The 62,299-nt window shown below is 37.8% G+C and overlaps 6 protein-coding genes across 12 annotated transcripts; 4 read left to right on the top strand and 2 right to left on the bottom strand.

The window, feature by feature from the left end:
- Window positions 1-3,046: 3,046 nt before the first annotated feature.
- lrp10 (low density lipoprotein receptor-related protein 10) lies at window positions 3,047-16,338 on the top strand. Of its 3 annotated transcripts, none has more exons than XM_038270328.1 (10): window positions 3,047-3,189; window positions 6,143-6,324; window positions 6,450-6,482; window positions 6,942-7,086; window positions 7,930-8,123; window positions 8,207-8,739; window positions 8,825-9,258; window positions 10,339-10,536; window positions 12,273-12,402; window positions 14,468-16,338. In XM_038270328.1, the coding sequence occupies exons 2-10, from the start codon at window positions 6,276-6,278 to the stop codon at window positions 15,119-15,121; spliced, it is 2,370 nt and encodes a 789-aa protein (XP_038126256.1). In that variant the 5' UTR covers window positions 3,047-3,189; window positions 6,143-6,275; the 3' UTR covers window positions 15,122-16,338. The 3 variants fall into 3 exon arrangements, with proteins under 3 accessions (XP_038126256.1, XP_038126254.1, XP_038126255.1); XM_038270326.1 differs by having other exon boundaries at window positions 8,825-9,261; window positions 10,342-10,536; XM_038270327.1 differs by having other exon boundaries at window positions 3,152-3,194; window positions 8,825-9,261; window positions 10,342-10,536.
- Window positions 16,339-16,387: 49 nt separating this feature from the next.
- LOC119773359 (leishmanolysin-like peptidase 2) lies at window positions 16,388-24,819 on the top strand. 2 transcript variants are annotated; one of them, XM_038270331.1, is made up of 15 exons: window positions 16,388-16,558; window positions 17,750-18,110; window positions 18,180-18,273; window positions 19,397-19,448; window positions 19,555-19,674; window positions 19,976-20,101; window positions 20,203-20,287; window positions 20,434-20,576; window positions 20,651-20,828; window positions 20,902-20,968; window positions 21,053-21,149; window positions 21,308-21,412; window positions 22,502-22,633; window positions 24,266-24,375; window positions 24,457-24,819. In XM_038270331.1, exons 1-15 carry the CDS (start codon window positions 16,517-16,519, stop codon window positions 24,641-24,643), a joined length of 1,899 nt encoding a protein of 632 aa, XP_038126259.1. In that variant the 5' UTR covers window positions 16,388-16,516; the 3' UTR covers window positions 24,644-24,819. The 2 variants fall into 2 exon arrangements, with proteins under 2 accessions (XP_038126259.1, XP_038126258.1); XM_038270330.1 differs by having other exon boundaries at window positions 19,555-19,704.
- Window positions 24,820-25,321: 502 nt separating this feature from the next.
- On the bottom strand, window positions 25,322-30,019 carry LOC119773398 (uncharacterized protein DDB_G0292642-like). The gene is made up of 5 exons (XM_038270392.1): window positions 29,639-30,019; window positions 27,910-28,013; window positions 27,232-27,326; window positions 26,594-26,764; window positions 25,322-26,515 (listed from the first exon to the last, which is right to left on the bottom strand). Exons 2-5 carry the CDS (start codon window positions 28,004-28,006, stop codon window positions 26,063-26,065), a joined length of 816 nt encoding a protein of 271 aa, XP_038126320.1. The 5' UTR covers window positions 28,007-28,013; window positions 29,639-30,019; the 3' UTR covers window positions 25,322-26,062.
- On the top strand, window positions 29,660-49,928 carry LOC119773396 (ubiquitin carboxyl-terminal hydrolase 47-like). The gene is made up of 12 exons (XM_038270387.1): window positions 29,660-29,873; window positions 33,962-34,083; window positions 34,166-34,262; window positions 42,576-42,691; window positions 42,778-42,848; window positions 44,314-44,439; window positions 44,551-44,646; window positions 44,730-44,858; window positions 44,928-45,056; window positions 45,139-45,179; window positions 45,299-45,333; window positions 47,685-49,928. The coding sequence occupies exons 2-12, from the start codon at window positions 33,963-33,965 to the stop codon at window positions 48,356-48,358; spliced, it is 1,635 nt and encodes a 544-aa protein (XP_038126315.1). The 5' UTR covers window positions 29,660-29,873; window position 33,962; the 3' UTR covers window positions 48,359-49,928.
- Window positions 35,009-40,442, bottom strand: LOC119773397 (piggyBac transposable element-derived protein 3-like). Of its 4 annotated transcripts, none has more exons than XM_038270391.1 (5): window positions 38,614-39,100; window positions 37,672-38,505; window positions 37,365-37,415; window positions 35,668-35,780; window positions 35,017-35,592 (listed from the first exon to the last, which is right to left on the bottom strand). In XM_038270391.1, exons 1-4 carry the CDS (start codon window positions 38,804-38,806, stop codon window positions 35,734-35,736), a joined length of 1,125 nt encoding a protein of 374 aa, XP_038126319.1. In that variant the 5' UTR covers window positions 38,807-39,100; the 3' UTR covers window positions 35,017-35,592; window positions 35,668-35,733. The 4 variants fall into 4 exon arrangements, 3 of the variants coding, with proteins under 3 accessions (XP_038126319.1, XP_038126317.1, XP_038126316.1); XM_038270389.1 differs by having other exon boundaries at window positions 35,018-35,595; XR_005279381.1 differs by lacking the exons at window positions 37,365-37,415; window positions 37,672-38,505; window positions 38,614-39,100 and adding exons at window positions 35,864-35,933; window positions 39,904-40,442 and having other exon boundaries at window positions 35,009-35,595.
- Window positions 49,929-52,471: 2,543 nt separating the features above from the next.
- LOC119773314 (zinc finger protein OZF-like) lies at window positions 52,472-61,569 on the top strand. Its single transcript, XM_038270268.1, has 4 exons — window positions 52,472-52,530; window positions 54,847-55,036; window positions 55,143-55,235; window positions 58,099-61,569. The coding sequence occupies exons 2-4, from the start codon at window positions 54,976-54,978 to the stop codon at window positions 59,613-59,615; spliced, it is 1,671 nt and encodes a 556-aa protein (XP_038126196.1). The 5' UTR covers window positions 52,472-52,530; window positions 54,847-54,975; the 3' UTR covers window positions 59,616-61,569.
- The last annotated feature ends 730 nt before the right edge of the window (window positions 61,570-62,299 follow it).

The following is a 62,299-nucleotide window of genomic DNA, read 5'->3' as shown; positions in this document are numbered from 1 at the left end:
AGTCAATTTTTCACATTTAATTTGATTGATTATACCAGCCCTAAAGGGAAGCATGAGTGGTATCAAAATAGGAGAAAACTGGTTGAGTTTTGATTTTCTTTAAAGTTTAGTTTTTTTGTACTTGTACTCCTCATCTCCCATTTCATCCAGGATGTGGCTAATGGGGCATGAGCCTCAGCAGCCTCAGCAGAGACTCCCAGACTTCCCTCTCTGTTGACACCTCCTATAGCCCAAGGTGCTCCCAGACCAGCCGAGAGACATAGTCCCTCCATTGTCTCCTGGATCGTTCTCTAGGCCTCTTCCCGACGGGACGTGCCTGCAACACCTTCCCAGGGAGGAGTCTTAGGGACATCTGAAAAAGATGTTTGAGCCATCTTAGCTGACTCCTCTTGATGTGGAGAAGCGGCTCTACTCCGACCCTCTCCCGAATTACTGAGCTCCTCACAATATCTCCAAGGGAGTGCCTAGCAACCCTGCAGAGAAAGCTAATTTCAGCCGCTTGTGTCCGGGATCTTGTTCTTTTGGTCATATTCCAGATTTGACGACCATTGATTACCATCTTCAACAAAACAGTCTTCCTCATTATATTAGCCTCACCGATCCCAGAAAGACCCCATTTAAGGCAGGGACTCTCCTCCAACCTGAAGGGGACAAACCACCTTTTTCACAGTTAGAATCATGGCCCGTACTTGGAGGAACTTATTCTCGTCCTGGTCGTTTCACACTTGGTTGTGAACCACCCCAGTGCATACTGTAGGTCTTGGCAGGAGGGAGACAGCAGAACCAAGTAATCTGCAAAAAGCATGGATGAATTCCATTCTGGCCCCCAAACCAGATCCCCTCTGGCCCTTGACTACAACTAGAAATCCTGTCCATAAAGGTTATGAACAGGATTGGTGACTGAGGCCAGCACTGTTGGAGTCCAACATGGACCAGGAGCAGAACCAAGCTTCTGCTCTGCTTCTACAGAAACCGGATGGGACTTAAAAAGGCCCCTGACTCCATACTCCCCAACAGGACATCATGAGGGAGACGGTTGAATACCTTCTCCGTGTCAACACAAACATATATGTTGACAATCACCCATGGACCCTCAAGTACTCTGTAGAAACTGTAGAGCTGGTCCACCTTATGGCCACAGCTCCAGGTGGCCGCATCGACAATGGAGGCAGTGGACATTGCCCAATAAGACTCCATGACTCCAGCCTCCACAGTATCTGGGAATAGCTCTTCCAGAGATGGCAGTTGAGCATGTCCCTGATTGAGGGCTCCACCAAAAGTTCCCGGCAGACCCTCACTATGTCTTTGGGCCTGCCAAGTCTGACCGGCTTTCTCCTCCTCCAGTGCATTCAGCTCCCCACCAGGTGAGACAAGACAATGTGAGAAGATACAACAACAAAGTTGATCGGTGAACTTTACAGGAGGGTGTCCTAGTGCCAATTGCACCAGTGGACATCCTCATGCTTGAACATGGCGCTCATGATGGACATCTGTGACTTGCACAAATGTCCAATAATGACACAGCATTCGGGTTCAGAGCTGGGGGGGTTGTTCATCCCGATCACACTCCTCCAGGATTCACTGTTGTTATCCACATAGCCAGCAGAATGATGGACTCATCAGGAGGGGCACTATCCAACAGCCCCCCCCAGGAATACTATTAATACCTGAGACTGATGTAGCAGGCCCTTAGGCTGAGACAGAGACCTGCCCCCTACCCGAAGGCAAAGGGACGTAACCCTCTCGTCCACCGGGCTAAACTCCATTACAGGATGGCTGAGCTGGGGGAGACAAGTAGACCCACCCCTGACCTCCACCTCTCCCCGTGGTCCACGCTATAGCAGAAGGTAGTCCAGCCTCTCTAAAACAGCTGGGTTCCAGAGCCCATGCTATGTGTGTTTCCCATGTAACTCTTTCTAGCTGCTGTCGCTCCACCTCCCACTCAAGCTCAGAGTCCCCTCCAGAGAGGTGACATTCCACGTCCCCAGAGCCAGATTAAGCATCCACGGAACAGGTCATCAAGCCTCCACCTTTGGCTGCTGCACACTCCTCTCTACACTGGACCTTAATGGTTCCCCGGCCGGGACCTGCAAGCAAGAACCTGACCACCAGGCATTTGCCGGGCTAAACCCCAGCCACGTGCCTTGATTTCTTTGTCATCATGGAGGCTTTTGAACAGCTCTTTGTCTAACCCCTCCCTCAAAGACTGTTTGCCTTGGGATACCCTACCAGGGGCATTAAAGCCCCTAACAACATAGCCTCTTGAATCATTAAAAGCTGAAACCACTACACCACACTGAGGTGGCGTTTTAAGGAAGGTTTTTGTTGTTGTTGTTACTTTTAAAAAGTAAATAAAACCTTCATTCTAACTTTTTCTCCTCTGATTTGACCACAAAATGAGATAAAAAGCATATATCATTTGCATTTTAAAGTAAAAATCATATATCACCTTCTTTTTTATAACTGTTTAGTGCTGCTTCCTGATAAGAAAGTATAACTAAAAAATATCAACAACCTAATTCCCAAGCATTATTAAACTCTACCCAGAACCACTCTAAATATCGATAGTTTGTTGTTTATTAGCTTATTTGACCTTTATTTTTATTTACCTGATCATACTGTAGTTAATGATATTGATGTTTTTGAATTTGTGTAACAGGACAGCAGTCAATTTTTTACTACTAACGCAGAGAAAAAGGTCTTTAGAAATAAAAAAATATTATATAGTATATAAATGAATATATAGTATTTTGTTTGATTTCTGTAGTTATAGGAAAACTAAGATAATGCTTTTATTTTCTCGTTTTACAGTACCAATAATTTCTATGAATGAAAAGTTCAGCAACTTTTTTCCAGCTAACAGTGACATCTAGTGGTAAAAGTAGAACATTTCAACTTTCTCAGCCTCTTTAACCAGTCTGCTGTTGAAAATAGTAGAGTTTTTGGAAAAGGAAAAAAAAATAGTTAATACAAATCTGAATGAATACACCGCGTGTATGTTTTTAAGAACTGAAAATGGAGACACTACTGGCCGTTTCTCAATTCACGAGAACGCGAGTACGGACACGCGTTCTCGTGAGAACCGGCCAGTGTGAAAAGAACGTGCGTCACAAGCCCCGCCCACCCCGTCACGAGCCGCCTAACAGGAAGTAGCTCTCGAACTTGACAACAAGAAAGGCCGACAGCTCGGTAAGGTACTCTTTCCCTGCTATTTTGTTTGTATTTTAACATCGTCACTACCGATTCCGACCTACATGTTGTAATTTAATTGGGTATTTAAAAGTTACGTGTCCAATTTTCGATATCCGTCTCTCTGTTTGGTGTGATATTACTTCGGTTAATCGAGCTGTAAAGATAAAAAAAATACTGAGGCTGCTAGAAGCTAGCTTGCTAATCCTTCAAACCGAAACTGTTGTTTTAATCTCGCCTCATGGGACAAAGTCTTGTTAAATAACAAATACATGTCAGTAGGAAATAAACTGTGAGCAGACAGAAGTTAACTCTACTGTATAAATAGACGTAGAGGTTGTTAGGTTTATTTTCAGAAATGGTAGTCCTGTTTTATACCGATGTTGTCATGAAGATCATAGGAAGGAAATCGCTGTGTCTGGCTTGCTAACGAGATAAAAATAACCACACCTTCCCGTGGGCCAGGAAAACTATTGTGTTTTGGTGTTTATACCATAAACACCGTTAACAGAAAGTCGGACAGATATTGAATTATTAATCTGAATGAAAATGGGTTTTACTAGGAAAGAAGCATTGTTTACAAAACTGTATTTCTCCCAAAATAAACCAAAATTGTGATTAACACCATGTAATCACTGGCTTTCTACTTTTATTAGACTTTCAGCTTCCAGTTATACTATTGATACATTTTTGTTTGTTTTCAATAAAACAGACAATACATGTCCAGCTAATTTATTGAATAAAAAAGAGAAAATGTTGTTGTCCTTAGAATAATCAAAGAAGTGGAAAATATTTTCATTCAAATATAAAATCCTATCGCCCTTTATTTATTTGTCCCTTAGGTTCAGCAGCCGTATTAAAAAAAAGATCTTTATCGACATTTATACAAGCCTTCTTTTTTTATGTAGTTGACAGTTGAGTGAATGAGTATGGAAGAGGGTTAGGGCCACTGAAAAAAAAAAAAAAAAAGATTTTAAAATTTCATTTCAGTATAATATGGGAGAAAAGGTCAGAATTCTGACTTTAATCTCAGAATTATGACTTTAATCTGAGAATTGTGGATGTTAATGTAGATGGGCACCACGAAGGAGGAGATGGGAGCACTCGGCTTCACTGACAAAGGTGTGAGTTGTTCGGGAGGGCCAGACATGGCTGCCGCTTGATGCTAACATGTTTGTTAGCTTTCAGAAATCTGAGATTAAAGTCAGAATTCAGAGAAAAAAATCTGAATTCTGAGATTAAAGTCAGAATTCTGACTTTTTTCCTCATATTAAACTGAAATATTTAAAAATCGGTTAACTTTTTTTTTTCTTCAGTGGCCCTAATCCTCTTCTATAATGAGTGATTGTCTATGATTGTGTTTCTTTTCTGCATGTAGCAATCTTTTCATATATTATTTTGTTTGCTCTACTGTATCTGACCTTTCTTGTTGTATATTTGTGAGGACAGCCTTGCAAATGAGACGCTTCATCCCAGTGGGCTTATTCTCTACAGAAATAAATAAATAAATAGAAAAAAAACAAGTAGTAACGACTTTGAATTGCATTATTCTTTAATTATTCTGAAGCATGTTGCATTGTTATTTAGTATTGTGAGTGGGTTGTCTAGATGAATGTATTGCCATTATTCACCACCTGTCATCTGTAATGCACCATAATGCTAAAACAAATGCTGCGTTTTGTTTATGGCAACTTTTTTAAAATGAATTATTAATTATTATTAATAACTGCTTTAATAAATATAACTATTTTTAAAGGTTACTTTAGTTCATTCTTTCAATTCGTAATGAAACAGCTACTTTCTTAACTTGATCGTTAGTTTGAACTTATATTAGGATAATTACCTAAAATGTTCATTACATTTAAAAAAAAGTTTGGAGTATAATATGTCAGTCGCCATTAACTGCCTTTTCCTAATAGTGACCTTTATTTATACCAACCCATTAAACCAACCATTTAAGAAGGGAGAGACCAGAGTCATGCATTATGCGACTTTGTGATGTTGAAATGGAATATTGAGGAAATGGTGGGTTAATCACAGTCGATATCCTAATGATAATAATTAACAATAAAACTGCAATATTACACATTTGTTATCTCACAGCCCTATTAGTATTTTATAAATGGCCATGTCATGTTAAATCAAATACCTTAATGCATCTTTTTCTCAGCATAATGCTAAACTGAAATGGATTTTTTTTTTTGTTTTTCTATCGTTATTACCTTGGAGATACCTGTATTTTTTGACACCTTGGAGTCCTTATATGATACATCAGTTTTTTCATTATTATAATTCCTTTTACAAGCTCCTGGATGATAAATTGATCTTTTAGAGCTTGGAAAAATAGCAGCCTTCCTTGTTTTCCCTACATTTGGTACATTGCTGTAGCATAGCCTAATGCTCAGTCCAGTATTATCTGAAAACACCTTATTATATCATGCTCTCGAGGTGTCCTCTGTTTGCTGTTACTATTTTGGAACATTTGTAAAGAGGTGTTGGATATATAAAGAAGGTAAATCATAAAGGATCAGAACAGCTTAATAACAATTTTAAAACATGTTCTGACCAATGTTATTCTATGCTTTTGCAAAGATGCATTCATTTTATTTTCACAACCTTTTCCTTTAGCTTTGTTAACTCCATTTTATGTAGGATGAGCTAAATTAACCTGAGTGTTGTCACTTACCATTTTGATTTAAATAGCTTTTGATGTTTTCTAAAGATGGAAGTTCAATAATGATATTACATTTCATTTGTGCTTAACAGAAGATGGCAAAATTGCACAATCTTATATTCTAAATAAGTAATTTTTGTATTAAGGATTACATTTTCTTTAGGGGAAAGTAAAAGATGGATCTTAGTGTAGTAATCTGGATATTTGTAACCCTTTCACTTTGTTTTATCAGGTTAAATAGGCCTCTGATTCATTTTTTCTTTTTCTTCCACTTTTCAGGTGAAGTCTTCCTGAACACACCCCCTCTTAAAATGGCACTTCTCTGACATTGTTTTTACATTTGCTTTTAAACCTTCCAAGTCTTCATAGTTTTAACCCATTTTAAAGCCTTTCAAAGAGCAGAGGTGCAGCAATGACAGCCAGTAACACGTTATGTGCGCTCCTGATCGTCTCCATAACAGGTGGGTGACATTAGCGAAGTTGGCTTCTGTTCGTGTTTCATATGCAGGAGTCAGAGCTTCTCTGTTATCTGTTTACTTTGGTTCCATTAATCTGGTTCCATTTTTTGCTTTGTTTCCTTTTTCAGCATGCAGTCATTTTGAGCCTGCAGACTGCTCCTGTAAGTTTAAACTATTTCAAAGAGAATAAATGTTTTGGCTAGATATTATTCGATATTCTTGGTGCTTTTGTTCTAATTGAATTCAGATTTCCACTTCTAACGCATGAACAATAAATTGTATGAAGCATGAAATAAAAAGCAACCACAACAATGTGATTAGAAATCATGCTTGTGAATCTGCATTACTGAGATAATACAATACAAATAGGGAATACAAATGGGACTTTTCCTGGTTAACTAAAGGAATAAATAAAAAAAAACAAAAAAAACCCAGCCATTTCCTGTTGGAAAAGGAGTAGAATATAGATTAACTCTGATTAAATCCTACCTCTATTTAACTCCTCCTTTATGTTTTTTCTAGATTTTTTTGGATCATTATAAACATATTTCTGATTCTTTCTGATTTATTTTGTTTAGCAGTGCTGTCTCTTTTAACTGTTGTTGTTTACTGTTCTCCAGCCCATTGTGGCCGCGCTCCTCAGGTCATCGACAGTAAAGTAGGGGAGATCAGGAGTTCTGCCTACCACAGCTGGTCCTACCACTTTGGATATACCTTTGACTGCTGGGTCATTAAGGGTTCGGAAGATGAACCTATTATTCTCAGGTACAGATGCTGAAAAGTTTAATTTATTTGTGAAGTAAAGATTTCGCCTGATATTGTTGAAACAGCTGCTTTACTTTGGCAGAAAAAAAACATCTGTTTTTATTTTCAATGTTTTTTAGTTATATGTAATATAATTATTCACTGACTTTTATTTTAATTGATTGATTTCAATCAAATCTTTTGTTGTGAACAGAACATGAGGAACAATAACATGATAATAAGGACAATAAGACTATAATTTTTGTGTTATATGTGACAAAATGTTACAATAATTATCCAAGCTCACGTTAAAAATAAATGAATACATACATTAGAACATCACTGAAAATTGCTAATATATCTGTGAATCTAATAAAAGCATAAAGCCAATATATTATTTAGATTCAGGGATGCAGAGTGATGGATCTTACATTTCTATTCCCGTCCTGCTGGAAAATAAATCAGCGTCTCTGTAAAGCTGTGCAGCTGGTGTAAAACACAACTATAAAGTACTGCTCCTATGTTCAAAATAAGAACTGAAATGTATTGTTTATTTATTTTTGGTATTGAACCGGAAATATGTGTCTCTGTGAGTTCGACCAATCCTTCGGAGCTTCACTTTTTCAAACTTAATTATTGAAAAATGTTGAACTTTTGATGTATTAATATATTGAGACATTAGATTGTTTTTGCGGCTTGGATGAGAAAGATTAGATTTTAAAATCTGTTTCAGCTACATGTGATAACATCAATCATGAAGCCATTTTTTTTTTTTGAGTAAATGTTAAAAGAAAATGTATCTCTACTGCAGGTTATGGAGCTGACTGTTAATTGCCGTTTTTCTCTTTCCACATATTTCCTCAGCTTTTCTCAGTTCTCTGTGCGATGCGAAAAAGAATACTTGTCTATAAAATCATCGGTTGGAGGAGAACCGCATGTCCTCTGTGGCAGCAAGCTGCCTCAGCCGCTGGAGTTTCCAGGGGGAAATATAACCCTGATGCACCACTTCTCTCCCCAAGAGTTCCCTGTATCATTATTTATCCTAAGCTACGCCAGAGGTACGGCAGTGGGGCACTCAGGTTTTCGTATCTTAAGGTCACAGTATATATGTTCTAATTATTAATGTATGTTTAACCTTCAGACTCAGGGGACTGCCCAGACACGTCGTTCCGATGCCCCGAAGGTCGGTGCCTCCCGCTCTCCTGGCGCTGTAACGGGCAGGTGGAGTGTCTCGGTGACGGCCTCCACAGCGGCTTAGATGAGGTGGGCTGTGACGATTATGTGGACTACCCAGAAGTTAAACCTGTGAGTTACACGGACAGAATCATAGGCCTGGACTCTGACAACAGCAGGACCAATGACAAAAGCTGGGTCAGATCTACGGAGCGCTACACCTTCCCTGAAACGTGGCCACGGCCCAGGGACCAGCCCACTCAGAAAGAGCTTGCTGTCACACCTACTCCCATTGAGTGGCCCTGCGGAGGCCTTTTTCAGACCTTTTACGGGACCTTTGCTGCTCCGTCATCTGTTTTTGGCACAATGACCTGTATCTGGACCCTGGACCCCGAGGACTCCAGGCCGCTGAGACTCGACCTGCATCGCATTATGCTGGGCCACTTTGACAGAATCACTGTCTACAACCAAGGGGAGGGCAAAGGAGAAGCCATCAAAAATGTGAGTTTACGTCACAGATCCATTTCTAGGAGCTCACGCCTTTTTTCTTTTTAATCTTCTGATACATCTTTTTGCATTTCTACAGATCACCAGTGTTTTCAATGGCAAATCTGTCAAAGTAGAGTCCCACACCGGGCTCATGTCGCTGGTTTTTGACAAAGCTGCCGAATCCATGGTGACCGGTTTTAAAGCCACCTTCCACGTGGGCAACTACTGCCCACCGTCGGAGACTCGGTGCGGGGGATCATCAGGGGGCTGCTTCACCAAGGAGCAACGCTGCGATGGGAAGTGGGACTGCCCTGAGACCGGGAGGGACGAGCTGGGGTGCAGAGGCTGCAGCGAGAACCAGTTTGCATGCGGGCTGATGACACAGGGGGCGGTGGCGTCCAGACGCTACACAGGCACGCCGGTGTGTTACCCAGTGACGGAGCGGTGCAACTACCAGCTGTATTGCACAGACGGTAGCGACGAGAAGGACTGCAGCGTCTGTCAGCCTGGGACCTTCCATTGTGACAGCAATCGGTCAGTTACCATTTATACACTGCTTTAAAAAACAAACATAGTAACGTGTTAAAAGATGTCACTTTCTGCAGGTTCTGGCTTTTTGACATCTCTTTGTTATATTTCTTCTTTTTGCAGATTTTAGTTTGTTAAAATGATCCATCAGAGAATTTTTTGCCATTTTCAAATAGAAACGTTTGTACAGAAATAACCTGTCATTGCAAATTAGGATCTATTTAAAAACTATAAATAACAAGCTACACTTTTTATCTGTTTTCTTATCTCATATTAAGTGAGTTGATTTTTTTTCTTTCTTCACTCATTCAAAAAAATAATATTAAAATAATATTAAATGAATTAAAATGCCATACTTATATTTATGGTTAAAATGTTGGATTGGTACATCTTTTACTTCATTTAATCTAACTATAATTCAGCCTTTAGCAGAATAAGGACTATATGTGAGTCTCAAACTGTGTGAGAGAGACAAACTAAACAACATAATTATTCTGGTTACACATTAAACTATCCTCAGGCTCTTATGTAAGTGTTGAGCACAATTATAATAGAAAGCTTCTCTTAGTAATAGAAGTGACTAAGAACACAGCCTGCTAGTGTCAGTCATCCAACTGTTAGGTGCAGATCGATGGTTCATAGATCAGGGCCGATCAGGCTCAATTTTATTCGGCGGCTCTCTGGAAACAAGGCTTAAAATGGACTGACATGGGTTGATTCAAATTTGAAAACTGAAAATATTTGATTTTTAGGCACTTTTCTTGATTAAAAATTAGTTTCTGTTTCGTCTCCCTTCCTTTTATTTTATAGACGGGCAGCGCTGCAGATTGGCTAGTTTATAAAGCAATCATAAATATGGTTGAAAGCAAAGGTTGCCTTATGACGAAGATTAAAATCAAAACCACCTAATGGCGTCACTTTAAAGAGAAGAAATGTGACGTGAGGATTTATTGACCTGCTTTCAGTTTATAAACTGGGTTGTATCTCTAATGCTGTTGAGCCCCGCCGCGCACATGGAGGGGGAATCTCTCAGCAATGTTTCTGCTGCATACTTTGATAACACTCAGCCCTTTGTCCCCGCTGCAGGTGTGTGTTCGAGAGCTGGCGCTGCGACGGCCAGGTGGACTGTAAAGACGGCACCGACGAGCTCGACTGCACCGTCATGCTTCCTCGCAAGGTCATCACCGCGGCAACGGTGGGCAGCCTCATCTGCGGACTGCTGCTGGTCATCGCCATGGGCTGCACGTGTAAACTGTACTCGCTCAGGACCAGAGAGTACAGGTAGGTTCTTCTCTGTGACCCATAGAGAAATTCTTTCTGACCAGGCTGGGTCTGGGTTTGCTGTGTGGGATGGAAGGGTTGGCAGGTTGATTTCAGGGCTTTAAGGTCTGGATGGGTGTGAAGAAAACAAAACAAAAGTATCAGTAAATATTAGGATTTCTAGACTCCTTTACTTTTTGATTAATGATTATCCTTTCATCCATCCTTTCTCTGTTCTCATTCCTTTATTGTTTCTATTAAGTTTTCCTTTTTTCCTCTTTTCTACTTTATGTCCTTCCCACTGGTCTTGCATATACCCCTCCTGTGTATGCTTGATTCCTGCCTTCTGTCATTCCTTGTATTCCTTATATCCTTCTCTCCTCTCCTCCTTACATCTTTACATAAATGTTTCCCCCCAATGTAACTTTTCTTCTTTTCCTGGCTTTACTTTGTTTCCTCTTGATTCCCTCATTGTTTCCTTCCTTTCTGCCTTGTTTTTTCCTTTCTTTCTTTGTTTTTCTTCCTTTTCTGGCTTCCTTCCCTCCTTTTATCCTTAACTCATATTTAAACCTTCTACACCAACAGGAACGTCCGCACTCCTACCTATTTTTTCATGTGGTTTAATAAAAACTACTTGTTCCCTTTTCAAATGTGACTATTTGAGTCACACTTGAAACATACGCACTCAACGTTTCATAAAGTTCCTTTTCCTCCCCATTGTGACTTTGCAAAAATCACAAGAAAAGAGTAAAACATAATAACTCAGGAACAGCTTTATTGATTAAATCAGATATTTGAATAAATTGAGAGATCTAAAAAAGATTTAGTTGTTTATTGCTCTTTTTAGACATATTTAGTTACTGTGAATTCATTGCATACATGTGAAACTATTCTATGGGAGGTTTTAGTCTTGAAATAAAATTTTCCCCAGATAAAATATCTTTTCTGGCTTAGAAATAAAATCAAATTTAAGAAAAACTGTAAAGAGAACTTTATGTGGTTAGATGAGACCTAAATGAAACTTTTCTGAAGCCATAATACTTGACTGGAGGTTAAAGGGAATGCTTATTATCACCAAAATACCACAAGCACCATGGAAATATGAGAATGAAAGACCTTTAGGTTAGAGTAAGAAAACACTGGTGAGGTGTTTGATAATAATTTATTATCTAACATAAATAAAATATTGTAAGCTTTATTATAAATATTTATGAAAAAAATCTAAGTACTAAATACATCCTGGAAAGCAACGATTTTTTTTTAATTGTGAGGGAACCTTGTGTGATCAATTTTTTTTATTTGACTCAGCTAGCTAATTTGTTTTTACTTAACCTAAAAGATAATTTCTGATGCTTAAAGTTCAGGTTGATCATTTGAATCAGGTGATTCAGGCTTAGCTTTCCAGTAGAGCCGCTGGTTAAACCTCCCAGCTCTATCAGCACACTGCAGTCAAACACTGAAGAAATACGGGAGAAGTGCGTCATGTTCAGGCCTGTCAGACCCACGGGGCTGGATGAGTATGCTTATAAAAATGTAAAGCACTTCTTACTAAATCATCAGAGCTACCAAAATCTTAGCTACGCAAAAGGGGAGCTGCACAAACACGAAATTACATCTCAGAAGGCTACTAAGCAAAGTTAAAGGCACAGTTTTTGTGATTTCTGATTTGTTTACCTCTAAAGCATAAATGAAATAAAGATTTAACATCGCTGCCATCATATGAACTCCTAAAATTCCTGTGGTTTTTCTTGTTGCAGCATGTTTGCTCCGATAAGCCGTATGGAAGCTCAGATGATCCAGCAGCAGGCTCCTCCGTCCTACGGCCAGCTGATCGCCCAGGGCATCATCCCTCCAGTGGAGGACTTCCCCACAGAGAGTCCCAATGAGGTCAGGGAGCAGGACAACACATGTGATATTTGTCTTGTATCAACATTTGTTTTGGACCTGATCAAGCTTCTCAAGCAGTTTCAGTTGATGATTACCTGATGGTATTAAAACCGTCTGACATGGCCTCTATTCAGAATGCTTTCATGACACAAACTATGGGTTTGATCATTTATTTCTTAGTGATGTTTTAATGTCTTTAAAAACTTAAATATCCTCCTTCAGTTCTGTCTTTAACTTCTATAGAGGATCTCAAGACCCCATACTTGTTGATCAGGGGTCACGACCCCAACTTTTGGAACCAATGCTCTATTCAACTTTTATTAAATAGGACCAGGTCACAATAAATACAGACTGAAGGGACTTTAAAAGGTAAAGGTGCTAAGTTCATATACTAAAAAAACACAGTCTACTAAAGTCCAAACCAGTCAAATAAAACCATTAAATAACATTTGTTATTACATACAATCCATTACTGTTTCATAATACAGTTAAAATCAGTTTAATTAACTAGTTCAAGGGAAGTTAGCCGCTAACACTAGCATTGCCAGAGACATCAGTGAACAATACTAAATTGGAGAAAAATAGATAACAGATCTTCAATATCACATCCTGCTCTGCTTCTACCTAGCATTAACTAAAAATATTAAAGAATATATGAATATACTAGTTACATGCACAGTTATACACAGTGCAATACATACGGTTCAATAAATACAGATGTAAAGAGGTAAGTATTTGTAAGACTACATCTACTCATACTCACCACCCATTATGTTGGTAGAAAAGGATATTTAGGTTGCTTACTCTTCTTTGAAGTGGTAACGTCAACATCTATGGTAAATGGTAAATGGCCTGTACTTATATAGCGCCTTTATTCAAGTTAGGAGACTTGACCAAAGCGCTTTACACTACATTCATTCACCCATTCACACACACACTCACACACTGATGGTGGCAAGCTACATTGTAGCCACAGCTGCCCTGGAGCTCACTGACAGAAGCGGGGCTGCCGTACACTGGCGTCACCGGGCCCTCTGACCACCATCAGTAGACGGTGCAGGTGAAGTGTCTTGCCCAAGGACACAACGACACTGAAAGTCGGAGTCGGGGCTTGAACCGTCAACCCTCCGATTTCAGGGCAAACTCCTACATCCAATGCCACTGTCGCCCCTGTATCTATAAATGATACATATGATTTAAGTGAATATGAGTGAAACAGGCTATAGATTAATAGAAACACTTTTCACAAGACTAACAACGGATCTATCATATTGGGTACAATCTATCAATCAGTAAGTTTTCCTAATAGTTTTTTGTGAAATAATAACCAAAATTATCAAGCCTGTTACAAATCTGTCTGTATTCCTTATCTTGTGGCGATACTGGGGAGGAACCAATCCATTTTAACACAAAGCTGAAGAGCTTCTATGACTCACGTTGACTCAGAATTAATAAATCAGCATTTATGTTCTCTAAACCTTAATTACTACTTACTTGATTTAGGTGTGTAAACCAAGGACACCTCTAAAAGTTGCAGGATAGCAGCCCGCAAGAAGTGAAATGTATGTAGATTGTAAACAGGTCCATCTGAAAAACTCACAAAATCATTTCTTATTGAAGAAAAAGAAAAATCATTCATAATATTTGTATTTCCTCAATATCACATTTTCTGACTGTATATATTTATATGCAGTTTTCAAGCATTTATTCCCGTTATGATGATTTTTAGCTAATAGCTAATGGAAAGATTTCAGAATGCAGAAAAAATTATGGTATTGAAATTTTAGCTTAGTTTAAATTATGTTTATAATCTACCTATTTTATTTATTTTTTTACTGCACAGACATAATTATCCTCATTAAGCTGTTAATAAAGCGTAAGTTGATGATATGTGCTTATTTCTGGTGGAGATAAGTGGTTGGAGGAGGTGGGGTCTTCCAGTGGATTAAACCCATAGCAGTGTTCTAACTTGCTCATCAATGTTTGGTGAATAGAGAAAATGGAATTAGGTTCTTTTGTTGCTGTGTTTTTAACCACGGTGCGTGTCTGTTTTCTCCTCTGCCAGGCTGCGTCTCTTTCTTTGAGGGGAATCCTCCAGCTCCTCCGTCAGGACACCTCCAGCTCGCCGCACCGCAGACGCAGGCCGCGTTTCGTCCGCCGGGCCATTCGCCGCATGCGGAGGTGGGGCCTCATCCCCAGAACTTCCAGCCGACAGAATCAGAGCTCCAGCTCCAACCAGCAGGAGGGGAACTCCGCCTCCTCCAACCAGGAAGCGACCCAGTCCTCTCCCGCCAGATCCTCGTCGGCCGTGGAGGCGGTCAACCAGCCGGTGCCTCAGAAACTTGGCCTTTTGGCTCAGGCAGAGCAGCAGCAGATGACGGCGTGGGAGGAAGTTCCCGCCCCTCTCCTGCCGCTGTCCCCGCCGCTCATCCTCTCCACTCCACCCCCTCCGTACGCTCCCCCAGCCCCCACTGCGTCTGCTCCTCAGACTCCTCCTGTCACCGTACCCCCAAGCAGCCCCTCCCTGGCCTCCATCTTCCACACAATAGGCCTGAGTATGTCCCGCTTCAGAGCCTCCCCCTTCTCCTCCTCCACCAACTACATGCCTCTCTCTGCCTCCCCCTCCTTCTCCTCCTCCTCTTCTTCAGATGACGACGTGCTACTAATCCCGCTGTCTGAGGACACCACCTCAGAGGATGATGTTCCCATGCTCACCTGAATGACTTCCTCACACCTCCCCCCTCCCTCACTCTTAACAAATGAAACCCAGTCTTTCCACATCTGACTTTGAGCACAGGAGCGCCCTGACCCCCCCCCTCTCAGTAAGACTCATCCTCCTTGTGCACATCTGGTGCCTTTTTAAATCGTTTGACTTGTCGACACTTTAAATCAATTTTCGGACTCTTTATGAGAACCTCCCTTAAAGATGTAGATGACGGCCATAGATGTTGATTAGTTTTAGACGTGCACTAAGGGAAATAAAGCTCGGCTGCGCAGAGAAGGGAGACTTTTGCACAGAAGGATTCCCCCCCCATCCAGCTACTGAGGCAGGTTACTGTCGGACTGAAATCCTCGCATCTGTGTGGTTGCAGCTGCGTGAATGGGACTGCATTTTAATCGTCGATGGCGGCGCGATTGCCAATATGTGAACTGTCTGCGTACTTCTGCCACTCGCACCCAAATCTGAGGTTAGCTGAAACACATTAGCAGGAAAAAAAAATCTCTCCCCATCTATTTAAAGTGCCTTTTAAGGAGTTTCCTGTAGTTTTAAGTAAATCAAGACGTCCTGAATCCACACTGCACACAGAAACACACGCAGGCTCGTATTTGCTTCACGTGGATGCACGTATCAACACTTTAGTGGCTTCGTTATAGCTTTTAGGAAAAAAAAATAATGCATGCGTACTCTGCAAGCTGGCAATAATCTTTTTCAAATATTGTTTTAGTGCAAAGCTGTTGAAGTGAGTGGGTGAATGTAAGCAACACAAGGTTAATGTTTATGATGACAATCTCTTCGGTGCCTGGTTTAGTTTCCCGTGTGTGTGGTGTGAAGTGCCCCCCCCCCTCCCCCCTGGCTATGAAGAGACCCCCGAAATTCTCCAGATAACCTCAAAATCTTACAGGACCAGATTGCTTTCTGACACAGGAGACTTTTGGTGTGCCATTCACGTTCTTATCGTGCATTTTAAGGTGTTTTTTAATTTCAGAAAACTACAGTTCTTTGTTGTTTTTGTTTTTTTCTCCTTTAAGTTCTTTTCGTGTTTTAATTTACTTTTGCTTCGTTGAATGTATTAGGGTCGATGTGGAGTAGCCAGAAGTTTTAAAATTTGCTATGTATTTAGGTAAATAAATAAAGTGGTTTTATGCCTTTAATAAGGTCAACCTCACTGTATATAAGTAAAAATGTGGCTGAGATTAAACAATTTGCACTTTTAAGTGTTGTGTGGTGTTTGTTTGTTGGGGGTGGCATGGGGGGGCGGGTATTACCTGAAAGAGTTGCTGCATTGTTCTTTGTATTCAGGGATCCTGTGGAAATGAACACAAACAAACTCATAGAGTAGCTCTGTTGAGAAATAGATGTAGTCAGAAGAAACTTCCTGCTTTAAGTTGAGCAATGAAGCCATGTGGAGCAGAGGATGTTGCAATCAAAACCCAGGTAAGGGATCTCTGTCTTTTCTCTTTTAATGCAAGCATTACTGCATCCATCAAACTTCATTTAGCTAATAAAACAATAGATGGAACCTAATTTAAGCAACATTTGATCTCATTTGCAGGAACATTCATATGAGTTCCAGCATTTTACACCAAGGCTTTCACAGGGAAACATTGCTAATGCATAGTTCAAGGCAAAACAAGAGGTGACAGTTTGGACTTTCTAGATTTTTTACTTTGGTTTTAAAGTGTAGGGCCCTCCCATAAAAAATAAACTTCTCATTTTTGCAGAACTGTTGCATTATATATATAGGGTCATATTTCTTTTTTGTTTTACTTTTTTTCCAGTTTTATTTACTTCTGGTTATTCGGTATTGCTTACACAACAGCAGCCAAAAGCAGGTTCCTCAAAAGTACAAAGCATAATGTTTTACATCTTCATGAGTCAATATGAAGCCTTCTACAGCCTCCTTTTTCGGTATTTCTCTATGTCCTGCTTTGAGGATTCCCACAGGATGCTGTTGCCTCCTCTATGTTTCACTTTAGCTCAGTGCTCAAAGTTTATTTACACAAAACTGTCACATCTATGCAGGGTAATCCCAAGTGCTCCTGTTAAAAGGCAAAATTAATAAGATTAATATAAAAATTAGATTCATAAAATCAGGAAATAGCCTATTTAAAAAATAAAATATAAGCCGTTATTAAAAAGTAGGGAATCTGTAACAGGCTAATTTAATTTACAAAGCACAAAATTAGAGATTTTTCTTATTTTATGTATTTAAGGGTCACCATTGGTCTGAGAGTACAGACTTTTCTTTCTTGGGTCCATTTTCAACAGAAATCATCAAACAAACTTACATTATTAAAAAAGACAAAACAAATGAAAAGCTATCTTGTCTCTAGTTAAACATAATTTCCTTATTAATCATAGATTTCTTAAGATTTAATTTAAGAGGATTTTTGTATAAATATAAATGAAACCATTAACTTACGAATGGGGATTTGCTATTTTGGTAAATCTATATAAATTATTCTGTATGTTCTGAAATGTAATTTGTATTTTATTTATAAATCTTTATTTAAAATCCTGCTGAATGTTTATTATTCTTAGCATATAATAAGCTACATCCACATTGTTCTTATAATTAAGCCCAAACTAACTTATCTTTCATTCTTTCCTCTCCTCCAACCCCAGATAATCTGGGTATGGGCTCTGCTGGTGTTAACAGGCTTGCAGATGCCTGCAGCCCAACATGGCTGTATTTTCGATCAAGTTCAGGCTCAGGTCAGAGTAGTTAGAGCCGCTTCCATGCAGGCTGGAGTCAGACCAACAACCGAGCAGAAGCTCCAGCTGACCCCTGAACATCAAACCAGACTGGGGGTCAAAGAGAGGAGCATCCTGGAAGATGGAGTCCATCCTCCTTCCAACCTTTTGCAGCCAATCAGGATAAAAACCTGGACTACTACAGAAAGTTACCCTCTTCCTACAGTTGAGAAAGAGAGGCTGGGGAGAGCTGTGGAAGAGGCTGTGAGGGTAGTGTCTTCTTTACTTTCAGGTAAAAATCTGACAAACACACTTTAACATTCAGCACTTATAAAGATAACTAACTTTTTCCTTCTGTTAGTGAACAGAACCGTAGGGACATTACTGCTGAGCAGAGACATCAATAAATACTGCAAGTTTGTCTGGAGGAACTCAAGCCTGCTGAACTACAACAGGTTTGTATTTGCAGTTTGCTCTTTTTCTCTAACAAAAACCAGCAGCAATTTATATTTTGGAATAAGAAACTGGATCCAGGTGATTTCCTTCTGTAAGCATCTATGGAAGAACGGGTCTTTCTGAGTGAATTCCAGTGCAGTCGGCATAGAGCACCGGTGTTGGACTTTAAAGCATCTGAGATATGTTCTCCAGGATGATGAACCATCCATGAAAGATGCATGGCCCAATACAGAAGAGTGACCTCCTCGGGACAAGACTCTGCGGTGCATCTACACATTATGGACAAAGGACATTCTTTTGAGGACCCGAATGTTCACATTTTGGTAAAAAGAAAAAAGGTGGTTTGGAAGGGGCGTGAAGAAAAACAACCTTAAACAGAGAGAGCGGACTCAGATTTCAGCTTTCAAAAACCTACAACACAGCAACAGAGTTCATCCCTTCCTACTATCATCGCAACCCCAACCCCTTTACATAGGAGCAGAAGACCTCACCTGTTCAGCCAGGCCGACAATTCCTTTTAACGACCCCCCTTTCAGAGATATAGACAAGTATGGCTCATTGCAGGGTAACTAAGAAGCCAACCGATCCCCATTCCAAAGGGGTGGACCCATTCGTCAGTTTCAATTTGCATGTTTTCTAAACAAAAACAAGCCTTTTTGAGCTACTGTATAAAACCTCGAACTCAGCGCTATTTCTTACATTTTTAATTGAAAAAGCTTTCTGGATGGGAAGCAAAACATCTTCAAACTTGGAAACAAAGTCCAGTAGATTGTTTTTTAACTTTTTTGGAACATCCAGGAAAGAGATTTGATAGGCGCCCAGTGGAAAGCCTTTTTAGAGGAGCTAAAGCTGTGTCACAAAGCAGAGTTGGGCAATTCCATTTTTAAGCAGCAAAGGTCCTGCTAGTTTCAGATCGATCGCTTCTCCAACTGACTTGGTGCATAAATCTCCTCCTCAGCCTGTCGTCAAGTTCTGCAGGAGGCTACAGCATGCCCAGAGTGTTTGATTATCCTATGCTGAACCATCTGAAGCGTGCAAAACATGCGGGACACCAGCCCCTAAGGACTGACTTTCTTTTTGATTTAATGAATTTAATTCACTAACCTTTTTCTTTTATCCCAGATGTGGAAAAGCCAACAAAAACTACAGAGGTGAAACCTGTCTGGATGTCACAGTAAGCAGAGTTTTTATTTTTCTAATTCAATAACTCATCTGTTTTTCTCTTAGATATTATCAGACCTGATACTCCAGCTGTTTTTACCTTCACTCTGCACAAACAGATCCCAGATGAGCATCTGTCTGGCTGTGAGGTTTACCCAGAGGCCAATTCTTCACTCAGGACCATTGTCAGACCTGGAGGAGCCGGGCTTCCCGACACAGACTTCCTGGTTTACATCCATGTACAAGCCACTGATAAATGTAGAGCAGAGGTTAAGATCCATGATCCTTCTGATCATATTTATGTTTGATCATTTCACAGACACATGCAAGCATTCTGTACTTTAATTTAGACTATTTGTTTAGCTTCTGGATTGTAATCAACATCTAACAGAATGTTAGATTTTAGGTAGCATGGATTCACTTGCATAGCAATTATATATTTGATTTATTAAATAGAGCTTAAATGCCCTCATACTTAAGTGTCTAAGATGTTATGGCTTACTAATGAAAGTGCAAATTTAATACTCTTTGTTCTCTCAGTCCAGCATCCTCGCCTACGCTGCCCATTGCCAGACGGACACCCAGGGACGACCTGTGGCCGCTGTGGTGGTCCTCTGCAGGGACAGGCTGACTGGAGCCGCTTACAGCCACCAGACTACAGTCCAGGTTTAAATAAAATGATGAATGGTTTGAGCTCTAATCCCATGAAATGATCAGTCTGATGGTTTAGTGATTGTGGTTATGACGTTTGATAATCTGCTCTCCAGACTGTGATCCATGAGATGTTTCATGCTCTTGGGTTCTCTAAGGATCTCTTCAACTCCTGGCAAGACTGTTCATCCTCTAATCAAGGTTTTCAGGCTGTTTCCTTACATCCTTAAAAATTTAGCTCCTTTGATGTTGGAGGGAAAATTATATATAATGTAGTTGTGCTTTTTTTTTCTCCATTGGTCTGATAATTATTACAAAAACTTCGGTTTTGTCTCTTTGGAGTAAAGGTTCCTCCTGTTCTCCTTGGAATAAGGTGATTCACTCAGACAGTATAGGACAGATGAGGATTTACACTCCGACCATCATCTCAGCGCTGCAGAGACACTTGATGTCTGCTGACCCTGAGCTGGGAGGACCGCTGGAGAACCTGGTACTGAGAAGTTCAGACCAGTGTATGTTGACCCATTATGCTCCATGCCTATCTTTAACTTTTACGTTCTCCAGGATGAAGCAAAAGTTTCCTCTCACTGGGAGTCCCGGGTCCTGCAGGGGTCCATCATGGCGGCAGCATTGGGAGACCCATCCACAGTCCGGATCGACCCAGTCACATTAGCGGCGTTACAGGACACAGGATGGTACTCTGTGAACCTGAGCCGGGCCCAGAGTCTGGTCTGGGGAGACGGTAAGAGGAGAGGCTGAGATCCATCGTACAGATCTACAGGTGGATCCAGGTTGAACACAGTTTATGTTTTCAGGTGAAGGAGCCTCATTTGGTTCTCTGTCGACCTGCAAGGACAACTCATCCTTTTTCTGTACTGGAAGGTAGATCTCTGACCTTGGATCTGTCTGAAGCAGGAACACAGTTTATCCATTCTGTTCAAGCATGTTTTTATCATTGCTCTTTAGTGGAGTCGGATGTCACTTCCTTCACCTCCACAAGGGGAAGTGTCAGACGGATCAGTACCTGGAAGGCTGTCGGGTCTATAAACCCCTGGAGAACAGAGTAAGTTCTGACAATAAGCAACGTTTGTAGCTCAGGGTTGTTTTCCTTTCATTATATTTAGATCATTTTCCTTTGAAAATCAGCCAATTATATCAAAGTGTGTGTGCTGGATTGGAACTCTCATGATTTGTTCTGATTTATTTTTCTTTGTGACCCAGAGTGAATGTTGGAAGGAAGAAAACTCCAAAAATTCTGCAGAAAACTGGAGTGGTGAAGTTTTTGGCTTCGACAGCCGCTGCTTCTTCTCTAGCGTCATCAAACAGGTGTGTTGAATTTATTTTTCTATCTATATACAACAGCTTGCAAAAGTACTCACACCTCTGAACTTTCTGTACATTACAAACAAAAACGTGAATATGTTTTAATGGAATTGTATAAGAAAGACCAACAGAAAGTGCTATATAGTTGGGAGGTAGAAACTTTTTTTTCTTACACAAAAAACTGAAGAAGGTGTTTAAAAAAAAAAAAAAAATTTATGTCACCCTGAGGAACCACCTTACTTCAGTTAGAAGTCTCTCAGGGTTGGTTTTTACCAGCTTTCTAATAATTGATATTTCAGCCCATTCTTCTTTATAAAACGTCTCAAGCTCAGTCAGATTGGTTGGAGAGGATTTTTTGAACAGCAGTGTTCAAATCTTGAGACAGATGCTTTTTTTGTTTTTTGTTCTGGACTTTCTAACACATGGATACGTTACGTTTTAACCCATTATGTTTTAGCCCTGCACTTTTTACTTTTTATTTGTAAAAAAAAATTAAATCATGTATAATTTTCTTTCTACTTAACAATTGTATGTCGCTTTGCGTTGGTCTTTCACATAACATTTCAATAAAATACATCAATGTTTGTGGTTGTAATGTGAAAAATGCAGAAAAGCTCAAGGAGTCTAAATATTTTTATAATCCTTTGTCTTAAAACCTTAAAGAAAAATAAGAGATATAAACTGAGTTCTATCAGGTTGTTTATTAAATGTTTAAAACTTGTTTTTTGGTTTAACTTTATGATTACGTCTAAATATTTGTATTCTATGTTTCATTTGATATTTATTTAATCATTAATATTCAAGATGCATTTGTAAAACAGGGGTAAAATAAAAAAACAGTATTGAATGACTTATGGAGAACAAAATGAAAATGCAACAACAAATCTAACACCTGTCCCATAAATTAGGAAAAAAAAACAAAAATTACCAGCTTCTGATTCAGTTGTTTTTATCCCTTTATGCATACTTGGAGGGCAGCTAATGGTATTTTAGAGAGATTTCCTAGATTGTTCCAGATTCACTCACTGTAAACGAGAAAAGAAGATGTATTACTTATCAAAAGCATTTTCTTCTGTCTTTCATGTGGACCAGGGAAGCACTGTTCGGATCAGTAGCTCTGCTGAGGGTCGCTGTTACAAACACAGGTGCTCTGGACTGAACAGGTACCAGATCCAGGTATCTGGTTCTGAGTGGATGGACTGTCCAGCAGGGGGAGCCATTCAGGTAATATGACTGCTGTCATTTTTTTTATTCCTTTAAATCAGAGGTTCTAGAAGTGGGTGAGATGTGATTTTTTTTTACAATCATAGTGATGTGATTTCTGCAGTATATAGAAGGCCGAAATATATCACTCATAAGAGTATGAAAATCCCATTTAATAAACATATGTAGCATGAAATAAGTCAATGTAATATTAATTAATTTATTAATCTAAAACACTTGTAAAACTCACCGCTGAATTATTGAATTTCCAATTAAATAGATGAAAATAGTTTAGAGTGATGGATTAAAGGATTTAATGTTATAAATAATCGTTTTATTTAAAAACTGATATAATGACCTCACTATATATGTATTGAATACATGTAGCTATAAAGTGAAAGGTATAGTGGAGGATTTTTTTTAATGAATTTTTGAGAAGAGCCATCCTCCATTTTTAAAAATAAAAGTACATGCACAACTCTGTACCGAGAGGGAACGCCTATGAAATGCATGCCAGAGCATGCACGAGCCCATTTTAACTCAAGCACATGCTGTTTTAAAGTTGCTGTTTGCATTGCTCCTACAAGCTCACTTTCCAAAAGAAGATTAGCAATTTTTCCACTATATCAGACTCTCCACCTGTAAGTGAAAATAAGGAGGAGCATGCTGGATGGCCTTACATAAACTTATCACCAGAATGATTGACAATTAGGAGGACCGCTTATTTTGATGATCCACCCAGAAAAACAATATCCTCCATTATACCTTTAACTAATTAAGTAAATGTGTAGTTTCAGGTGGTAGCCAGTTTTTCAATAAATTTTTTTCACAATGGAAAAAAAATAAATAAATTACAAAATCAATACAAACATGACAATACATCAATTTAGGCACAAGGTCCACATTTTAAAATACTGAAGAAGAATGAAAGCAGCTCTGCCTATTAGCCTATAGAGTCACATTAAAATACCTAAAACAGAACATGGCAGCAGTGCCATCCACTGCTATCCACTGTACAGCCAAAGCAAATCCATTACACAGATGCACTTTAAAAAAGATCAATGACTTCAAACAGCTATTGTTAAGAACCAAAATAACCTTAGCATTAACTTACCTTAAATAACTATTTTCTTAATGATCAAAACCTGTTGGGGAGAGTTAAGCTGTATTGCAAAGACACTCAGCAAAAACAAGAGTCCAGCAAGCAGAAGGATGTTCTGAAAGGTTCTGATAACTGAACCTTTATGAATTTACACAGACAGTGAGTTAAAAACCTTTATTCAAAGACTTTTAGATGAACCGCAAGTTAAAATCCAAGTAAGTTGGAAAGTGGTCACCATCAAGCAGAACTTGGTCCTGAAGTTTATATCCAGGATGTTGAGATAAAACTGTAGAAGCTGGAGAGATTAAAGCTTTTTCTGGTTAATCTCATGTATATGCTTAAAACAGCTCCTGCAAAAAAGAAAATATTATTTTGTTCTTTAGTTCATTATGGAAAGAAAGACATAAAAAATATATATATATGGAAATCACAAGATGTGCTATCACTGAGATATTTAGCTTTAACTGTATACTGAGCTGGAAACACTTTAGAGTATAATATGATAAATGTAAATCAAGATCTCAATTATATGTGTATTTTTATATTGTCAGATTGAAGGATATCAAGGGGAAGTGTTTTGCCCTGACAGGCGATTGTGTCTTTACCCTGATGTTTCTCCTCCTGTGGAAGATGGAAACTCACCCTCTGTTCGCTCCACATGGCAAGTATGACCTCAGATAGACTGTCTGCTCTACATGGAGAGGCCGCTTCTACTGAACAAACTTGTCTGGTCTTCCTACAGCAACCCTGATGGGATTTTAGCCCATGCCGCCACCTGGTCTCCTCTCAGATCCCCCACACAGGCTTTCATTCTCTTCTTCAGTGCTGCTGCGTGTTTCTTGGTGGTCCTGCTGGTTTGGTACAGGAAGTGTAGGACCTGCATGGTCAGGCGCATCACCGTGGCTCCAGAGGCTCATGTTAACCTGTAGAAAACCTGTCTTTGAGAAAAGGAACTGTATTTGTTTGTGTGTTAGCCTATTGCTAAAATATGTATGTTTCCCATTTCACAGCCATTGACTGAAAGCCATGTGAAGAGACTGTGATCCTGATTTAATAAACACTGATCAGATTTGTACTCTTACACAACTTCAACCATGGTAGCTTTCTTCAATTACACCTTTGGAGGGTTTCATAACCTCTTATCTAAGGTGGCATTCTTTTTAATTTGTTAGAGTTCAATTGACCAATAACGTATCATAAAAAGGCAAAAAATGTGGCTTTTTAACAACATGGCGGCTACTGGTTTGCAATCTTCTTAATCACAACGGTGGATACGGGTCATACAATTCTACAGATTTAGATTTTAGTTGTCTATTCTAGAAGGTAAAGTCATCTAATTAGCCCCTAAATTTGACAATTACTCTTGAGGCCTTTTTCCAGCACACTAAAGCAAAGTTTTGCAAGGTGGAAAAGTTTAATTACTTGGACTACAGTACCCTACCTGAGCCATACACACCACGACATGGTCTGTTAGTTTTTCAGATGATTGGATAGGTTTCCAGAACTTCCTTCAGAGTAAAAAGAAGTTGTCTCTTGGGTTTATATCTCTTTAAAAGCAGAGGCTGCAATCCTAGTGTCCAATGTTTAGATTTAGAATTAGACCACTTTATTAATTCCACCAGGGGCAGTTCATTTGAGCAGCACAGAAGATAAACAAAACATGTAGTATAGTATACAAAAAAGTGACAAGGTGCTTGGTAATAAACAATAATAATAATAAAAACACAAAAATATTACAAGATAGCACAATAAAAAAACAGCTATGCTATGGGGAGTTTAGAAGTCAAATGCCTGTTATAATAAAATATTTTTTCTTATCAGTTTGTTTTACAGTGATCCAGGCTCCATAGGCCTCTATTAAAAGTTTCTATAAAGATCTCCAGACAAAAGAAGCTATAAGAGAATACAGTTAATAAAATTACATCTTGAAAAAGTTTAAAGACTAAAAATAATACGCCAAAAAATAAAAGATCTGAGCTAAAGAAGATGTAAGATGCATATTACTTTGCATAATTTCTAACAGCTTAGTTAAGCTTTTAAAAATTAGAAATATGAGCAAACCTCTTAGTATACCTGGGACCCAAGAAGCCTGAGATTTAATAACCTTTCAGATAAGAAATACAACTTAATGCTCAACATTTTTAAACAATTTATTTATGTAAACTTTTAAGTAATTTAACATGTTATTTAGATAAATGTATTGTAAGTAAACTGTTAAAGATGAAATGTACCCCTAGAAAACATATATTTTCTTTACATATCAGTCTATTTAGCATTGAATTGAACATTTCTGATGTTTGGATCTAGATAAAACTCTCCTATATAATTCTAGTTTATTTTTCCTGCCATCATTTCCTCCACACAGGGATGTAGGTCTGTCTCGGAGCCACACCGCTGCGACACATCTCATATGGCGAACTGGTCTTAATGCACTCAGTCTTTAGCTTCAGGCAAACAAAACAGAACGTGGTCTGGCAGCGAGGACACGTCACGTTTTTGCAGTACTTCTGGTCGTGTTCCACCTTGGCGCCGCACACAGGACAGGCTCGGACTGAGGGGCAGCTGCTCACACCCACCACATCAGGGAGGCTGATGAATTTGCAGGTTTGCAGGAGCTGGAGGTCCCTGTTGATGCAGTCAGCATTGTCGCAGCGATCGGATCGAGGCCCCGGACCTTTCCAGTCTCTTAAGCATTGCCAACAGAACTGGTAGATCTCCTTCTGGTCAGCTGTACAGACCACACACTGGACACACAGGTTGGATGGATCCTCCCTCTCCACGCTGGTTTTACACTTTGGACACTGATGAGAACATAGAGTATTTGGCTAATTTAGAAAAGGAAAACTGTTCTATAAAGAGCTGCAGATTACTGGACTCACCGACTGAACCTCACAGTACTCTGAAACAGACAGGTTGGCCATCTCCTGCTCAAAATACAGCATCTCATCAACATTGAGATCAGCCAGTCTGCGCACTTCCTGGTACGACCACAGTTTATTGCACTGTTTGGTGCCCTCCACCACTGCAGGACATCGGAACTTATTTTGCCCCTTAAGCATAAAAGAAACAAAACAGACCAGAGGTACATGTAGTCAGCTCTTTGCTTCTTAATCCTGAATTAGCTTGAACTTAATTGTGACTAATTAGTATACAATGTATCTCTAGCCACTAAAGGAAACAACAACAAATGTTTTTTTTCTTTTTGTTTTTTTACCTATTATGTTTTTTTTCCCCAGAAATTCACAATTCTATGAAATAAATGGGATAGAAATCTATTTTATTTATCAAATATAAGAGACAAAAACTCTGCATTAAATATATATTAAATGAGGAGTTTCTTTGTGCCAAACTGACAAAAAAAAGAAACCAAAAAAATCCATGCTGTGAGTTCATATGCCAACTTAAAAAGAACCAGTTATCTTAAAGTCAAGCACCTAGCTTTCATTCCCTCACTCCATCTCTGATGAAAGAGACCATATTTTCTTTTTAAAGTAAGCATGAACTGTCTGGAACTTACTTGCTTCAGCAAGTTTTTACACCAAATTGTTAGGGAATCAGGGGTGACTGCATGGCCGCAGGACATTTCAGCTCTGAGAGAGGAAGAATCGGAGGCTGACGAGACAAAATCACGCATCAGATATTCATGCAAATGAAATAAGAGTTTAAATGAGGCTGTTCCACATACCATTCATGACCACAGCTTAGCTAATACCCCGTTACCTCACCCAGGTTAAAATATCACTGAGTTATACACTTCATTTAACCCAAATTATCCTCACATTTTACTTCTGTAGTTTGACTGTATAGTAAAATAGATTGTAGTGAAAATGAAAAATAAAATAAAAAACATCTAGACTAATATATTAAAGTCAGAAATCTTACACAACACAAATATACGGTCATGTGTTTTACTGGCTGTACTACTTACTATCATGGTTCACTGGTCTCTCTTTAGAAAAGTAATTATAATAGCTCAGTTTTTAACTGAACTATTATAATTACCGTAGTATAACTGAATATCCCAGGTAATAAAATAATAAAAAAAAAGCTTTGTGTGATTATTTTGGCCTCTAGCATTTTCTTCTGTTGATTTTTGGGGCCCTTATCAGCTGATTATTTTACCTAAATGCCTTGGGCCAGTTTTCCATGACACATTGCATTATGTTCAAGTCACAGAAAAGGAAATGAATCTTACACCCTGGAACAACTTCGTCTTCCCTGTTAACAAACTTCAGCGTTTGGTCAAGTGGGTCATATTGCTTCGCTGGTGAATCCTGTTCCTGAATGTTCATGGTGATTCTGAAAAAAAAAAAAAAAAGTAGAATACTACAATTATATAAATAGAGATTTTATACCAAACAGAATTGTTTGTATTTTAATTGGTTTGTTGAAAATGATATATGTTGCCAAAGCTTTTAAAGAAATTCTGATAGTTATCTCTCAGTAGTCATAGTGTTATGAGTGATTTGGTGTGGGGTAGGCATGAGAGAAAAGGTCCCACATTGCATGACCCTGAAAATTGGAAAAACCCATTAAAAGCAGCCCAAAGGTAAAAATAAAAGAGAATTTTCTCACTATTGTTGTCTCTGGATGTGTTTTCATATGCAACACCATGCTTTCCATGCATATGATAAAAACAAACCACTAAATCATACATATAATGTAATTAGAATCATAGATAAAGATAATTCTGCATCAATTATACTGCATTAATTATACATAATATTGAAATATCTCAAATTTATATTTTTAATGGCATTTTAAAGAGAAGTAAAGTTATTAAATAATTAAGTCAAGGTGCGCAGTTTTACATTCACAGCTCTTTATGAGTGTAAAACATGTTTAAAAATGCCCTATAACCCCACAATGAGCTAAGGACATTCCTGGTATATATGTTATAAACACATAAAGTTACGACACATGCAGCACTGATATGATTGTTTATGTAGCAATAACAAAGGCTTCCTGAGAGGCCTTTAAAAGTGATTATTTATTTATTTATTTATTTATGATAAATTCCTTTTAAAATAAACTAAAACTATTTTTGGTAGTCATTTGAACCTGGGTACTTTCTATTTGGGACAGTTTGATTTAAAGGATTAAAGAAGCATGCAAATAAAAACAGTTTTATAGCCAGAGTATTTACATTTTATTGAATTACAAAACCTGACTGACTGTAATCAAACGTAAACTGATGATGAGAAACAATAAAACTGCATCGCTCAGGGAAGTCCCTGCTAGTACAGCCTGAGTTATGGGAACAGTTTCTTAGATAAATAAAACTCTTGTTTTAGTTTGGTTAAAACATGTTAATAACTATAATAATAATAAACACCCACAATAAGTTATAAATAAGCCTGTTGCTTATAAGCAAACATCAAATAGTACTTTAGTTCAGAGCTGAGCAGCTGTAATATTATACCAGTGTTATAAAAAAGGTGATTCTCTTTTGTAAAACTTCTGGCTACTCTAATAACCAACTTAAAATACCTCAATAAATAATAATAAAACTCATAAAAGAAGAAATACTAGCATATTTTTTCAGTCTGTTGAGCCTCTTGGGTCATTTGGAGAATATAAATGGAACTTTTTAATGTAAATTTAACTGGAAATATTTAACTCTGTTCAACAATACTTTATGTAAACATTAAATGTGATGGGTTTGGGGGGGAGTGTTTCTTTTCTTATTTTTTTAGTATTGCTATTCATGTCTGTCCTTTGAAATACTAGAATTTGCTCATAAGGTTACATATTGTCTAACTATACATAATCTTTGGGTGGATCAGTCCAGTTGCTATTTTACCCAATTTCTTTGAAAAAAAAAAAAAACGTTTACTTTACTAAGTTGGTGGATGGCAAATCCTTCTGCACTGTAATGTTTAGGTATATCCCTCCCAAATGAACAAAAACTGTCCTTTTCTTACCGTGTCGTCCTGTTTGTAGTCCAAACAACTTCCCCTCTTTGGTGAAACCCGGAAGTAAAATATCGCCTCAGAAAAGCGTAGTTCTAGAGAGACATTTCATCCAGATTTAAAGCTTTTTTCTCTCTAATGTTCAAGCAGCTGGTTCTATTTGTGTCAGGCTCTTCTTTACCGTCCGGACTGATACCGAAAGTGAAAGATTATCAGTGTTATAATGAGCTGTAAGGCTGTCTGCTCGGTAAGTTCCTCTCATTTATCCCTCCCATCACTTTAAACGGTTACCGACGGTTATCGAAGCTGCTATCTGAGCAATAAGGAGCAGTCTATGCGGTTATTTGGTGATAAACTTTTTGTATCATTGCTCTGCTCTTTATATGGTTGTATACAGTAAATCTGTGCAGTAACCCCCCCCGCAAAAAAAAAAAAAAAAAAAAAACCCACTACATGCTATTTATACTTTTCCAATCTGTGCTAACATTCAAAGCGTAAAGATTTAAGCCAGAAACACTTCCCATATTTCATTGGTTATAGTATATAGTGGTATAATCGTAGTTTATGACGCTGCCCGGACGCATGTTATCATTTTTGGCGGGATGGTGTTTATTGCTGTTATGGATCGACTGATGGGTGTTTTTAAGACCGAGATTTATAAACCAGGGAACTAAAAAAGTGAAAAAAAGAAAAAAAACAACAACAATCCACTGGACAAAGCGACCCCCATTCCTCAGGGGCGGACCCGCTCGCCACGTTCAGTTTGACTGTTTCTATGGCAAAACAAGTTGCTTTTCTTTGATCCACTCTATAAAGCCTTGAACTCAGCTGTTTCTGACATTTTGAATAGAAAAAAACCACCTGGATGACTTATGTGTTTTGGTCAAGCATAACTTTATGATCTCATACTTGAAAATGTCCTATTTAGCAGACTTTTATTTTATTTTATTTATTTTACTTTGTTGTTGTTTCTTAAAGTTAACTGAACAATCATTGATAACCACTGCCACTTTAAAATAGGGTAGACAAACTTACTAGAGAAGGACGAAAGAACTTATAGGTAGTTAACCAGCTGTTATTGGGGAAAACCCAGCCCCACCTTATTATGGAACTAATGCCTAGTTACCTTGGAAACAAAGAGTAACTAATCAGGAACTAATGCCTAGTTACCTTGGAAACAAAGAGTAACTAATCAGGAACTAGTGAGTAGTTACCTGGGAAACAAAGAGTTGCTAATCAGGAACTAATGACTAGTTACCTGGGAAACAAATAGTCACTAATCAGGAACTAATGCCTAGTTACCTGGGAAACAAATAGTCACTAATCAGGAACTAATGACTAGTTACTTGGGAAACAAAGAGTTGCTAACCAGGAACTGATGCCTAGTTACTTGGGAAACAAATAGTTACTAATCAGGAACTAATGACTAGTTACCTGGGAAACAAAGAGTAACTAATCAGGAACTGATGCCTATTAACCTGGGAAACAAAGAGTAACTAATAAGGAACTAATGCCTAGTTACCTCGGAAACAAAGAGTAACTAATCAGGAACTAATGCCTAGTTACCTGGGAAACAAAGAGTCACTAATCAGGAACTAATGACTAGTTACCTGGGAAACAAAGAGTAACTAATCAGGAACTGATGCCTATTAACCTGGGAAACAAAGAGTAACTAATAAGGAACTAATGCCTAGTTACCTCGGAAACAAAGAGTAACTAATCAGGAACTGATGCCTATTAACCTGGGAAACAAAGAGTAACTAATAAGGAACTAATGCCTAGTTACCTGGGAAACAAAGAGTCACTAATCAGGAACTGATGCCTAGTTACCTGGGAAGCAAAGAGTCACTAATCAGGAACTAATGACTAGTTACGTGGGAAAAAAAGAGTCACTAATCAGGAACTAATGCCTAGTTACCTGGGAAACAAAGAGTCACTAATCAGGAACTAATGACTAGTTACCTGGGAAACAAATAGTAACTAATCAGGAACTGATGCCTATTTACCTGGGAAACAAAGAGTAACTAATCAGGAACTCATGCCTAGTTACCTGGGAAACAAAGAGTCACTAATCAGGAACTGATGCCTAGTTACCTGGGAAGCAAAGAGTCACTAATCAGGAACTAATGACTAGTTACCTGGGAAACAAAGAGTCACTAATCAGGAACTAATGCCTAGTTACCTGGGAAACAAAGAGTCACTAATCAGGAACTGATGCCTAGTTACCTGGGAAGCAAAGAGTCACTAATCAGGAACTGATGCCTATTTACCTGGGAAACAAAGAGTAACTAATCAGGAACTCATGCCTAGTTACCTGGGAAACAAAGAGTCACTAATCAGGAACTGATGCCTAGTTACCTGGGAAGCAAAGAGTCACTAATCAGGAACTAATGACTAGTTACCTGGGAAACAAAGAGTCACTAATCAGGAACTAATGCCTAGTTACCTGGGAAACAAAGAGTCACTAATCAGGAACTGATGCCTAGTTACCTGGGAAGCAAAGAGTCACTAATCAGGAACTGATGCCTATTTACCTGGGAAACAAATAGTAACTAATCAGGAACTAATGCCTAGTTACCTGGGAAGCAAAGAGTCACTAATCAGGAACTGATGCCTATTTACCTGGGAAACAAATAGTAACTAATCAGGAACTAATGCCTAGTTACCTGGGAAGCAAAGAGTCACTAATCAGGAACTGATGCCTATTTACCTGGGAAACAAATAGTAACTAATCAGGAACTAATGCCTAGTTACCTGGGAAACAAAGAGTCACTAATCAGGAACTGATGCCTAGTTACCTCGGAAGCAAAGAGTCACTAATCAGGAACTAATGACTAGTTACGTGGGAAACAGAGTCACTAATCAGGAACTAATGCCTAGTTACCTGGGAAACAAAGAGTAACTAATCAGGAACTAATGACTAGTTACCTGGGAAACAAAGAGTTACTAATCAGGAACTAATGACTAGTTACCTGGGAAACAAAGAGTCACTAATCAGGAACTAATGCCTAGTTACCTGGGAAACAAAGAGTCACTAATCAGGAACTAATGCCTAGTTACCTGGGAAACAAAGAGTCACTAATCAGGAACTAATGACTAGTTACCTGGGAAACAAAGAGTAACTAATCAGGAACTGATGCCTATTAACCTGGGAAACAAAGAGTCACTAATCAGGAACTAATGACTAGTTACCTGGGAAACAAAGAGTCACTAATCAGGAACTAATGACTAGTTACCTGGGAAACAAAGAGTCACTAATCAGGAACTAATGACTAGTTACCTGGGGAACAAAGAGTCACTAATCAGGAACTAATGCCTAGTTACCTGGGAAACAAAGAGTCACTAATCAGGAACTAATGCCTAGTTACCTGGGAAACAAAGAGTCACTAATCAGGAACTGATGCCTAGTTACCTGGGAAACAAAGAGTCACTAATCAGGAACTAATGCCTAGTTACCTGGGAAACAAAGAGTAACTAATCAGGAACTAATGACTAGTTACCTGGGAAACAAAGAGTCACTAATCAGGAACTGATGCCTAGTTACCTGGGAAACAAAGAGTCACTAATCAGGAACTGATGCCTAGTTACCTGGGAAACAAAGAGTCACTAATCAGGAACTAATGCCTAGTTACCTGGGAAACAAATAGTAACTAATCAGGAACTAATGACTAGTTACCTGGGAAACAAAGAGTCACTAATCAGGAACTAATGCCTAGTTACCTGGGAAACAAAGAGTAACTAATCAGGAACTAATGACTAGTTACCTGGGAAACAAAGAGTAACTAATCAGGAACTGATGCCTAGTTACCTGGGAAACAAAGAGCAGCTAATCAGGAACTAGTGACTAGTTACCTGGGAAACAAAGAGTAACTAATCAGGAACTGATGCCTATTAACCTGGGAAACAAAGAGTAGCTAATCAGGAACTAGTGAGTAGTTAACTGGGAAACAAAGAGCAGCTAACGAGGAACTAATGCCTAGTTACCCTAGAGAAAATAAGATCCAAAAATCAGGAGCTAGTGAATAATTAACTGGGAAACAAAGAGTAGTTAACTAGTGAATAGTTACACTGGATGCAACAAGTGGTTAATCGACCCTAATGGATGGTCACAAATAATGAGATTAACCTTTCTTGTTTTAGATCAGTTAGGATCACCAGTTGTACTGTTTGCTAAAAGTCAGAATAATTTGATTTCTTTTTCATTTTCTGCTTTATAATAGAATAGGATATGGATATCAAAGTCAATGTGGAGCTACCTCTTTTTATTTTGTTTTTCTTGACTATTGAAGTGGTTTTCTATTAAATAAAATCTGTTTTGCATTTTTATCTTCACAGGATGAATGAAAAAAAAGAAATTCAAATGCAAATATGTCGAAACCTGGATTTGAAATACCGAAATATGACTCACTACACTGTAAAAAAGCTTGTAAACAAGCTGGAGAAGTTGATGATCTCAGGTAGGTGATGTAGAGAAATTAATACCATCCAGCCTGTGTGTGAAAAAGGGATTTTTGTCTTATTTCTCTTTTTTTAATTTAGATTACCATGGCCTGAGAAGTACTGGCTTGACCTGCTTTTTGAACAGCGTGCTGCAAGTGCTTTTCATGACTGTGGACTTTCGGGAAGCTGTGAAAAGGTGTGGATGTCATTTTTTTATTGAAATTGAAATGATCTTGAGTCAGGAAGATCTGATCATACACTGTAAAAAAAAACGGCCTCATTTTACGGTAAAAAACTGGCAGCTGAGTTGCCAGAAGTTTACCGTCTTTATACGGTAAAATTCTGGCAACCAAAACTGCCAGTTTTTTACCGTATTTCTAAAATACGGTAAAATTCTGGCAACCAAAGCTGCCAGTTTTTTACCGTATTTCTAAAATACGGTAAAATTCTGGCAACCACAGCTGCCAGTTTTTTACCGTATTTGCTAAATGCAGGATTTTACCGTATTTTTAATATACGGTAAAATTCTGGCAACCACAGCTGCCAGTTTTTTACCGTATTTGCTAAATGCAGGATTTTACCGTATTTTTAAAATACGGTAAAATTCTGGCAACCACAGCTGCCAGTTTTTTACCGTATTTGCTAAATGCAGGATTTTACCGTATTTTTAAAATACGGTAAAATTCTGGCAACCACAGCTGCCAGTTTTGTACCGTATTTGCTAAATGCAGGATTTTACCGTATTTTTAATATACGGTAAAATTCTGGCAACCACAGCTGCCAGTTTTTTACCGTATTTGCTAAATGCAGGATTTTACCGTATTTTTAAAATACGGTAAAATTCTGGCAACCACAGCTGCCAGTTTATTACCATATTTTGTAAATGCAGGATTCTACCGTATTTTTAAAATACGGTAAAATACCGTACTTCCTAAAATCTTTTAAAAAAAATAAAATGTGGTTTTGCCGTAGTAAATACGGTCATGCTGACTGAGGCATAATATCTCCATGAGTGAAAAACACATCCAGACTGGATGATATATTGACATTTTATTGTAAACCCTCCCCCCCAAAAAAAACTTATGGTAAATTACTGGTCTCTGTTCCTACCAGAATTTTACCATACAAATTATAGTACAACACACAAGGAAGTGTAACTTGTCAAGCATTTCTATACAGAAAGTTATAACGAAAATAATTTCTAATTAAACAAAAATACAGATTACGAGTAATCCACTTAAAGAAACAATTTCTATTTAAAAAGTCAAGTTAAAAAAAGAACTGATTCTATTTTCTGTCCAGTTTCCTCACGGTATTACTGAGATCTGGAAAACAGAAACAAAACAAACAGTATGTGTCCACATAAGAGATAACATATTGTAGAAGACAAAATGGTGATAAAAGGATTCTTGTTCTGGGTTGAGAGTCACAAGTCGCTGAGATCAGACGTTGCTCAGGATGGTTGTAGTCTTCCCAGTCACAGGTTGAAATTGAGACTCGCATGTTGTCAATCGGGTGTTTCCTCTCTGCTGGAAAACAAAAAGAAAAAGTTAGAAAGATGCACTACATGAACATCTTATTCGCTTAAATGTTTGTTTCACCTTTGTTGACTTGCATATGGACACAGGTACTTCAACCAGGTGGTGCGATCATTTCTGACTGAAAATTCAGTAGTTAAACCTTTGTTTGTTGTCAACAGGTGTGATCCTCTGGTCTGCAACCAGACAAAATACACAAACAAAAAACAAATAAAAACAAATATAACTGTTTTAGGCAATTTATGAAATAGATACTCACCATTTATCTGAGTCTCATGAAGGCCAATAGGTTGTCTTCAACCCTTTATGTAAGTTACATTTCCTGCAAGCTAGCAGAAACAAAGCTGTAAATGTGAACACTTTTCATACAGGCAAACAAATTGATACAGCTGAGACAATTTATGCTAGGTTAGTTTTTCTCAGTCACTTTTGGTGCATTTCTCAAGTCATTGTTGGCATTTACAAAACAGTAAGCGCATTTCTCAAAACAATTTGTAGAAACAGGAAAAATGGCATTTGTTTGCTTTCAAAATCCTTAGTTCAGCTCTTAAAATTCTGTCTGTTAACATATCAGTGACTCAAAATAATAAGTTATAGTCTCTCTATGTACAGATAAGACAGTCAAATTGATTAGTCATGAGAAGAGACTACAAAAGGATCATTTACGCCAGTGTTTCTCAACCCTGCTCCTCACCACCCCCTGCTCTGCATGTTTTAGATGTGCCTCTACTCCAGAACAGCTGATTCAAATGATTGGATGACAATCAAGTACTGCAGAAGCTTGTTAATCATCCAGAGATACAATTCAGGTGTGTGGCAGAAGGGAAATACCTAAGCCTGCAGGACAGGGTGACGCTGAAGACCAGGATTGAGAAACACTGATTTACGCTTTTGCTATAATTTATTCATGGACCATGCCTTGGTGATTCAGAAAGAAAACGACAGAAATGCAGAGAACAAAAAAAGTAGAAAAGGAGCCACAGGACAATCTCCTCAAGGAAAACTGTACAGTGCTGTAGAAATTACATTACATTTTAATTTCCATAGTCACTTTGTTCCTTAACTCCACTGAGGATCTTTTTTCCTCAGTGGGGTTAAGGAATGAACAGTAGGGTGGGAGGACCTCCATCAGCGTCATGTTGTGGGTCTCAGCCATGTCCTGATGTTGGACTGATGGAAACTGGCAGATGTCCTCAGCCTCTTCTGACTCTTCTTCTGCTTTCCTCCCAACTATTTCCTCCTCAGCCTCACTCCTCTTCTTCTCTCTGGCTGTTCACTCTGTCCAGATACTTGTTCATCAGTTCTCAGACATGTAACATTGTGTTGTGTTCTGACTATATAGAGCATAATGTTGCCAACTGATGGTTCACAAGATGCACCTCCAATCTGTTTCAGAAAACTGGTTGATCGTTGGTTGAGCTAATGGTTCATACACTGACCTGTTAGAGAAACTCAGGACTCACTTGGGAGCAATTTACCAATTCAGGACAGATTTAGAAAATAATAGAATATAAATTAATTAATATATGATTCACATTATGACAACTTTAAGACTTATGCATGTTAAGACTTACACAATGAACTGATGCTATTTTGGAAGTTGAGAATTCAACACAGACACGTTGTTGTCCTGTTGTCCTCATTTTCTGTATACACCCTTTATCCTCCGGGTCAAAATGACCCGTCTTCACTAAACCCCCAATATAAGCATCTTAATTGAATTTTAAACACCAAATTCTATCTTGTATATTGTCACTCACCACAAAATGTGTGAATACTTGAGTTTTCCCTCTCCACTTGAATTTCTATAGCTTAAGAAAAAAAATGTGCAAAATGAGTTTCGAATGCATTTTTATTCATCACAGTGACTAATTTTCTTTTACTTTTCTCCAGTGAACAAGAGGATGTACAATACAAAAATATGAAAAATAACATAACCCATTCAACTAATTGGCACATGTAGGGCAGTATGCAAGTGCACAGTCTTTGCAGATATATTTCTTACACCTGCAGCACACAGTATGTGTTTTACAGTCTGAGGGCAGAACTGACATCTCTTCCTCTTACTTGGCTTAGCTGGGGAAGTGGCTGTGGTAGATGGATCCTCAGGTTGATCAGGAGCTGCTGCACTCTGAATAGCTTTCACAACTGCTGCTGAGGCTTCTGTGCGGGGGACATGCTTCCTTCTTTCAATGAGTGGAGTTACAAGTGCCTTTCCTAGCTGCTCCAGGAACACCCTCCTCTTGTTGTGCTTATGAGACATCCAGGTTGGGTTGATCTCTATCCAAATCACAAAGGCATTGTAGGAGGACACATCAATGATGTTGTGGAAGATGACCAGGGGCCAGCGGGCAGTCATTCTTCTGCAGCTATATGCTCCAATCACCTTATCTAGGTTGTCCACACCTCCTTTGTTTCGGTTGAATTCCAGGATAATGATTGGCTTCCTGTCCTCACGGTCACTAGTGTCGCCGTCTTTGTGCAGTGTGCTCAGAAGAACTACATTCTTGTTTTTCTTTGGGAGGTAGGAAACTAGAGTGGTGGTGGGTGTGAAGGCAAACTTTGAGGAGAAGACCTCTCTCTCCTTTGACCCAAGCAGTGCAGGTGGGAGCTCAGGCTTGTTCTTTCGAACTGTACCAACCATGGTGATCTTCCTCTTCAGGAGCTGCTGTCCGAGTTCATAAGAGTTGAAGAAATTGTCACATGTCACATTGTGACCCCTCAGTCCCTCTGTCACATCAAGCACAACTCGCAACCCCTGGTTCTTCTCTGGGCATCCACTGGTTGACTTCCCAGTATAGACTTGCATTTTCCAAGCATAGCTTGATTCAGAAGCCACCCATGACTTGATCCCATATTTTGCTGGCTTGCTGGGCATATACTGCTGGAAAGGACAACAACCTTTGGACAAAAGACATTAGCATCAGTGATTAGTATCAGTGTCACAGAAAACAGTCAAAGAAATCAATAGTGAAAATCACTTTTATTACAAATATGAAAACAGATTACCTCTAAATGGAACCAGTTGCTCATCCACTGTTACATCAGGCTCTGGATTGTAGAGGTAGGGTAACCGCTCCACCCACTTGTCCCATACCTCTCTTATGGCTGCAAGTTTGTCTGTCATACATCTTGCTGGTCTTGATTCACGGTCATCAAATCGCATCAGTCTTGAGTAGGTGTGAAAGAGTTTGAGTGGCATTGTGGCTCGGAAAATTGGCCTTCCACTCTCTGCTTACTTCTGCTACTGATTGATCTGAGACACAACTAAAACTTTGTAACATTTTATGGTTTGTAAATAACTCTGTGACCTTGATTTCAACTCCATTTGCCTCACGGGTCATTTTGACCTGAAGACCATCTTTGTACCTTTTTTTGTACAGCTTACATGGAAATGAGACTAAAAGCAACACTGAACTTTTTCTATTGTCTGGGCCAATCTAGGAAAAGTCTTAAAATCTCAAGTTAAAAAAATTACATTTAGGGGATTTTGGGGGGGGGGGGGGGGTGGTGGGGGGGGGGGGGGGGGGGGGGGGTTAACACAGTGGCGGGTCATTTTGACCCGAGGACAACAGGAGGGTTAACATATTTTGATCAAGACGATAAAAGCAAATTACAATTATAAAAGCATAGAAGTGTACATAACCAGCTACATGATGTACAAAAGCAAAACTTGCAAAACTAATTTTTTGATGTGCAGAAGTGACACAGTAATTTGAAGATTGAACAGGTAGTTTTAGGAATTTCAATTCTGTTCTGAGAGATGCACCCAAACTGAGAAAAGCTGTAAAATATTAATATTTAAATTCTCTTATTTTAAAATCCTTCAACTGTCATGGACCCAGTGACTTTAGTGCAAGTATTTTGGGGGTGAGAGTCAAGACGTCAAAGGAAAATATTAAATAATATCTCTGATGCCAAGCTTTATACTTCTAAGTATTACCAAAGTATTGAAACAAAAGCTAACATGTTCTTCAGAGATTTAACTTGCATGCATGAACATTTCACACTCAAAGTAATTCAAATTAATTATTGAACCAAACTTGGAAAAAGTTGCTTCTGCCATTAACAATAACTTTAAGCACATGTAGTCTAAAGTAGACCAGAAATATAATCTATGCAGCCGTTCCTACAGAAACATTAATGGAAGTGTTGCATCTGTGAAGATTAAATGTTCCGTATAGTAACAATATATAGCTGCAGTGCATATACATAAACAGCATGGCTCAGAAACTACACATTTCTTTGTCAGTTGGTTAAAGTTAGCTAACTTCAGTTAAAACCGTGAAAGGGACTCACCTGTGATGTGTTGCCCTTCTCCTCCTGAACGTGCAAAAATAGCAGAAATTTGATTTCAAAGACAGTAGCAGCATCTTGACAAGGACCAGGCCTACTGGGCTCTCAGCACCCTAGTTAGCAACCTTAGTTAGCACAGTGACTTTACTGTGTTGAGTTCAGGACACCACTACAGGAACAGAGTTAAAAGAATCTTGCTGCTGATGCTGAAGGATCAAGCAGCAATGCAAACTAGATAATTATTTGTTTACATGACAAATAACAGTCTCCATTTACTGTAAACCCTGCTATTTATCACAATAACAAAATGAAAAACTCTCTAGACAAGGGGTCCCCAAACTACAGCCTGTGTCATTTGGTCTGGCAATGCTGGATCCGGCCTGCCTCCTCATACCAGAGAGCATTCAGTGTATTTTTTTCATATATTGTATTTTCTGGTTTGTGGATTTTTCTTCAACCACCAGGGGGCTCTTGAGCAGATGTTAAACTAACTTTCCCTCAAATATATACTAGTCAGTCCCAGTAACCGTTTCACTCACGGTTTTTTCCATTTCCATTCTGGGTAAAAATCTATCTAAAAGCGATAGATAGATTTTAGATAGATTACCTTAGACAATAAGTTTCTAAGGTATCTTTCTCCAAAAACTAAGACCGGCCCCCAAGCAGAGAAAGGAACAGCTATGTGGCCCTCGCAGGAAAAAGTTTGGGGACCCCTGCTCTAGACTATTCTCTACTAATAGCACAATATTTAAAACCAAGTGTGGGATTTGTGAAACTTCAATGATGGGTGACTTTACAACTTGTATGATTTTGGATAACATTAGAATTGTTCTTTATTGAAGTTTCACAAATTAGATAAAGGTTTTACAAACCCCACACTTGGTTTTAAATATTCTGATATGAGTTGAGAATAATCTAGTCCAGATTTGAAGAGTCTAGGTGTTGTAGTTTTTTAGCTAGAGTAAATTAAAGATGCTGATTGTAGTGAAAAATTAGGTGGAATTGCCCTTTAGCCATTTCCCAAATTGGAAGCAGCAATTGGAAACCAACTTCAGCTTCATTCAAGCAAGAGGGGCTAACATACAGTTCTCTTAATGTTAATGATCAAATACTCTCATAAGTGATGGTGGCGTTGGCTGTAGGAGTTTGCTTTGCAATCGGTGGATCGCCAGATCGATGCCTGGTCTACTGCTGAGATTTCAGTTTGGTGTATTAAAGGCATTATTAAAAAAGAAACCAGAATATCACACCAGCATTCTGTTCTTTGTAAAAAATTCTTTTGCAGTCTTGTTTACGCTTTTACATTGTAGATCTAAACATCAGCAAAATTTGTAATTTTGGCTGATTGCTACTGTTAAGTTTAGGGTAATTAACTGCTGGCAATATTACAATTTTTTAAGAACTTTACAATTACTTATATTTTTACACTATATTTCTGTATTTTCTACATTCGTGACTGTCACAATTATTTAGGATATATATTTATTCAGTTATGATAATGCCATGTATTTTCTACGGCAGTATAATGCTGTGAATATTCTGGTCAGTAACTGCTGGCATTTTACAATTTTTTACCGTAAATTTACTGACTTTCTTTGCAGTTTCGACTTACGGTAGTTCCATGTAATTCTACGGTAATGCAACGTTTTTGGGTACGACGGTCAAAAACTGTTGGTCTTTTACCATTTCTTACCGTAAATTTACTGACTTTCTTTGCAGTTTCGACTTACGGTAGTTCCATGTAATTCTACGGTAATGCAATGTTTTTGGATACGACGGTCAAAAACTGTTGGTCTTTTACCATTTCTTACCGTAAATTTACTGACTTTCTTTGCAGTTTCGACTTACGGTAGTTCCATGTAATTTCTACGGTAATGCAATGTTTTTGGATACGACGGTCAAAAACTGTTGGTCTTTTACCATTTCTTACCGTAAATTTACTGACTTTCTTTGCAGTTTCGACTTACGGTAGTTCCATGTAATTCTACGGTAATGCAACGTTTTTGGGTACGACGGTCAAAAACTGTTGGTCTTTTACCATTTCTTACCGTAAATTTACTGACTTTCTTTGCAGTTTCGACTTACGGTAGTTCCATGTAATTTCTACGGTAATGCAATGTTTTTGGATACGACGGTCAAAAACTGTTGGTTTTTTACCTTTTTTTACCGTAAATTTACTGACTTTCTTTGCAGTTTCGACTTACGGTAGTTCCATGTAATTCTACGGTAATGCAACGTTTTTGGGTACGACGGTCAAAAACTGTTGGTCTTTTACCATTTCTTACCGTAAATTTACTGACTTTCTTTGCAGTTTCGACTTACGGTAGTTCCATGTAATTTCTACGGTAATGCAATGTTTTTGGATACGACGGTCAAAAACTGTTGGTTTTTTACCTTTTTTTACCGTAAATTTACTGACTTTTTTTACAGTGTAGAAGAACAGTTGCTCTTCAAAGTTATTGTCTCTTTTACCTGAAAAGAAGCTAATTATTACTGATGTTGTATAAAAACCACTATATATTTAGTTCTTTAGCAAAGTTATAAACAAAACTTTAAAACTAATTTATCACTAAAAAGTGAGGATTAAATGCAGCAAAGTTAAAGACTGAATTAGTTGATAGAAGTAGTTTCAGTGATAACATTCTGTCTTTGCTTCTCTCCTAACTTTGGCGTAGAAGTGGCAGGAAAGACCCAACGAGTATTGATCACCACCTGAGGGAGCTGTTCTGTACTTTAGAACAAAACATGGCCAGAACAGACGACATAATAAGAGAACTGGGCATCAAAGATGGTAAGCATCATACAGAAGCAGTCACATTGCGAAACAGCATAAGAAACAATAAACCTTTTTTTTCCCCCGCTCATTTGTGCTTTTAGTTTACGAACAACGTGATGCTGCTGAATACTTAGAGAAGATCCTGTGTCGCACCAGCCTGGAAGCCTCTAAGGTAGGGCTGGGCAATTCATTGCATTTGTAATATAATCACAAATTAAGAAATCGCAGAGGGACTCAGTTTTGGTCAATTTACATTTAACAAGACTAAAGAGACATTTTTTTTTTGCTCCAACACTTTATGTGGCAGTTATACATTTAAAGTGGATTTTCTGCCATGAAAAAAGGAAGAAAAACTTCCAGCTAGCACTCCGATCTATGCATGCAAGTAGAAGTTAGTGAGTCGTTTCCAAACAAAGGTTACAATAAGGTTTCCGCTGCGATGTACTTTAGACAAGCAGGTTTTCAAGGTAATTAAAAACTGAAACCCTGGAGTAAAACATCAGTATGCTTGTGCTTAGTGCAAAAGAAAATCGAAATAAAATAGCAAACGCAATATTGGTTGGCAGTAACCGCAATTTAGATTTTTGGCTAAATCCAGGGTTCCCCGTGGGTCCTTAAAAAGTCTTAAAAGGCATTGAATTCTTCAAAATAAAACTAAGGCCTAAATTGGTATTAAAATGTCTTAAATCAGTCTTTTGTAGGTCTTAATTTTTAAAACACCATAAATAGGCAAATTTTTATTATGATCTATTTTTGTAATCTAAATAAAACATTAAAATTAACCTTTTTTTTTATTATAAAAAAAAAAAAAACGGCTCACCATTATTGGTTCCGTCCCGATAGTGGAACCAATAAAAGCGTTGTTGCGGCCGGGACATTTGGAAGATGCGCCATTAACTTTTTGTCTGGAAAATATGAGCAAGTGTAAATGTAACCAAAATTGGCTCCAGCCAAGAGTTTTCTCCATGGCTAAAACCAGGGAACATACATGATGCACAGTGTATTTAGTGCAAGAAGCGATTCAAGCTCTGAATGATGGGAATTAAGGCAGTGGAGTCGCACATGCGAAGCGCGAAACACAAAGCGTCAAAATCGAGTTACCGAGAAACAGCCGGTATTTCTCTGTTTAGTTCCACCCTTGTCTCTGCAACGCCTCCACTTATCACCAAATCAAACATACTAAGAAAACCATACAAAGAAAAATAGCTGCAAAAAAGACTTAGCACTGGTTATGTTGTGGCTTTAAAACTGATTTGTTTTGTTCCCTGTTAAAAAAAAGTTTGTGAATTCAGTTAAATAATTGTTAAAATATATCTGTCATTTGTGTGTTTTTAGTTTTCTTCCTGTATGCGAAGTTTTTCAAAATTTGAAACATTAGTGCAGTGGTTTATGTTATAATAAACCTTTGGGTTAAGTTGTCACAAGCGGGTTTTTCTTGTGTTTCTTGTGAATTTGGTCTTAAATGTTTATTTCAAGTGGCATTAAAAAGTTTTAAAAAGTCTTGAATTTAACTTGCCTTATGCTGTAGGAACCCTGTTTGTTGGTTGTCAACATGAAATGGAATCCAAGAAATACTACGTCCTTTTTAATTACCAAAAGTCTCACAGAAACCAGAGTAACTTTCTTCTTCTGTCTAGATATTCAAAGGCGAGCTCAATCATAAAACCACATGCCTCAACTGCAAGAAGCCAAGCAGCTCAAAAAACTTCTTCTTGGTTCTACCTCTGTCAATGGGAGATTCAAGGTCTCGAAGCTACAGCGTGGTACTATGTTTTTTTTGTTTTTTTATCAGGATAAGATTTTACTGCTTGTGTTTTTCACACATATTCAGAAGTAAAAACACTGCAGGATTAACCAGTCTCATCTGTTTGCAGTTAGATGGATTAAATAGTTTCTTTAAGGCCCAGAGAGTCAGCGAGGACAACCAGATGTTCTGCAACATCTGCAATCAGAAGCAAGACACTGACATCGTAAGTCAGCTTTTGTTAATTGATCTGTTTGGCGATTGTCAGCCGTCTCGTCTACATGCAGTTGTTTTGATCGTACAACCCAGGAATACGAGATGATACGCTGTCCAGATGTTCTGACGCTGCTGCTGAAGAGGTTCTCCTTCGATTATCAGCAGAACTGCTACGTCAAGCTAAAGTGCAAAGCGGATGTGGTCCAGACTTTAGAGATCCAGGTATTTATATAGAAGCATGAACATATGGAAGCAGCTTCAGGTTCTTTTATTGAGCTTTTTACTTTTCAGAGCTGCAGGTACGACCTCTACGCTGTGGTTCATCACTTCGGCGATCTGATGGGAGGCCATTACACCGCAGACATCAAGTCGTTTGAAACTGGGTACTGGTACTGCTTCAACGACAACACGGTTAAATGTGTAAGACAGGCTTTTTTTGGTTCATGTGTAGTTAAAGATTAAGAGTAGAGGTCAATTAAATAACTTCTTCTCAACCCTTCAGGTCAACAAACTGTATTTCAAATCTGGAAGTAATTCTATAAGGTAAACAAACTTTAACACAACAATGATAAATATGTTCTGATGTTTTTTTATTATTTTGAGTGCAAACCTGCCCTTCTTTGGATTTTTTATGATTTTATTCTTATATTCCATTAAAACAGGTCGACAACAGCTTATCTCCTCATGTACAAAATGGGTGAGTTTGTGGGTGCAAAGGGGTGGAGCTGTTTTTTTGGTTTAATTTGCATGTTTTCTAAGCAATTACAAGGCTTTTATTTGGGCTACTATAAAAAAAAAAGCCTGGAACATAACACTACTCTACACATTCTGAATTAAGAAAGCTTCCTTGATGGGAATAAAAATGTCTTCAAACTTGTAAAACAAAGTCCAGTGGTTTTGTTTTTTAATAAAAAAAAAATAATTTGTAATGACTATGACCTGGATGACTGAGAATCTTCACCAGCATTTTGCAAATGTTTGGCTTTGCATTTCCCTCACAAACCTGTTTAAGGTTGTTTGTTTCCATTTCAGTATACTTAAATATCTGAGGTGTTTAGACTTCAAAGGGCAATCATGACAAATATCTTTATTTTTAATGTTATTGGGATTAACTAGGGTTTCTGTGAAATACCTGGTATTGGGAAATGCTTTCAAAGAAACATTTGTTTAGCAAACTGTGTTTTATATTAACAAGGTGATTCCCAAAAAACTGCTGCAAGCTTGAAATAAACTGGTTTCAAAACTCTGTCCACTCTAATGGCTATGTTGCAAAGCAGAGTTAATTTTTTACATTTATTATTGGCATTTAAAAAAAAAAGTAATTAATTTTTTATTTAAAAAAACAAACAGATAACGAAACAGAGATTATTAATAACGGGGACCTTTTTCCATATTTTCTTCTCTAAGGGTTATTTTGAGTTGATTCAAGGTCAGGATCTGATTTGTTTTTAAAGACACATTCAGCTTAGATAGAAATTTGAAAAATTTTATTATAAATCAATAACACCATGATATAGATATGAAAAAAGGTTTCCAGATAATAAACCATAATTGATTTAGATTGTATTTGGTGTTTGATCGTTTTTATAATTTATCTTCAAATACAGTACATTGATGTAATTGTTTTTTTTTTTTGTAAATCAAAGCCAAAAGTTTGCTCTGTAAATATTTCCACCATTCAGGCATCTGTCAGTTGGATTAGCTTTGATTAATGTGTCAGCCATATTGTATTTTGGACATCATATTCTAATATTAGTTGGCGCTCTGTTTGAGTAAAATCTCACCCAACAAATTATCTAAGCTGACAATCTTCTTTTGGGTTTATAATGCAGCTTTTATGGATTGAAATCCCTCATACTGTGCAGACACAGTTTGTTTAAAAAAAAAAAACAACAGAAAACTACCAGGTGGAGAGTAGCCAGGATCCTGATTATCCCAAAAGCTTACTGACAGAAACTATATATACACTTTATTTAACAGGTTAAAAGGGGTCATTGCAACATTATTATAAATAAGAATACATTAATGAACCATTTTAAGGCCAAAATAATTATTAAGAAAGCCATCTCCTAACTTTCCTATATAATCTGTATATAGCTTCCATATTTATTTATTTATTTAATAGGCTCTTACAATTTCTCTCTGTTTATATATACCATTTGTAGATATAAACCATTTAAATTCAATACAAATAGTTTCTCTAAACATGTAAATAATTACTTATATGCTGTATAGCACCTCTGGATAGATGAAAACTACATTTCTTTGCTTTGTACTTATTACAGTATGATAACAATAAAGTTCTATTAATTCTATTCTATTCTAAATACACACCTAAACCAAGTAATTAAAGTCAGATGTCGCCCTCTACTGGCCATTCAGAAGTATGCAGACTCTGCTGTTAAATTTGGTTGTATGATAAAACCTCTACTGCCTGTTTTACCACAGAAACAAACAGATAGCCATATGTTAGAATTAAAGATATCCCCCCTCTTTGTTTCATAACCTATTACCACATTATTAGGCCTCATTTTTCTAAGGTCCACATTTGTGTGACTATTTTTTTCTTTAATCTTTTTGCTGTGGTAAACACCAGAATTTCCCCTTTGTGGGACAATAAAGGGATCTTCTATTCTATTCTATTCTTCCCCAGGAATGAGGGCTAATTATAGTAGGGCTGCAACTAATGATTATTTTGCAAATCGTTTAATCTTATCCAATTCCTGAATTCTGGATAGAACACATTGACCGACGAAAAAGATTTTTACCTTAAATGCAAAATGTTTACATATTTGTTTTTACAATTTTGGTATAATTGGTGCTCTAGGTATGTTGCTAAATGCATGTTTTACAGTCTCTATACTCCAGTTAATCAAGTGCTAAGTTATTGATGCTTATTTCAATAATTGATTAATCCAATTAATTGTTTCAGCCTTAAACTATAGGACTGTTATGTAAAAACCCTGCTTTTTTAAAGAACAAGATCTTCAATTCTTATTTAAAGCATCTTTCGGTGTTTTTAATACCTGTGCTTGTTTGTGTTTGAAGTGAGTGGGCGGGCCATGAAGAATAATGGAAGATCTCCAGAAGCTCCTTCAGATGAAACTGAACATGGATTCCATGAGGGAGAAACCAGACCGGATCTTATTTCCGAGGAGCTCCTGAAAACCACAATTGAAGACAAGGTGGTCAAGGAGACACGTTTAAGCTGTTTAAGAGGAGGAAATGAACAATCAAACCATTTAGCATCACAGGAAATACAAGGCTTGTGGCTTTCATCAGACACGGACACAAGGCAGCGATTCTGTTATAATAGCACAGAGATTTACCCAACCTGGACATTTGACCAAAGCTCTGTCCCTCCTAGTAAAGATGTAGGAGGGAATGAGGACAATAAAGCAAAGACTGGAAGAAATGGGCATCATTATCATTACAGTCCTCCCAGAATCTTGTCTGCAGATCGGTTTAATTACGGGGAGGCTCTGGCAGCAACACGAACAAAAAGCCGTACAGTTTATGAAGGAATTGATGTGATTAACTATGTTGCAAAGTCACAAACTGTCTACCCTTCATTATCTTCCCCAAAAAGATCCAACAGCTTTAAGGGAACAGAGAGACTTGGTGCGATATACAGCTCTGCAATCTCACAAATGGAAAGCCTAAAGAGGAAGAACCTGGTAAAACAGCCTGAGCTCAAAAAACCCGGACAACCCTGGAAATGAAGGAACGCAGCTTTCTCTTGACGCTAAATTCATCATTTACCGTAGTTTGTCATATAAAAATACATAACTGAGTTGATTTATTGACAGAGAATCAGTTGATATAGTTAACTGTCTTTGTGCTCCCGTTAAATGTGACCATTTCATTTTTACATCAGTGATTTTTTTTGTTCTGCTTTTTTACATTTTAATATGATTATATCCTGACTGAACCAAACCGACTTTCAGCTCTAACTTAACCATAGATCATGTCAAAAGAATTGAACAGTGTGAGTGTCTGTTTGGTATTTTTAGCGCAGTTGTTTTTAAAAAAATCAAAGTTAGCTTCATGACTGAAACTTTTATGTTTCTTCTTCATTGGAATGTAGAACACCCAGAAATGTGGTCAGCTTATGATCCACATTTAACTTAGGTTGTATTGCAATATAGCATTCCATTATTATAACCTTATAATACAGGGCAGCTCAGAGAAACAAAAACAGGTAAACACACAAGTGCTGCTAGGGCCAAACCTTCATGTAGCATGCTAGAACTCTAAAGCAAAGTTTAAAGTTTAGAAAAGGTTAATATTAGATTAGAAAAGCCTTTCCAACAAAGTTAGAATGTAATATAAAACCTTAATGGTCTGTAGATCAAGATGAGAAAGGGAAACCATGTTTACTTAACAACCCTGGGAATAAATGCTGCTTCTAAGGTAGGAAGGGGCTCCTTCAATACTAGATGAGATCAGGGCTGTTACAGTTACCAGCAAACTCACCAAACGTGGCAATAAAATGCATATTCTTGAGCAGGGACGACTTTATGCTGTCCTGAATTCAGAAAAACTTCAACTAGACACAAAAAAATACTTTTTTGTTTTTTGGTCCTCTTATTTTTGTCATGCAATTCCTTTCTGGGAACATCAAAGGCCAGACAAGACTCTAAAAGACATACAATCCATAATTGGAAAATATTCTCCTTTATAATTAGATTAAATTACAATTCTTTCATGAATATTCAGTAATAATGGAACTTGGTCATTACCTGTCTGTCCTTAAAGAATGAGCTCATATCCTCATTTTTTTGGTTACATAATGGTTCAAAACTCCTTCATGGGAATTTATTCCAAACCAACTCATTATAGGGCTTATAAAACACCTCTATTTAAAACGTTAACCTAAATGTGAAAGTTACCTAAAAGGAAAATGATTGTTTTTATTCCCATCCACATGGTAAATTGAATGGGACATTCCTCAGTGTCATTCAGTCGGAGGTTCATCTGATCTGAATAATGATCAGAAAAGTAATCCCTTTCTCTTGTTCTGCTCGACCTCAGAGGACTGAGCTGCAACCAGAACCTTTCATCAAGTTAGAAAATTATTTGTTCTGATGGTAACGTTCTGTTTGTGCATATCTGATATATTTTTTTATTATTTTGAATTCGGTCCATGTTTCTCCTGTAGGCTATGTTTTCCTGTTTCTCTTTTAAGGCGTATTCAAAAAAAAGGCATTATATATTCTGCAGAAAAGTGATCGGTGTTTAGCTGTTTATTCTTGATTAAAGCCAGTATTAAATATCCACTATTAAATCAAATACATTTGACTTGATTTGATTTGTTGAATTTAATGCGTTTTAATCCATCCTTCCTGCTACAGCTTAGAACTGTGAGGAGAGAATAACAGTGTTGGTCAGTCCTGCCCTGTCAATAGTTCAGTCAAACCCACATAAACAGTATTTCACTATATAAAAAGCACTTTATAAGGCAAAAAAGATAAGAAACATCACAGTCAGGATAACTCTTAAAGCTTTGAGCCAAGCTCCCGGTTAAAAATGCCAGCAAGAAAGCAATTTAAAGTTATAACTTAGATTTTCACGATATATCATCTTCATTTCTGATACTATACGTATATTCCAGCTTTGAGTACTGACATTATACGAAATCAGAATTAATCATATGACTTTTATCACTTAATTGATGGGTAGGATGATTGAAAAGGCTTGAGCGAGTGGTATTTCTCAGATAGAACAATACTTAAAACATCAGGTATAAAAACAACTGACCGTTTATTATTCATCAGCTATTGTTTTCCATGAGTTTTCTAATAGAGATTTTAGAGGCAGGCTGTTATTTTGAGAGATTCAGTTTTTGGCTGATATCTGGATTTATTATCACCACTTAGCTGTCAGTTCTACTGAGACTGGCCAATAGGAACACAGAGTGGCCCATGATACATTATTTACATCGAGAGAAAAATCCTGAATCAAGAGCAAAGACTTAGAAGAAAAATGCTTTAAGAGCGAAATCTATTTTTGCAATTGCAAAAAACTCAATATTTAAGAGTAAATATATAGTTTTCAGAGAGCTTCTTCCCCTGGAAGTCATTTTCCGGGGGGAGAACATGCAAACTCCAGGCAGAAAGACCCCAGGCTGGTAATCGAACCCAGAACCTTCTTGCTGCAAGGCAGCAGTGCTACTCACTGCGACACTGAGCAAATTTTTAATTAATTATTGAAATGGCGTTGTGTAGTGGAAAATGTGCCATGCATATGTATCATGCATTATGCTGGTTAAACTTTCCTTTTCCTGAACAAGTCTAAAAGAGTAAGTCGGATATTAAACCTTCTATATATTCTATCTATCTAGATTCAATTTATTAACCTAAAAAGTTGATTGGTATCTGTTTTTCTTTGAATGTAGTTCCAGTAGACCACAGAAATCCAACATTCTTTATGAACAAATAGAAACTTTACAGGTTTGGTTTCCATTCAATGAATATATTAGATTAGATTAGATTTGATTAGATTAGATTAGATTAGATTAGATGAGCTTTATTGATCTCACAGCGGAGAAATTCACTTGTCACATATTGGCATAGAAGTCAAAGAAGGTGCAAACAAGGAGGAAAAGGTGCATTAAGAATAGACAATAAACAATATATATATATACAGTATATCCAGGTATATACAGTATATCAAGGTAAATAAGGATTAAGGTGCAAGTGTACCTGTATCGCACACAATGAAAAACAAAATAAAAAGAAATAAAGAAGTAAAAGATGAAAAATAAAAATATGTACAATCCGGATGGCTTATATACAGGTGGATATACTTTTACGTTAAAGTGTAGTAGGTAAGGAGCAACGGTGAGGTAGTGGTATGACTATTCATATCAAACTAGGTGGTTCACTTTAATCAGTAGTAGGTCTGAACGATTTTTGCCAAAAATCTAACTTGCAATTGTTTTCAACCAATATTGTGATCGCAGTATTATTTTTCATGACCTTCAAAGCTTCTTCTGACACAAGAATAAGCACCTAAAACAATCACATCATTATATTAATTTCTGAGATTTAAAGACTTTGAAATTGTGTATAAGATCTTCTATCAATTGCTTATAGAAACAGCTTTAGAATAACCTTAATTAAAAATTCAACTGCATAATTACTATGAATGGGGAAAAAATGGCAACAGAAATGTATTTATTCAAAACTAAATTGCTGTATTTATTCCTACTTCAAGCACATTAATGGAACATAATAGCTATTACAGTCATGTTATCTTTACAAATATTAGATGCAGTTTTGATTTAAAAGCAAGTTTAATTTTGAGTAAACTTTCTGATTGCACAGAAAATCATATGTATTTTCTTTATTCTAATCTAAATAGATCAACAAAAGCATAACAAGACTGCCTGGAAATACTTCACAAACTACTTAATCCGCCCTTTCAGCCAGCTGACCACCAATGTGCAGCAATGGATGGGCACAGTGCTATGCGATGCTTTAATAAGGTTAAGAAAACTCCAATCTAGGACTTAAAAATAAAAAAAAGACTAACCGAAAGATTCCCTAGAGAGGGAAGCAGTTTTGAGGTATCTATCCCTTTCCAACTAGCTCAGGTATCCTAGCAAGTTATTATTAAGTAATTAAGTTCTCACATTACCTGTTTTGGTAACTATAAATGTCTCATAACTCTTCAGTAGAACAGCAGCTAAGATCTTTATATAAAACGGCATTATATTAGGAAAACCAAAAAAGGCTTGTATGAGCCAGATATACTGGTTCACACTCCTGAACAGTAGGCGGCGATCATGCTTCCTAACTTTAGATGCCAGCCGTAAAAAAAAAAAAAAACAGAGAAGAAGAAAAGGAAACAGAAGAAGAAAATCATTGGTGCGAAAAGCTACCATCGGCAGGTAAAACCGGTTATTTATAGTACAAAAGCTGGTGTTTGATAATAGCAACAACCCTTTAGCAAAAGCTGGATTTATATAATTAATTAAGGTTTCAATATTGGGTTCCAGGTAATCGGAAATAGACTTGTTAGCATCCTTTTAGGAGTTAAACGTCTCCTTTAGCTAAAGCTAACCGTTAGCTTCTGTGGTGGTCAAAAATATTACAGGGATGCCAACTTTTCACCAAACCTTGGGGTGAGATTTTGAAATTATTTGGACAGGAATCCCTGTCAGGGTTAGAGGAGGATAGCTGCATTGATAGGTTGCAGGTTTTCAGAGGATTTAACTGAAACAAAGTGCAAAATGTGGAATAATTCTGTAGTTATGTGGAACATTTTTCTCACAGTATACATTATTTTCAACATTCTGGTGACGGTGGTAAAGCAGAATCAGCCCTTCTAAAATACTTGCATCTGAAATATACTGTAAACTAAGAATTTCACAACTGTTCTTTAATTATTCTCTGCATTTCTAGTAAATTAAACAATGGAAAACCAAAAAGTTATTACTGGATTACTGCCACTAATACAGGAACCAGTGCAACCAAAACCTATGCAACCTACACTGTTTATGAATATTTGGCAATAGGCTTAGGATTAAAAATCTTAATTCATTATGTTATCAGTTTTTCTTACAATTGACAAAACAGCTAAACAATTCAGACCTTACAGGAGTCTGTAGATTTTATAAAATCTCACCATGACAGGAGACAGCACTTCTCTGGATGTTTCATTTGGAAGGTGTGATGGAAATTAAGTTTTTAAGCATATTCAATGGACCAAAATAAAGATAAATGAATACAGTAAGCAATAATAAAAGAGGAACATCCCTGTGGTTTCTCCTCTATGAATCCAGGATAACTGAGCTGTTCTTCATCCTCTCCGTATGCGGTTGTTCTTTTCTTGGGTGGCTGATCCTTTGAAAAATAAAATGCAATTTGTTCTTTTTCTTTTTGTGGATCTTCAATGGGTTTGAGAAGCAAACCTGAAAGCTTTAAGAATTAAAATATTTGTGTTTAATTACTCCTAAATGCCAACAGGAAACTATTAAACTAGACTGAGCAATAATTATTTAACTTGTGTGCAAAACTTGGACTAAAACTGGGACTAAAAAAAAGGCCATTAGCACAATTTAAAGAGAAAACAAACCATTTGATGTGATCCTTCTCCAGCATTTATATTGCACTCAGAGGCAAAGAGGGCAGACGTTTGAATTGAAGCTTTTTGATGACTGTTCATCTTTTTCTCTTTTCAGGTGTCTCTTTCTCGTTCATTCAAGTGTAACTCAGCCCCATGTGTAGACAAATTTGAAACAATGCCACCGAAGTGGTTTTGCTAAAAAACCCTGAGGTGCATGGGGAGTAAGCAGAGGGATGCTGGTAGTTAGCTCATTTGAGGGATGGGATATATCACCTCCTCAACCACAGAGTTCGAGGGAGCTTATTGTGTCAGATTCTGTTCAGGGTCGTTGCACCTGGTGGACGTGTAGGACAGCTTAACTCTCTATGAAGACATGAGTCTGTTTGGGTTGTATTCATACCTAAAGCTGAGACTATGATGACGAAGCCTGTTCCAGCATGCACTGTTTCAACAAATAGGACATTTTAAATGCTAGAGGGATGGTTTCAACTACATGGTGCAGCATTATAGTTCCCATTTCATGTTTTTAAGCCTTTTAAAGTCAGCTATTGGAAAATATGGTATGAAATCATCATCTTTAATACTACAGATTATTCAGTTGTTATGAAATATAGTTATTTTCTTCTTCTAACACTAACGAAAAACACTCTCCTCTAAGCGAAGCTGCCTCTAACTCTCTATGTGCTGGAATTTTGTTACGTTGTCGTATCAAACCACATCTGAAGGCTGAAAAAGTCAAAGACCGTCAAGGCCAAAGGAAAAAAAAAAATATATATATATTGATGTAGACATTAACTATATGATAAGTCGAGTTCTGTTGCTCGGTCAGTAAAACTCATGAGGATTTCTCAGAGATGCATGAATTATGCAGAATACCAGTTTGTGCATGATTTTGATGAAGGAATAGTATTGTTTTAAATTCCCTATTTTGTAAGACATTGATGATAAGTTGTTTTTTTTAGTCTGGCACCCAATTGGACAGCAATGTGTGCAGTGGGGTCTTGGTTAGGTTAAACATGTGTGTTTGGGGAAGCTAATGAGATCATGGATGTAGTTTAGCCACATGTTACTTTAGATTAAGGAGTGATTGCCTTTCTCTATTCTCCTAATGACTATCTGACCTCTGCTTCTCCCACAGCTGTCACTGGGAAACCATTAAACTCCTGGCAAAGAGACCGGTAGCTTATCAGCTACCATCATTCCCACCAACTCCTCATTCTTGCAACTTGGATTTTACTTTATAGTGCTCTCCATTGTTGATAAGAAGATGAGCTCTGACAGCAACAGCCCAACAACAGACTTGAAAAGTATCAGTATTGTCAAGCCCGGTAAGAGAACACAGCAACATTCACATAATCAAAGTAACATATGCCAACAATGTCTCTTTTCTATCTAAGTAAAATAAATATTTTTCTAAATTTTATTTGTTCCCAGACCCAAGTGAGGCCAGCATGTTTTTCTGCTTCACTAACGAAGTTTCTGAATTTGGAGTTCGGGACCAAGTTGAGGCACCAGAGGATCGACATGGTGGGTTTCAAGTAGAACTACACTCCTTTCTAAAATCTATTTTGATTTATCATAATGTTCATTTATCAGTCGTTATTGTCTAATGTTTCCCATTGTTAAAGACACAATTGAATTGGGAATATTACAGCTAGGGCAGGGCAACAGATCAACAGCAGTACACAGGATATTTTTTTTTTTGCTTTAATCCATCCCTGAGAATAGATTACAGTAGAATAGAAAATCCTTTTTTTGTCCCACAATGGGGAAATTGTTGTTACATCAGCAAAAGGTTGTAGCAAAAGTGGTCACACAATGTGGACCTTAGAAAGTGTATAAAAATGACAGAATAAGTAACAGGGTAAATAAAATAAACAAATAAGTGCTGTACTGTATAGTGGTTTTACAATATAAATGCTCTTTATCTGGAGAGTAAATAACCAATAAACAGCTGTGGACATATTTATTGTAATAGAAAAATAGCAGCAACATCGGAGATGTGAAAAATTTTGAGCTAGAAGCTGAACTTATGCACAGTTAACCAGATAATTCTCTTCATTTCTCAGTCCATGGTGTTCTAGCCCTTTTCACAGTATTTCTGTCATTTTTTTTTCTGTGAATGATTTTCATATGTTAAAGAGAAAAACAACAAAAGCCGAAAGTCTGTTAATAAATCACTTTGAGTTAGTAGAACAATTCATAACAAGCTCTAAAAATATAAATTAAATTGAATTCTTAACACAATATAAATTCTTAACAAAACACATACATATATATATAGTGAGGAAAATAAGTATTTGAACACCCTGCTATTTTGCAAGTTCTCCCACTTACAAGGGATGGAGGGGTCTGAAATTGTCATGATAGGTGCATGTCCACTGGGAGAGACATAATCTAAAAAAAAAAACTGAAATCAGAATTTATTATTTGTTTAACTACTTGTTTGTACGATACAGCTGTAAATAAGTATATGAACGCCTGAGGAAATCAAAGTTTTGTACAGTAGCCTTTTGTTTTACATTCCAGAGGTCAAACGTTTCCTGTAGTTCTTCACCAGGTTTGAACACAGGGAAGGATGTTGTTCCACAAAACCTCCCAATACATGGCCCTGGTCATCATCTCCTTAATACAGTGCAGTTGCCCTGTGCCATGTGCAGAAAAACAGCCCTAAAGCATGACGCTACCACCCCCATGCTTCACAGTCGGGATGGTGTTCTTTTGATGGTACTCATCACTCTTCTTCCTCCAAACACGGTTAGTGGAATTATGACCAAAAAATTCTATTTTGGTCTCATCTGACCACATGACTTTCTCCCATGACTCCTCTGGATCCAAATGGTCATTGGCAAACTTAAGACGGGCCTTGACATGTGCTGGTTTTAGCAGGGCAACCTTTCGTGCCATGCATGATTTCAAACATGACGTCTTAGTGTATTACCAACAGTAACCTTGGAAACGGTGGTCCCAGCTCTTTTCAGGTCATTGACCAGCTCCTCCTGGGCTGATTTCTCACCTTTCTTAGGATCATCGAGACCCCATGAGGTGAGATCTTGCATGGAGCCCCAGTCCGAGGGAGATTGACAGCCTTGTGGAGGTGAACTATTTCATCTCTAGTGTCTTTGGACAGCTCTTAGGTCTTTGCCATGTTAGTAGTTGGAATCTTACTGATTGTATGGGGTGGACAGGTGTCTTTATGCAGCTAACGACCTCAAACAGGTGAATCTAATTTAGGATAATAAATGAAGTGGAGGTGGACATTTTGAAGGCAGACTAACAGGTCTTTGAGGGTCAGAATTCCAGCTGATAGACAGGTGTTAAAATACGTATTTACTTATTTGTATCATACAAATAAATAGTTAAAAAATCATACATTGTGATTTCTGGATTTCTTTTAGATTATGTATCTTACCGTGGACATGCACCTATGATGACAATTTAAGACCTCTCCATGATTTCTAAGTGGGAGAACTTGCAAAATAGCCAGGTGTTAAAATACTTATTTTCCTCACTGTATAAATTTCTAATAATCTTGTTAAATTTTTCTTCTATTTTCCTTCAATCCTGCCACAGCTTCTCCTTTTTGTAGTCTTTGCTTTTCTTATTACTGTTTCTTTATAAAAGTTGTGTTTATTTTCAACCCCATCTTTAGTAAAACAATGCAGATTGCATCTCTTTCATCTTTACCTGAGCGTGAGCGTTAACACTAATAACATTTCCTAGCACAAACTAAATTTTGAAGTTATTAAATTTAGAGATGCTCTAACATCAGAGGATGGCTCACTGACTGTGTGGTGATTAGCTCGCCCTCTGCTGTTTTATTTCCTCTTTCTTTTTTCCTTTTTTTTTTAAATAAAAGGCTCTGCGTTGCCATCAGCTCTGTTAAAACTTCCCCGTTCTCCTGCTCTAATTTGTTATTTTGTAAACATGTTATCATGTTTATGTGCTTTAAAATACCAGAATTGGCCTATAACAGTCCGTCTGATTATATCATTTTAGATTTTAAATTAGATGTTATATATCTGTATATCTGTATCTTTTACCTTTATCTTGTATCTTGAAAATGAGCTAAAAGTCTCCCAATTTACACACTGTGATATGGAGCTGAGAGATATTTTAGCCAAAGTAGAAAAACTGCCTTTCATTAACACTACAGTACTACTTTTCTTTTCAAACTATTGTACACTCTTTAAGGTAGGTCTCCAACTCTCCACTTTAGCTCTGTGAATATAATTACTGCTCATCTGCCATCTCTTCACACTGACTGTCCAGACCACTGCTCGTTTGTTTCATGTGACGAGACATGGACGGCGACATGGTTTGCAGAGCCACCTGCCAACAAGTAAAAATACTTTCTGAAATGCATAATGTGTTTTAATGATTCTTATAGGTGTCAAGCAAAGGTTGATGATCAAAGAAGAATCTCCTGAAGACCACAAACCTTGTGTTGACCTACATGATCCAAAGCTGATGGTAAAAGAAGAACCTAATGTAGACCATATACCTTGGGCTAACCCACATGACCTACATCAAATGGTTAAAGAAGAATCCTCTGAAGACCACAAACCTTGTGCTAACCTTTATAACCTGAATGTGATGGTAAAAGAAGAATCTTCTGAAGACCAAAGACCTCTTGCTGACCATCATGACTTCAATCTGATGGTTAAAGAAGAAGCTCATGAAGACGACACACCTTCTGCTGACCATCATGACCTAAACCCGGTAGTTAAAAAAGAATCTCAAGAAGACCACAGACTTAGTGCTGAGCATCATGACTTCAATCTGATGGTTAAAGCAGAACCTCCTGAAGACCACACACTTTGTGTGAGCCTACATGACCAAAAGCCCCCTGACATTAAGGAGGAACGGGAGGGAGTCTGCCCCCGCCTTGAAGGAGAACAGCCCGATTTGAAGGAGGAGTTTGCTGAACAATCCAATCCCAATTGCTGCCTTCAGAAAGACATGACTAATTCAGAAATTGGGTCTTCAAGCTATCTGGATAACGAGACATGTTTCACAGAGGATATCAATGCAGACTTGCAAAAAAAAGACCAAACAGAGGCGAAGTTTAGCTGCGAAGATTGTGGTAAAACTTTCGCTGTAAAACACTATTTAAACATTCATAGGAAAATCCACACTGGACAGAAACGTTGCTTCTGTGACATATGTGGACACAGCTTCAGCCTGAAAGGAAATTTAAGCAAACACAAGAGAATCCACACAGGACTGAAACCTTTCTGTTGTGACATATGTGGGCAAAGGTTTACACAAAAAGCAAGTTTAAACAGACATGAGGTAATCCACACAGGACAGAAATCTTTCTCTTGTGAACTATGTGGGCAAGGATTTAACCAGAAGGAATATTTGAACAAACACATGAAAATCCACACAGGGGAGAAACCTTTCTGTTGTGATTTATGCGGGAAAAGATTTAGCCTGAAAGGGAATTTTAACAAACATGTGAGAATCCATGCACGGAAGAAATCTTTCTGTTGTGATATGTGTGGAGAAATATTTACTTTAAAATCAGCTTTGAACAAACACATGAGAGTCCACACAAGAAAGAGACCGTTCCCTTGTGAGCTATGTGGACAAAGATTAAAACTACAGGAAGACTTAGAAACACACATGAGAATCCATGCAGGACTGAAACCTTTTAGCTGTGATCAGTGTGGACAAAGATTTACCCAAAAACCTAATTTAAACACACACATGAAAATTCACACAGGACAGAAACCTTTTGGTTGCGATTTATGTGGAAAAAGATTTACTCAGAAAACTAATTTAAACTCTCATATAACAATCCACACAGGGCAGAAACCTTTTTGTTGTGATCTATGTGGACAAAGATTTACACGGAAAACTAGCTTAAACAGACACATGAGAATCCACACAGTTATGATCTAAACGGACAACTGTCTACTCAACAATCAAGTTCAAAGTGAAGCTCATCCCGATGTAAAAACATAATTCTCCCTCCAGATTAACTTTGAAAACCATCACCAAAGTGGTTGGTGCCAAGAGATGCTGAATGACGAACCTAAAGCTTGTTAAATATTCCACAAAAAGCGGGACTTTTTTGTCTTGGTTTGGAATTCCCCTGCTTATTTTAGTTGGTAATCACTGCAGTGAACAGTTATGTGATAATTTGAGGATCAACTAATATATGAAAATATGAATATCTATATGATGCATCTTCTTAGTAATGTTTAGCACTTATCAGTAATCTGGTGGATCATGGTGCATTCACACCAAATGCGGTGTCTGTGGCAAGGGCGGTCTATATAGTATTCCTATGCAAACCCCCAAGATCTGAAAGGTGTCCAGTGGAGATTTCAGTTTGACAGAACTGAGGGGTTGTCAAACAGCAGCACCACGAGGAAAGAGTGGAGAGGCAACCGCTAAAGTTTAAAAATCTGAACTTTTCTGGGACTCACATCACGAAAACCAACTGGAACTGGTTGTGTTGTGACATAGGTTGAAGAAGTGCAGCTGAGAGTAATCTTTTATCATTAAAAATTGAATATAGAGGAAATAATTTTAACAAAGGATGAAATAAAGAATGCTCTTAATGGCTTTTACAAAAGCTGTTGTAATTTAGCCCTAGATGTGGGTGTTTCCCAACCATGGTCCCCAGGGACCCCTGTTCTGCATGATTTAGGCGTTTCCTTGTTGCATCCCACCAGAGGACTGGGGTTGGTAACCACTGCCCTAGAAGTACCGTTGAATCTGATCATCATCCAGACCAGGCTTTGAGCTAAGAATATTTCATAGGATGTACACCTGGATGTATCACATCTTTAGGCTTCGTGCGGTGTAGCGGGGTCTGGGAAGGGGGATCCTTTCCTTTCCCGGGATCATTGTGAAATTTAGACTCCTTGAAATGCTATTTCCTGCTTTATGATGTAGATTGCTGCTAACTTTTTGTCATTGTTAACTTACTTTTGTCCTGATTATGGGAGATATTTGTGCTTGACTAGAGATGGAAATTTCATAAGACATTAGATCAGTTTCAGTGGAGGGATCATAGCACTCTGCATCAGCAGTACTGTCTTTCACCTTGATCAGCTTCTCTGATTGGTTGATGTGTCGCATCGAGCAGCATGTTACGTTTTTCCATCTGCAGCTTCTGAAATTTTGAACATTTGAGTGAAGTTTCCAGGAGAAAAATAGGGTGTACAATTTGTCTTTTTTTTTCTTGTGCCTGATCCAGTCACATCCCTGGATGAACCAAAGTGATCTACTTTTATAGCACTTCTGGGGCTTTTAATTCATTTTTAAGGTTTTCTCAAGCTGATTCATAAGTTGTTCACAGAGAAAAATGTATCAGTAGTTTATAATATGTTTCAACCGTACTGTTATTGTGAAGTGCCAATAGTGAGATTTGTCAGGAAATGCTATGGGGTTGCCAGGTGTAAACATCAGATCCAAATTTAAGGATCTGGTAGACTGATGAATTACTAAATACTTAATTAATGAATTGTTAGGTCCAGGGCCAACCCGGGATTGCCATATTATCTTTTGCAATAACTTTATTTTCTGTGCACTAAAAGATTAGACCAGGTCTGAGCTTAATCAAGGGTATGGTAGCCTCTAGATTACCTTAAAGATATCTTTAATATTTCTGAAACAAATGGCTGAAATGTGAGCTTCACGCAGCTGAAGCTCCTCCTATTTGATATTCATGTTCAAAACACTCAAGGCTGTCATCTCTAACCCATTGGGCATGAGACTCGCGCATCTCAGTGTCTTTAGATGCTTTCACTCCATATCTGCAAATATTCACTCTAAAAAAATGACGGACATTAAAACTCAACTCTATTCCACTTATTTATATATAAAAAGACCATGTTTATAAAAACAGAGTCCGCGTTTTCAACACAACCTTAGTGCTAACACACAAGACATGCCAGGTTCAGTACAGGTCTGTATTTTTGCACCAACCCGCCTATTTCACTGTGCAGACAGCAGCTGCGCCACATATTAAAAAATACCAGGATTCCTGAGCAGTTATTATGAGGTATGTTATCTTATGCTTATCTGGACTAAGATAATTCACTTTATAAATTAATGAAGCAATCAAGTACTTGGGTAAATATGAATAAAATATTCAGTGGCTAGCTTAAATTATCAATGTAGAGACTTGAGTGTAGGTTCACATCAAACTGACATGAAATGGTTTGTTTTCCCTATACCTAGTGCTTTTTTTTGTGAGTTTTACTCCTTGTTTGCTGTAGTTTATCTTCCTGATTTAGTCCATGTTTTACTCACAATTTAAATATTTATTGCTCAGTCTTGTTGAATAACCCCCCTATTGGAATTTAGAACAAATTAAACCAACACAAATATCTAAGTTCTTAAAGCTTTCAGGTTTACCTCACAAACCCATAGGAGCTCCACAAAAAGAAAAAGAACCATTGCATTTTATTTTTCAATAGATCAGCCACCAAACAAAAGACCAACAACATATTGAGAGGATGTGCAGAACAGCTCAGTTATCCAAGATTGATAGAGGAACCACCACAGGGATGTACTCATTTTATTATTACTTATTATTAATCTTTCCTTATTTTGGTCCATTGAATGTTTAA

Source organism: Cyprinodon tularosa, unplaced genomic scaffold (assembly GCF_016077235.1).
Source record: "Cyprinodon tularosa strain WSP-4 unplaced genomic scaffold, ASM1607723v1 ctg76, whole genome shotgun sequence".
Taxonomy (NCBI): domain Eukaryota; kingdom Metazoa; phylum Chordata; class Actinopteri; order Cyprinodontiformes; family Cyprinodontidae; genus Cyprinodon; species Cyprinodon tularosa.
The sequence above is the reverse complement of the archived record's forward strand: the minus strand, read 5'-3'. Positions and strand labels throughout refer to the sequence as shown.

What these genes read in the sequence shown, in the direction of transcription:
- lrp10 (XM_038270328.1), top strand. Translation starts at nt 6,276, where the DNA reads ATGACAGCCAGTAACACGTTATGTGCGCTCCTGATCGTCTCCATAACA. An exon ending in ACCTTCCATTGTGACAGCAA is followed by an intron (nt 9,259 to 10,338) that starts TCGGTCAGTTAC and finishes TTGTCCCCGCTG; the next exon opens with CAGGTGTGTGTTCGAGAGCT. An exon ending in CTCAGGACCAGAGAGTACAG is followed by an intron (nt 10,537 to 12,272) that starts GTAGGTTCTTCT and finishes TTCTTGTTGCAG; the next exon opens with CATGTTTGCTCCGATAAGCC.
- LOC119773359 (XM_038270330.1), top strand. Translation starts at nt 16,517, where the DNA reads ATGAAGCCATGTGGAGCAGAGGATGTTGCAATCAAAACCCAG. An exon ending in ATGTTGCAATCAAAACCCAG is followed by an intron (nt 16,559 to 17,749) that starts GTAAGGGATCTC and finishes CTCCAACCCCAG; the next exon opens with ATAATCTGGGTATGGGCTCT. An exon ending in GAGTCTGGTCTGGGGAGACG is followed by an intron (nt 20,829 to 20,901) that starts GTAAGAGGAGAG and finishes TTATGTTTTCAG; the next exon opens with GTGAAGGAGCCTCATTTGGT.
- LOC119773398 (XM_038270392.1), bottom strand. Translation starts at nt 28,006, where the DNA reads ATGAACATTCAGGAACAGGATTCACCAGCGAAGCAATATGACCCACTT. An exon ending in GTAAAAACTTGCTGAAGCAA is followed by an intron (nt 26,765 to 27,231) that starts GTAAGTTCCAGA and finishes TTTATGCTTAAG; the next exon opens with GGGCAAAATAAGTTCCGATG. An exon ending in AGTACTGTGAGGTTCAGTCG is followed by an intron (nt 26,516 to 26,593) that starts GTGAGTCCAGTA and finishes TGTTCTCATCAG; the next exon opens with TGTCCAAAGTGTAAAACCAG.
- LOC119773396 (XM_038270387.1), top strand. Translation starts at nt 33,963, where the DNA reads ATGAATGAAAAAAAAGAAATTCAAATGCAAATATGTCGAAACCTGGAT. An exon ending in GGAGAAGTTGATGATCTCAG is followed by an intron (nt 34,084 to 34,165) that starts GTAGGTGATGTA and finishes TTTTTAATTTAG; the next exon opens with ATTACCATGGCCTGAGAAGT. An exon ending in AGAACTGGGCATCAAAGATG is followed by an intron (nt 42,692 to 42,777) that starts GTAAGCATCATA and finishes TTGTGCTTTTAG; the next exon opens with TTTACGAACAACGTGATGCT.
- LOC119773397 (XM_038270388.1), bottom strand. Translation starts at nt 38,806, where the DNA reads ATGCCACTCAAACTCTTTCACACCTACTCAAGACTGATGCGATTTGAT. An exon ending in GCAACTGGTTCCATTTAGAG is followed by an intron (nt 38,506 to 38,613) that starts GTAATCTGTTTT and finishes TTTTGTCCAAAG; the next exon opens with GTTGTTGTCCTTTCCAGCAG.
- LOC119773314 (XM_038270268.1), top strand. Translation starts at nt 54,976, where the DNA reads ATGAGCTCTGACAGCAACAGCCCAACAACAGACTTGAAAAGTATCAGT. An exon ending in TATCAGTATTGTCAAGCCCG is followed by an intron (nt 55,037 to 55,142) that starts GTAAGAGAACAC and finishes ATTTGTTCCCAG; the next exon opens with ACCCAAGTGAGGCCAGCATG. An exon ending in GGCACCAGAGGATCGACATG is followed by an intron (nt 55,236 to 58,098) that starts GTGGGTTTCAAG and finishes TGATTCTTATAG; the next exon opens with GTGTCAAGCAAAGGTTGATG.